General features: G+C 34.7%; 2 protein-coding genes across 4 annotated transcripts; one reads left to right on the top strand and one right to left on the bottom strand.

Moving 5' to 3' along the window:
* The first annotated feature begins 572 nt into the window (after positions 1–572).
* Positions 573–28,861, top strand: LOC145666882 (uncharacterized). Of its 3 annotated transcripts, none has more exons than XM_081734466.1 (3): positions 573–1,292; positions 17,737–18,048; positions 28,285–28,861. In XM_081734466.1, the coding sequence occupies exons 1-3, from the start codon at positions 749–751 to the stop codon at positions 28,341–28,343; spliced, it is 915 nt and encodes a 304-aa protein (XP_081590592.1). In that variant the 5' UTR covers positions 573–748; the 3' UTR covers positions 28,344–28,861. The 3 variants fall into 3 exon arrangements, with proteins under 3 accessions (XP_081590592.1, XP_081590590.1, XP_081590591.1); XM_081734464.1 differs by having other exon boundaries at positions 17,737–18,186; positions 28,292–28,861; XM_081734465.1 differs by having other exon boundaries at positions 17,737–18,186.
* Positions 28,862–49,552: 20,691 nt separating this feature from the next.
* Positions 49,553–70,790, bottom strand: LOC145665823 (uncharacterized). The gene is made up of 3 exons (XM_081732938.1): positions 69,997–70,790; positions 57,722–58,231; positions 49,553–50,209 (listed from the first exon to the last, which is right to left on the bottom strand). The coding sequence occupies exons 1-2, from the start codon at positions 70,559–70,561 to the stop codon at positions 57,723–57,725; spliced, it is 1,074 nt and encodes a 357-aa protein (XP_081589064.1). The 5' UTR covers positions 70,562–70,790; the 3' UTR covers positions 49,553–50,209; position 57,722.
* Between the last annotated feature and the right edge of the window lie 1,299 nt (positions 70,791–72,089).

Raw genomic sequence — 72,089 nt, 5'->3', positions numbered from 1 at the left:
TTCAAAAGGTCAATAATTCAATACTGTTGTCTTTATTTATTTATTTATTTACATATTTTTAAAAAATTTCAATACAGAAATGATTATAAACTATGTTATCGCATGTAATACACGCGTGTAGAAATAGCTCAAGCGTTTATAGAAGGGTGCTTCTGTCAGTCTGTGATGTCGAGAAACCAAACACGCAAAAGATTTAATTGGTCCAGATTTCTCACCATAAAATTCACTTTAAAAAAGACTTGAGTTGAAAAAGAAAAATCAATGTTGTCAAAAATGCTTTGAAATATCTTTAAATCATCATTATCTATTAATAAAATAGGTCATTTGGCAACATCGCAAAAGAAAATGGTATGTTTTGTATCCTATTTTTTGTACATGAGAGCGCAGGACCTTCAGATGTTATTAGATATTGAGGATACCTTGTGCGAACGCAAGTAAAGAACAGGGTTATGATCACCACGCATGCATCTAAGCGGAATTTCAGACATAGTTTCTTGGCTTGACCAACTATGTGTGACAACGAATAAAAACCAAGGAAGACGTCAAACATACATGCACTCGGTAGTCTTTAAGAGATTCTCCAACACACAAAAAGCATATACGTGTTTGTAATGTTTGTACATATTATATTGTCGTAGTCACTAGTAGCTTGTGGTGTTTACAAAGCCCGAACTTCTAACTGTGTTTATTTGTTTTAGTAAAGGTTTGTGTGCATAAAAGATAATTTACTATAAGACTCTTCTGGACAATGTTGCCAATTGAGTGTGCAAAATTTCTTATAGTCAGTGTCTTCCTAGCCCATTGGACTACCGCTAATGACGTGGTTGATAGTAAGAAACTTAGTTTGCAAACGTGTCTTGAAGAAGCAGATGCAAGTTGTATAAAACTTATCGCTCTTAGGCGTTTGGACAATATTTGGAAAAAGGATTCGTTTCATATAGCTCCTGCAGTGACTATTGAACGTATATCGAACGAATCATTTAGTGATGATGATTCAATTGGTTCTTCTGCATCCTCTGGTAGAGGCTTTGGATGGCCGTCTATCTCAACAGCGTCAGACACCAAAGAACAGTTTTCACTTCCAGAAGATCCCTTGAAGAAGGACGACGCGCTGGATGACCTATTGATGAATAAAATTGGTAGATTCCTTGGCAGTCATTCTATGAAGTTCAGTCTTGACGGGTTCTTACCTGGAGTGTCCTTGAAAATGTCCAAAGGAAAGATCAGTCCAAAGAGTATTGATATTGGGTTGGACTTTCCGGAAGAGGGTTCAGTCGTCGAAGGGAGAAGAGGTAAGTGCATATTGGAAATTAAAAAATTAAGTATTTTTTTAATATTTATTGTATAATCAAATCAGTGGCTTTTACTGATATAGACTGATCGAATATACTTTCTCTAATATTTAATTCTTCTATACAAGAAATATAAGATTTCTTAGGGAAAGTCTCTTTCCACAGTTTACAGCAATAACATTTTATTTTTCACCCATGCGACTTAAAGACGCCATTGAATTAAATGTTTTATGTTTTTTTATTTGCCAACAAAGCCATTTCTAATTACAAATTCGTTAGCAGTTGAGTTTTAGTAAAACTAATACTAGTATCAGGTCATATATCGAAAAACTTATTTGACTAATAGATATAGAGCAAGATAGTGTTAAAATTGGTAACTAATAGAAATGAAATAGAAATATGATGCCTATAGATGTATGGTAATGTTCAAACAAACTAAAAAAATGCTAACTGATATTTATGAAGACGCGTTCCAAAATTTTTCATAGATGTTTTTCGAGTATATACACTTCGTAGGGGTGTAGGATTTATTTTTGGCCATTTATAAAATTTTTATTTAGTGATAAAAGTAAATAGATTTCGATTGAAATGGAAGTAAAATTTTATTTTCGAACATGAGTGTACAGTCTTATTCAAAGTATTCTGGCTTACCTGCCGCTCCTTAAAATCTCCTCTACTCTTGTTAGTAAATAAAGTAGATATTAGTTTACATATATTGTTTGTTGTATATATAGGGATTTATTTTCTTCTACTTTCTTTGAAACGAAATGAAATTTTAATTGTTTGGTGTTTCTGAATTCTTTAAAATGAAGTGAAATTTTAATGGTTTGGTGTTTCAGATTCGTTTTTGAATTCTAGTTCAATTTCTATTGCTTTTTTAAATAAATAAATAAATAAATAAATAAATAAATAAATAAATAAATAAATAAATTTGCATTACACAGAAAAATTGAATGTTACTTTCATTAAATTTGACTATTAAATATTAAAATACAGATTTAAAATTTTTAATATTCATGTAGTAAGGGACAATCAAATCGACTTGAAGGAGAAATCAGGAAAATGAAACGATTAAAATTCGATTCATATCAGAAAGGACCAAAAAATAAGCAATTAAAGAATTCCCCATGTAAATTAACGAAGTAAAAGTAAAGATGGCGCAGGTAATTCAATATTGTTAAGATATTATTTCAAATCAAAATGCTAAGCTGTATATTGTACTATTATAAAGGAAATTATCTTTAAAATTTTCTTTGAAATGGGTGAACTGTTTAAAAAATAAAATAAGACTGTATATTGTCATAGGTTATTTATATAGCATACTCTTTAGTTTGATTTTTGTATCTATTTAATCCAGGTTTAAGGTGATATATGTACATGAAATCTAAAATACTTTTAATACTCAGAATAAGTATAATAAGGCAATTATTTTGAGATTATTAAATTTACAATTGACTGACAATAATAATCAAAACACTGATTCATCGTTAATTTAAATAATAATAATTATAAACTGTGTTGATGAAAAATCAAAGCTTTGAGATGCAGTAGCATTCATTTCAGATTTCGCCGGGAGTGAGGAATGGATGAGAATTCCACCGTCATGAGTTTCATGTTTTTATTAGTATACTAGTTGAAAATACCCATTCTTCGTATAGTGGCTGTATTTGGAAGTCAATGCCTGTGGAAGTATCACCATTGATCTCAGCTTCTAAGAAAACTATGAATTTGACACTAATATCGGTCATTTTCTGCTACTTTTACATGTCCCTGTAAACGTCCCCTACTGAGACCCCCGGGTTCGAATTTGAAACTAACGCTTCTTCTTGCTCTGGGGCCTGAACCAAGGTACCTCTGACCAAAATTTGGTAACTTTCGGGCCACTCATCTGGTCCCCAGGCCGCACACAGAGAGCCACACAGACAAACAAACTCATTATATATATTAGACTAATTGTTATGCCAGTACTTCCCATGGGTCAGATAAAATATATATATGTAAACAAACTGAACAACGAAAGAAAAAAAAACTTATTATACTAATGGATTTGACACTAATATCGGTCATTTTGGATTATTTTTATATGTCTCGGTAACCCTCCCCCCGGTGACCCCCGGCCCGCATACAATGGTGGCTGAAGTTGAAAGTCATCGCTAATGGAAGTGTCACCATTGATCTCTGCGACTACGAAAACTATGAATTTGGTACTAATATCGGTCATTTTGGATTATTTTTACATGTCTCGGTATTCCTCTCCAACCCCGCGGTGACCCCGGCCCGTAGCCGAATGGGGTAAATTTGGAAGTAAATGCGATCGGAGTTTCACCCTTGATCTCAGTGACTGCAAAAACTATGAATTTGACACTAATATCGGTCTTTTTCTACTACTTTTACATGTCCCGATAAACGCCCCCCTGAGACCGCCGAGCTTTGAATTTTGAAAAAAAGCGTTTTGTCTTGGTCTGGGGCCTTAACCAAAGTAACCGTGACCAAAATTTGGTAATTCTCGGTCCATTCGTCCGGTCCCCAGGCCACAGACAGACACACAAGAAACTCTTTATTTTATTTATATTAGATTAGATTAGTATACAATTTATTAAAAAGCATGTGTTTCTCAAACTCAGTACACAGTGAAAAATATCGTATGTGGCATACGTAAAAACGTAGTTACATGCGTAAATCCTGTAGCTTTTGGAGTTAACGTACAGCTTGCAGCAAATGTATATTTTATACGTACTTTCCGTATAAGTGTCCAGAATACGAAAAAAGAGCTGCATGTACGTGGTAAGACTCTCACATATAGAAGGACGTATATAACATATAGCTGACGTGTGTAACATTCGTATACGTATGTAATATACGAAAGGCTGTTAGGTGTCACATATTCTGCAGTTTCATTATATAACATCTAAGCGGAAAAAAGACAATACGAAAGTAGCATATGGATAACGTATGCTCGGTACAGTTTTTCGTAGTAAACATATGGATTCCGTATATTTATACAACATACCGCTGTCCGGATAACGGATTTTTCTCACTGTAGAGGGGGGAAATTTCCCACGTGCCCTACCCCAAATCATGCTCTTCCTCAGATGTTTATTCGAGATTAATTACGGTATGGTTGTTTGATTAGAGTTTCCTTCAGCTCCGAGGCTAAATGAAAGGATACCTACTGTTTAAAATGACATTCAAGTACCATTCGGGCTTTATGTCCCTCACGCAAGCAAAAAATTCTCATCAGATTCGAACCTGGGATCATGTGCAGAAAATAAAATTGCGTTTATCGCTTTTCAATGCAATTTAGTAATGTGGGAAATTATTGTTCATTTTTTATTTTCTTTGAAACCATCAGAAATTTTAATGAAGTGAATTTACTGATTTCTTCTCGAAGCCTAGTTAAATATTCCTGGCAACTGAAAGTTAATCTTTTGTTATAAACAAACGTTTAATAATCAAATATTCAAGTTATACTAGACCTTCATAAATAAAAATGACTATAACGACATTTGTTGGCTAATTTCTCTTAGCCCGCAGCACTGGTTTCGATTATTTTTGGAACGTGAGTGGAAACTGTCCTAACTTAGGTTCTTAGCACACATTCGGTAAAGAATAAAAAAGGGTGGAAATTGTCCTAACTTATGTTCTTGGCTGGCATTCGGAAACGACAGATATTAATCTCCAATCCATAGTTTTCGGGGTCGCTGAGATGAATAGTGCAAATTCCCAATGTTGTTTAAATTTATCCTCCATTGGCGTGACGGTGACGTAGAAATGAGAGACGTGTATAACTAATCGAAAAGAGCCGACATTAATCTCCAAGTCATAGTTTTCGGAGTCGCTAAGTTGAACAGTAATACTCCCCATTCCATTAGGGCATAACTCCATTCCCAACGTGTATTATATTATAAGTGTTGAAGGGGTTCAGACATGTGTCATAAAACTGATCTGCTCGTGGAAAGATCGGGTATTTCAGCTAGTTTACACATAACACGAATTCATTTTGAAAAAGCAAGGACATTGAACTATTGTTGAAGAAGAACAGATTACTAAATTTTAGTTTGTTTCAAATAAAACAGAATAATAATTCTCCATATAAATCAACGGGGTAATAAAAATAGGGATGAAACAACAAACATTCAAAGTAAACATTCCTTGATTACTTGTTTCCTTAATATTTAATATTCCTAGTTTTCTTCTTTACCTTCGTTTTTTTTTCTATTTTTAACTAATTAATCGACATCGTGGACAATTAAAACCATCCATGCTCTTTTAGTAGAAGTCCAACCCACGGTGGATTGAGGCTTAGGATTTGCAGCCGAACACCTCAGACCACTCAGCTACTATCAAAAGAGTAATTCGGCCACCAAGAAGCATTTTAATCCATTTCAATGAAGTCCCACATATATTGGGCAAATTGCAGCATAGAATTCATAGTAGATGCAGTTCGTAGTTTGAGGGAAAATTCTCTATTGTAGGGAAATTTCGTAGGTAAATTTAGCAATAAGGGATTTTTTGATGAAAGCGTGAAAATTCAGGGAAATTCTCGTGCGGATTGATCGACCAACATAAATTTCATTTATTTAAACTTTTCTTTGTTCTCCAGAAATAAACCAGTACATTAGCACATTCATTGTTAACTAAATGTTAAAAAAAATGAAGGAAAAATAAAAGCAAAGAGCAGATTAACAAAGCAAATGTGGTTAGCATCTCCTTTAATATAGCTAAATTAATCTTATGACATAACTTCTGTCATAGGAATTGGACACTCAACAAACTAGGGAAAATTTGATAAGAAAGGGAAAGTTTTGTGTCAATCGATGGGAAATTTTCTTAAGGAAATCTACGAACACTGATTAGATACAAAGAATCATGCAAGTTAAACATTTCTAAATAAGTCAAAAATATCCAAATGTGGCAACCATGCATTAGAGTTGAGAAAAATCAAAGTAAACTTTAGTTGAAGACATTCTCGTTGTTATGTAGTTAGAATCACTCAATGAAGGAAAGATTAATATGGATAACAACTAAAAGAAAGATGAATAGAAACAACATCAAACAGCAAAGGAAATTCGAATTTGTGATATTTTGTTTCGTGGCTGAGCTTGAGAGCTTGAATCCTTCTTCATAAAATTCTTTGTATACAGTACTTCCCGTTTGACGTTGCAGTAATTTAAAATATTTTTTAAACATTGGTTTTGTTTGTTTTATAATTAACATTGAAACAATATTCTATTTTTTTAAATATCTATCAATTTCGAAATTATCGTCTTACACTGGTTATAGGAGTATATTACCAAATATAAGAATGAATCACTAATTTAATTTCAAAATATTACAAATCATAGATGGAAACAATATATATATATATATATTTCCATCTTACATTTTATAAAGTAGTCAATTTAGCTTGCATACTGCTTTAACATTTTGGGTAATATTAGGTTGGTTCAAATGAAATGTCCGCTTTGAGGTCTAGTGGGAGATTCACTTCATCCAACATAGTAATAGAGTAACATCATGCTTCTAACGTGACAAGAAACGTCCAGCAAACAGTCAAATATACTCAAACAGTCAGAAGGTAGTGAGTTGATGAACAGAGTCGTATGAATATATTCCAGGAACAACATATAATTGTGTTTGATTTTTTATTTTTTTTTTTATTTTTACGAAATCAAACTGCGACATTCTGCACAGCAATCTACAAAAATCGTTGATAACATATTTAGAACAGGAATGACGAATGAATGCACCATTTACCGTCGGTTTGTCAAATTTCATTCCGGTGATAATATTGCAAAATGTGCTCCGTGGACACCTATCAACATCAGGTTTGGATGAGCTCATCAGGAACACCTGGAAGCGGGCCCTCGGGAAAGTGTTCATGATGTTGGAGAAGAGTTAGGTATACACCGTCCCACTATCGTTCGGCAACTTTGTGCAATCAATAAGGTGAAAAAGTTGGACTCATGGGTACCGCATGAGTTGATACCGGCCAACAAGAATCGCCGTCTGGAGATCGGTGACTCCGTGCAATCGATGAGGTGAAAAAGTTGGACTCATGGATACCACATGAGTCGACACCGGCCAACAAGAATCGCCGTCTGGAGATCGATGGCTCCGTGCAATTGATGAGGTGAAAACGTTGGACTTATGGATACCACATGAGTCGACACCGGCCAATAAGAATCGCCGTCTGGAGATCGATGGCTCCGTGCAATTAGTAAGGTGAAAAAGTTGCACTGACGGATACCACATGAGTTAACACCGGTCAACAAGATTCGCTGTCTGGAAATCGATGACTCCGTGCAATCGATGAGGTGAAAAAGTTGGACTCATCCATACAACATGAGTTAACATTGGCCAACAAGAATCGCTATCTGGATGCAGTGTTGGGTAAGTTACTTGTAAAAATGTAACGCGTTACAAGTTACTTTACTTTCTCTTAAAATGTAACGCGTTAGTAACGCGTTACTTGCCCCCAAAAAGTAACTGTTACTTTACTTCGAAAGTAACGCGTTACTTTTAGGTCCGAAACTTTAAAAAAGTGAAAAAAATATGACTTCAATTTTCCGTACTACTATTACTACCACTATTATTATTATTATTATTATTGCACGTTCTGAATCGCTTTATGTAAATGCAAGGACAAATTTTTACTTCATATGAACATTTTCATATAATGTAACATTGATAAAATGCCATACTGCATTACTCGTAGGGATGGACACGAGCGAGTTCGAGCGAGTTTTCTTTGACACTCGATTCGACTAGAAACAGACATCTTTGAGCTCAACCCGAGAACTCGACTCGAAAAATTTCCTCCAACTCGACTCGAATTGGGGTCGAGTTTCGAGTCGACTCGAGCCAAATCCGGTGTGTAGTTTCGAGTATTCTTTAAGTATATTATATAGACAGTATAAGTATTATCAATGGCACTACTACTACTAAAACGTATATTTATTATTATTATTATTATTATAACAACACTGTATATAAAAAGAAAGATACGCGGTTTGTATTTGAATACTAAAAAACTAGTTGATTGCCAACCTCGGTAGTCGTGAAGTCTAGTAGTCAAGGACATTGTTCACGAGCTTCTGAATTTGGGTTGAGGGTCTAAGTTGAGTATTCGGGCTCGAGCCAAACACTGTTAAAAGTTAGAGGCCACTGGCCAAATATCTTCAAAACTGCTCGGCCCGGGTTTAGAATTGTCAACGACTCGAGCAGCTCAGCTCACAGCTCATTCACTATCGACCCGAACCGAGAAGTGAGCCGAGCCAACAGCTCACCCAACCGACTCGGCTAGAGCCCTCGGCTCAGTTGAGCCGAACCGAGCAAATGGCTCATCCCTACCACGCCAGCTCGAGCCGATGGTTCTCCCTAAGTGAGCCTGCTCGAGCCATCTTCTTAGTTGAGCCGAGCCAAGCTGAGCTTGTTATAAAAAAAATCTCTTGTGGTCTCGCTATCGAGACGAGACGAGATGCGAGCCATGTCCTCTCTCGTGAGCGACACTAAAAGTATTCCATATTACTGTTTAGCTTACATTTCTCATGGCTTTCGGTTTCCAGTGTAATCAGGCCATGATTTCAAGACGACTTAAAACGAACGAGCCATTTATCAAACTCGACTGGACTCGAAACTCGACACAAAAAAATTGAATCGGCTCGGAACTCGACTCGAGGATATTACCCTTGACTTGACTCTAAACTCGACTCGCGTTATGTTAAATTAAAAATAAAGAATATATAGAATAAAGAAAATAGAGAAACATTACACTACTCTATAATTAACGGGACTCTAGGATAAGCAAACTGATCTGAAAGAACTCCAATATTACATACCATCAGCAAACTAATTTCTAGTAATAAAGTAGGCCTGCTCATCAGAACACAGTTTATTCATATTAAGACCTTACTGTAAATCGTCAATTATGGCACCCTAGTTGTTGATAAATATTTTCCTCCGGGACACTTCAGACACTTTACTTTTAAATTCTGTCCACCATCATCTTCAGCTCTTAAGAAAAAAGCATTCTTTCAAATGTTCGAACGGTAAAATATTTTCGTTCTCCATCTTTATAAAAACACCACCAACCAAAGTAAAATAGACTACTGGTATCATTGCACTCCTAGTTCACTCACTGAATGTATTGATTTGGAGCTGTCAAAATCTACGACAAAATCTTCCAGGTGCTTTCAATCAGTACACGTGATTTCCCTATTCGTACACGTGAATCCTCATCTTCAAAAAACAGCAAGTGGCACTACGAACTTATCTGTTTCTCTGTGTGTCTGTGACTGTCGGTCACTGACATACGTAGTTCATGCTCGATTGTTTCATTCTGAGAAATTCACTTACAGGAAAGAAATATTTGTTTCCGAAAAAAAAAATATATATATACACATATTGTAGTTACTCATCCGAAATGTAACGCGAAAAAAGTAACGCAAACTAGGTACGTTACTCAAAAATTTGTAACGCGTTACCGTTACAGTTACTTTGGAAAAAATGTAACGCGTTACTAGGAAACGTTACTTAAAAAGTAACGCGTTACAAGTAACGCGTTACTTGCGTTACGTTACTTCCCAACACTGTCTGGATGTGTGCAGTTCTCTGGGTGTAGGGAAGGTTTCCTGTGTCTTACTGTCACCTCTGACAACAAATGATTTTGCTGGCAATTATAAACGGCCAGGACAATGACGAACGTCCATGATAGTTTCCAAACCTTTAGAAGACGTTGTTGCTGGTATGCTAAAATGTTGCTGCTGAAACATACTTAAAATTTTCTCGCAAGTATCCAGAAATGTTGAAAAGTCATGATGTCCTCATGTTGCACACCCAAATGAAGTAAAATGACCCAAATGTAAATGACATTGTAGATTTCCAATGAGTCCTTCCTCTTCCACCATTTTCTCCTGATCCATCTACTACTGACTACCACCTCTCCCGACATCTCGACCACTTCTTCAGAAAGAAGACCTTTTCTGATGATCTGTTGGTATAACTTGGGGTTGAGAATTCTTCGTATCTCAAACTACAGTCTTCTTCTTCTACTTTTTTTTGCCACGGAACCAAATCCTTGGCTGAAGGACAGTAAAAACGTGTGGTTGCAGACGGAGACATATTTTGATTAACCATGTATTATGCTGTAACTTTCCGGAAATGAAGTTATGACGAACTTTTCATTCTTACCAACCTAATGTTTAGTTTTGCAAAATACCAAAAATATATTAAGCTTCATTAATAATAATTAAGTTATTCTAAATATTGTTGTATAAATAAGGGAAAACCTCTGAGTACAACAGTGATTAGACTTTGTTTTAGGTTATAGCAGAAATTAAAATAAAAAAAGTGAGTTGAGCGAGCATTATGTGAGCGTGAGCGAATTATGCAAGTTGTAATTTTCTCCTTTTTAAGTCAGCCGAACGCATCATTCGCTGCCATTGCTTAACGAGACTGCCAATAATACTGCCCCGTAGGTATCTTGAAAAATGAAATCTTTGAGTTTAATGTTCCACGATTATGCATGTTAGGTTAAGGGAGACGATGATTAAAGCAAGTGAATGATGATGGAAGAATGGATGGAATGAGAAATTTCGAGTAAATGGGAATATCCCGAGAAAACCCACGAGCGCGATGTTGTCCAACACAAACTTACTTGGTGGGGATCGAACCAGGAATCTCAGGCACTAGATGTAAGCACTCTTCCACTGAGCTACAGTGCCCCCCTTAGGTATCTTGAAATATGAAAATAACGTTATATATATATATATATATTTCACTTTATATACTATGTTTTTTGATATCGCTCCAACTCACACTTATACATAAAAATACATTTAATGATGTACTAAATGTATTTAAAATACATATTAAATTCATAAACATTATATGAAAAATATAAACTGAATTTTAAAAATTAGCTAGAGAGCAGAAAATAATAACAAAAGCGGTAAAAAAATACTAAAAGAAACAAAAAAGCAAAGAATAATTTTAAAACGCGAAAAATGAAAAAAATGAAGTTCTTTAAGTTTTACGTCCCACGGTTATGCCGGTTAGGCTAAAGGAGACGGTGATGATGAGAGATGAGTGAAATGGTGGAATGAAGAAAGTGGGAGGAAACGGGAGAACCCCGAGAAAACCCACGAGCGCGGTGTTTGTCCACCACAAAATTCACTTGGCGGGGTCTGGGATCGAACCCGGGACCCCAAGCACCAGAGGTGAACGCTCTACCACTGAGCCACCGCGCCCCCCAATTTTAAAACGCGATTAAACGTTATAGTTATCAGTAAAAAATGTTGAGATATCTGTGTATTAAACCAAACAATTAATGCTTAATAAAATTACCATTGAAATTATGATTTAATACAAGGATCGTCCAGAAGGTAAAGAACGTTTTGACCTGCTTAAATAAGAACAAAAGATTTCAGCACAAAACTTTGTTTTATGAAGTCACAGGACCTTACTCTACTTTTTTTATGTAATTGCCATAGTTATCAAGACTCTTGTTATATCGTGGGACTAGTTTTTTAATGCCGATATTATACTCAACCGCTGCCAAAGATTTGAGCCAGGCTGACACTACTTGCTTGAGTTTCTAATCGTTTGCGAACTGTTTTCTACCCAAAAATTCCTTAAGTTTTGGGAATAAGTGAAAATCACTTGGTGCCAAGTAAGGGCTGTAAGCAGGATAACCGAAGATTTCCCACTTTACACGTTGAAGTTCTTGATGTGTTCGTACTGGTGCATGAAGCCGGGCATTGTCATGGATCAACAACACTTTTGTCGACAGCATTCCGTGTCTTTTGTTTTGGTTGGCGCGTCGAAATCGATGGAGTTTCAGAATAGGCTTCTGAGTTTATTGTTGCTCCTCTTGACATGAACTCCGTATTTCAAATTTGGCGGGATTTTCGATTGGCGCCGCTATTTTGAATCGCTGCTAAAACAAGCAATGGGATCACCTAGCATTAAGACTCGGCTCGCACTGAGGTGAAGCTAACTGCCGCTCATGCGATCGCAACGGTGGGGGGTCAGCACCGCGCACAATGCGCAATCGTTGTTTACTTTCGCGACGGGTCTCGTATTAACCATTGCGTATTACTTTGCTTAACACAAAGTTCACAAATTTTTATTGATGATAGAATATTTTAGTGCTTTTAAAAAAGTCGTTTTTTAAAAGAAAAATCTTTTCAAGGAATATTGTTTTAGAATTTTAGTCTAGAATTTGTTATGCGGTATTTCTTTACACACATAATCTTAATAACTACAAATATGGACAAAAATTTAATAATTCTCAAATCTTAATATCGATATGAAACCAATATAATGAGCTATTTTTTTTATTTACAATGCAAGAACCTGTAGAAGGGAATACCTTCTCTTGGGAGTGGAGTTATGCGTAAGGGGAATAAAGGATAAATTGGATGGACAAAGAGGTTTAATTTCATTTATTTATTTATTGTCTTTATTCATTCATAATTGGGATTTTTATTCATCAATTGATCAGGAATCGTTACTTATTGTATGTACATTATCTATCAGAATGTATGTGTGATGAGATGAAAGATGAGGTGCAAGTTAGACGCCACAACACAGTGATATTGTTAGTTAGACAGGTGAAGGGTTATCTTCTTGTGCCGGGGCGACTCGACACATGATGAGAGACACAATGATGCCCTTGTTAGTGCGAATTAAAGTGCAAAAGATAGATAAATGTTTGGTGATAAGTCTGGTGGTTGATATGCTAATAGAAATTTGTCTATTTGTTCGTCAGGATGTGTAAGAACATACAGTGTAACTAAGTGCTGAAGTGGTGTAGATTGTAGACGGGGTGGAACATCTTGATCTGCATCGATGCGTATACAACTGCGAAGGGTGGAATGGCCTTGAGTCCAACGGGTAGTGATGTACCTGGTACGCAGTTTTTCTAAATTAAGAATGAGATGTGGAAATGGAATACGCTCATAGAGTAGCCGGGTGGGACTAGGCAGTTTGATGCGATATGCAAAGCGTAATGCATGTCTTTCAATGATCTGGAGGCGGGTGTAGAATTTGTTACTGGCATTAAGCCATGCGATGTGTCCATGGAGTATAGATGGTCGCAAGAAAACTTTGTAAGTGTTTAACACAGTCTCTTGATGAAGGCCCCAGGAAGTTCCTACTAATCTCTTCAGAAGGTTTAGTTTATTTTGCACCAGAGTTATGAGATGCTGAAGGTGTCCACGCCATGAAAGATGGTAATCAAAGATAACACCCAAATACCTCGCTGTACGTGTGACGGAAATGCGTGTGCCTTCTATGGTAAGATGTAAAAGAGATCTATTGCGTCGGACCAGATTGGTACGTCCTGATGGTATGATGACAAGTGCCTGTGTTTCAGTGGAGTTGATTCGGAGTCGCCAAGTATTACACCAGTCACAGAACTTATTTATTGCCTCTTGAAGTATAGTATTGATATGCTGAATAGATTTTCCACAGGCAAGATAAGCAGTATCATCTGCAAAGATAAAGGTGTAGATAGGATCAGGAGGAACAGACAAATCTCGAACATATAGTATATATAGGAGTGGGGATAACGCTGACCCTTGGGGTACACCACTAAGCGGAAAAATAGGAAATGATAAAGATGAATTAATGCAGACATATGCTATGCGATTGGTGATGTAGTGATAAATTAGTCTGATATATGCGAATGGTAATCGTAGAAGATGAAGTTTGTAAAGTAACCCATCGTGCCAAACGGAATCGAAAGCCTTCTCCAAGTCAAATAATAATAAACAGGAAGGCTGGATGCTATTGAAGTGGTTGGTAAGAATAGTGGTAAGTTTGAGTAGATTATCATTGAGACTGCAGTTAGGACGAAAACCAATTTGGTGTAGAGGAATTTGATTGTGGAAGCAGTGAGTATGTGGACGCCGAACTAAGATGCGTTCGAGGATCTTTCCCAGTGTAGACGTGAGTTGTATTGGGCGGTACGACTCTGCCTTGGTGTTATCTTTATGCGGTTTCAGAAACATTAAGATTTTTGAAGTTTTCCAGGAAGCCGGATAATCACCTGTTCGAAGTGTAAGGTTATAAGTAGCGGACATTAGGAGCAGAACCACCAGTGGAGCCTCTTTAATATGGCGGTAAGTTACACCGTAAAACCCTGGGGCTGTATTCTTCTTATTGGCTAAGACTGCTGTGATCTCCAACGGTGTAATTGGACTAGTAAGAGGATGATCCGAATCTAATTCGTGACTAGAACTAATACGAAGATGTGGTTGATGAGGATCTGTTACGTTGCTTATTCTAGTGCGTAAACGTTCAGGAGTGTAGGTGATGAGTGGTGGCGAAAAAATGTTTTGAAGTGATTGAGCAAACACATTAGCCTTCTCTGTATCAGTTTGTACTGAGGTCTGGTTGATGATGAGAGGGTAAGAGAGAGAGGAGCGTGTCCCGCAGAGCCTGTGAAAGACATTCCAGAATTTGGTAGGATTATGTTCTTGATCAAGATGGTTAACTGTTTGGATCCACTTACGTCTTTTATAGGTGATCATATAATTATGAACTTGCCGTAGATATTGACGCTGTAGTTGTAAAAGCCCTGGATCACGTGTGCGAAGATATTCGTGGTGTTCCTGCCGTGCAAGAGCAAGTAGTGTGCGATATTGAGGAGGAAGTGCGGGTCGAGCAGAATTAGATTTAATCGTGGGTATATGCTGGTGGCTACTATGTTGTATAGCAGTAGTAAGTGTATCAAGCGTGTTATGTAAGTCAGAGCGATGTACTGGAGTAGGCACGTTAGATAAGGTAGTAGTCAAATCTTCTCGATATTTGTTCCAGTCGGCACGGTCATAACAGAGAACGGTATGTGGTGGAGTGTCAGGAAATTGACGGTAGTTTGGAAAATGTAATGTCAATTTAACTGGATCATGGTCACTACAGATGGGAGATAGAACATATAATGAGCTATACCATTCTCTGCTGTTGTACCAAAACCTTTTTAAAATAGGTGCAATCTTTGCTTCTTTAAATTCTATTCTATAAAATTAGTCTTAAAAATATAATATAATCATCTTACTTTTAATAGCAATATATTTGGTATTGCACTTTTATGCTCTTAGATTGAGTGTCTGGATGATTTCCCAGGAATATATACACATTTTTTAAAATTGTAAACTGTGGCGGCATCTTAAAAGTTTTATATAATACTGATAGTTCGCGACTTATGTAAATAGATAGTTCCATTTTTCTTTCCATAAGTCGAAATTTAATAGGAATTTTACCAAAATCTAAAATTTATCATTAACACTTTAAAAAAAAAAAAAAAATACGAGACGTTTAGAAAAATTGATTAATAATATTGCATCACAAACCTCAATTAATAATATACTTCATAAATAGGACTAGGATAGGATAGAACAATGACTACGCCATTTTTTCAGGGGAAATGGAGAGGTAGAAATATATTTTGTACACCGAAAATGAAAGTTTAGTATTACTTGTCCTACATTGCAATACGAAATGTCTAGGGGACGGACGATGCCATCGGGGAGAGCGCCCATTCAAATGTCGCTTCTAGAGCCGTTACTGATACCGAACTATATATTCTTACAAGTCCACAATAATAATAATAATAATAATAATAATAATAATAATAATAATAATAATAATAATAATAATAATAATAATAATAATAATAATAATTTCAACTACTTAATCGCTTCATATCTCACTCACGAGATGGCTCTCAAAGTAGAATTTAGAAAGAACTGCTCGGATGAGGTTAGTTTTACAATGAAGTTGTACCACCCGATCGTGACGTAATGTCAGGTGGTATTATTACTGTGATAAAGGTGGAATGAAACGAGCACTGCGGGGCTTCTAATCGCCTTCGCTTGCTGACGCTCGCTCAGCTATGGTTTATAGCGTAAGTAAATCACTTCATTTTTAATCAATAAACTTGTATGTGCAAAGTGGACTAAATACCACGTGACGTTACGTCAAGATCGATGCAAGTTCGCAAGTTCAATGTAAAGTTAACCTTACCGCTTCTTTTTCTTTTTTGCTCATGTCACTACACAGGATTGCTGACAGACTCAAAGACAAATATTGACTACCGGCTTGTGCATACTCACTTACTTGAAGGTATAGATTGTCAAAGTTAATTAAGTTCGTTGAAGGTGTAGGTGGTCAAAATTAAGAATTAAGTTCGTTGAAGGTGTAGATGGTCAAAGTTAGGAATTAAGTTCGTTGAAGGTATAGATGGTTAAAGTTAAGAATTAAGTTCGTTGAAGGTGCAGATGGTTAAAGTTAAGAATTAAGTTCGTTGAAGGTGTAGATGGTCAAAGTTAGGAATTAAGTTCGTTGAAGGTATAGATGGTCAAAGTTAAGAATTAAGTTCGTTGAAGGTGTAGACGGTCAAAAATTAGAAATTAAGTTCATTGATGGTCCAGTTGATGAAAAGATACGGTTGCTCATGCATTTCCATATTATAGAAGTTTCCTTCGGTATTATGCAACCTTAGTGTACAAAAAGTCAGGTTTGATGCATACCATTCATATATTTTCTATAAGCTAACCAAACTCCTTCTCGTGGTGTAGACGTGACACTACTACGTGTCTTTTAACTTAGAACGTGGAATTTTAGAAAGTGAAATCAAATATACCATAAAATATGATCAAATATCTACCACAAGTGCTATTTTATCAAGTGCAAATTTTGACCTCCGAGGAAAGAGTTAGCTGTAGGTATATTAAAGTACGAACACTTAAGTTACATATATATAAACGACCTGAAATTCTCGTTCTTCGAACGGGGAATGTAGGTTTATAGCTAGGTATGTTATCCTTTTCTCTTACTTTTACATGTCAGCCTTTCCCACCTACAGCACTAGGATGTTAGTTATTTTGTAGCATATTGGTACACTTATTGTTAATCTGCACCATAGAGTTATCTAGTTTGTAGATATATGTAGTGTTCGTGAATTGAAATAATCACTTTTGATTCCAGAATATAATTAATGGATAGCTTAAAAGCAGACTGTATTGATTTAACAACCGTACTGCATTCATTTTCGTACTTACTAAACTGGAAAAAATACTTGTGAATTTTACTTATGTAATTACAACCTTATTTCCATTTAATAATGAGTGTTAATGGTAGTACGATTCATGTGGATTGTCGTTAAAATTTGTAAAATATTACACTGTTCTATCGAACGTAGTGGAGTGGCAATTGTTAACTATTAGGAATTAGCTTCAACAACAGACAAAGTATTGCTATTATGAAATGATTAGGTTTAGGTCTTCCAAAGAAAAGAAAATTGCTTGATAAAGCCTTTACTGTTGTAATAGCACAATTGGTATTGTGAATCCTAAATTCTGAGTGTCAAAAATTATATCTGATTTTATGATACTAACATTTGAACTAAACTTTAAGTATCGTATTTCTTATTTTACAGGTAGACGGCGCCATTTAATAAGGCTTCTTCTTCCATTGGTCATTGGATTCAAATTGGCAGGTGCCTTAATTTTGTCCATTGCAGCTGTGAAACTGTTCCTTATCAAATCCTTCTTTATCAGCAAGTTCTCTCTGATGACTTCCGGTATGATTGCTCTGAAGAAAATAATGGAACAAGGATTCTTCCCTATGGGACACCCACCACCTTACGGCTACCATGATTATTATGGATCTCAAATGGCTGGCGACAGCTCTGGTGCTTATGGAAGCTACATGTACCCGTATGCTCAGCAATACTCAGCCGGTGCTGCAGGTGGGTATGGTACAACTGGTGCATCTGCTGACTTAGCTGCTCAATATTCAACTAATGTCGCTGCAGGAATGTTCCCTTCCGTACAGCTTTTAGGTAATGCATCAGCAGCGTACAGGACGCAAGTTGCTAAGAAAGATGGTAAGTTACCTTCTCTCAAATTGCACTTTGCAAAAGTGTTCACTAATTCTCCACCAGAGCCTTGATGTTTCTCTATCCCTTCATCATTTTATTAGTTACACTAAGCATGTGGAGTTACGTTTCAATTTGGCGGAAGCTCCCTTATAGAAACGTATGTATTCGGTTTCAAAAGTAGCAATACAGTTTAACGGAAACCTCCATTGCACCAAAAGACAGTTTTGTGCAAGCAAAATTATACTTATTTTTATGGAACATGCCCCTTTTTATGGGCAGAGATAGTCTTCCTCCACTCTCCCACCACGTTTTAGAAACCTCTTCATAACAGGCAATAAACATATTTAGCACTGAAAACAAATGGCAGTTGTAGAAGTCAGGTATTACTCGCTGTGACTATGAATTAATCCAGCATTTACAAGAAAATTTCAAACAGAAACTAGTCACACTAAATCCGTAGAATGTTCACGCCAGATTACTATTGGAAGACATTTTTCCCCCTCAAAAAGTTCATAAACCGTCATCTTGGGAAGTTCTAACTGCATTTCTAGTATTCAGTAATGACGTTGCAGCATCTTTTTGCAAGATTTTTACTTTTAGTAGAGGAAAGTATATAAATATGGAATACCATTTACTTATTAAGTAATTACTCGTCACCAAAACTGAAAATATCAGCAAAATATACTTTGAAAGGTAAAGTAGAATGTTTACTACAGCACTATGGAGTTACAATCATCACATGAATAAGACTGAGATAGATATTGATGATTTACTGAAAACATGCGATTTTTTCTGTTTACGTAAATGGGTCTAAATATGGAATACTTGTAATAATCTATTTACAAAACTCACAAATATAACAGCATCCTCGGTCATATCCAAAACATTGTACGTGGGACCATAATTCACACATAAAACACATTACTCATTGCTCTCCATGATTATCTTGTGAGAATTTTCCACCCAAGAGACATTCGGCATCAGGACTATTGGGATAACTTCATCGTCTGGCTGAGAAAAGTCTAAAGACGAGTCTTCGAAATTGATTTCACATTCTTTTGATGAATTGGAAGAGCTCTCTCTGTGTCGTTTTAGACGTTTGTTACTTCTTTCACGATATCTTGAGGTAGCTGTGGGCTCATTTGTACTGTTCTCCTTGCCCTATACGTGTATTGTTTATTATCTGGGTTTTCATTTTCTGTTTGTTATCTGTTGGGTTTCTTTTCTCCTGCTGCTGAAGATCATTCTTATATGGCGAAGATGTCAAAACTGCAGCTAGTTCTGGTTTTCTTCCGATACTGCCAAACTGCTTTCTAGAATTTCGAACTGGTATTACTTCCTCAGGACTAGTCAGACATTTATTTTTAGACCTCTTCTGCCATATTCTTAGCGTTGTCTTCGTGAAGAACTAATATTTTTTTTCATTAGCAATAAATATTCCACTAATTTAAATTAGCGGATTTTCCAACTCTATAGGTAATACAGTTTTGCGTTCAAGTATTGTTTTGGCAACTTCCTAAAGTATAAAGTGCGGATTTGAATTTACAAACCTAAGTAGAGTAGATCTGGGAACATAATATTTGGCCTGTTTTAGGTGTACCATTTACTTACTTCTGACCTAGAAGATGGCTGCTTGCTCATTGTTTCTGATGACACTCTTTCTTTTTGGATGAAGGAATGTATGTATGATACAAAATAAAGAGGAAAAATAAAAGAAAATAGTAAGAGACACAATTATGGAATACTATTCCATATTTATCACCCCATTGGCATTCCATATTTGTATCCTTGCCTCCTTGGAATGTCACATGATGTAGCAATGTACAAAACACTTCAACTCTTTTCTGCTTTGTACGAAAATGATCGTTGACATTTGTCGAAATTCAGACTGCAAAGTGACAACAATTGAACTTCATTAAGAATAAAATTTACTCCACTGAAAACTTACCTACAGAAAACTCAGTAACCAGAAAAAAGTATCAACAGCTGTATCACACTAGTCCTTTCGTCTAACACTTTCTACTCAGGTGTGGCGTAATGTCCGTAGCTCTATAACAGTCTGCACCTATCAGCCCTACGCGGCAGCACCATATATCCGCTATAGGTCGCTATTCCATATTAGTAGTACTATTCCATATTTGTATCCTTTACTCTACTGTCAGAATATACATCATGGGATTTCTTTCACAAAGAAATGGTATGTACCTACGAATAAAATTATCGCACATACAGCATATGTATACGCTCATATAATGACATCACCTAGCGATACTTTCGTTTATTTACAGAGAGTAATTTTGCCCTCATCCTTCCAATAATACAGAAATTGTCTACAATATTTCACCATTAGCCTATACAGTTATTTACAGCATAATGCACTGCGCATCCTTAATCGCAACTCTTTACCTCATTCACATATCATACATGTTATCGCTTGGGTTTCATGCTTCAGCCGTTGCACTTCACTTGTTGATGATTAGGTGAACTGAGCTTATAATCATTATTTAGCACATGAGTCCTCAGTTTGCCACCATATACCTTGCGTGCACAGTTATTTACACTGAGAACATATTAACATTGTGTACATTTTCTGTTTAAAAGATTGAACTGTTTACTAAATTTTAGTTGAGTTGCATTCCTTTTCTATATAGTTGCAATATTTAATCTGTACCTGTCGTTTATGAGCAGTTTGTGTTATTTTGTGATATTGTTGTTGCACATGTAAAACTGCGACATCTCGAGTGCCTAATAATCTTTCTATACTCAGCAGAAAATTGTTGCAGGTCTAATATAAACTGATAGTTAATCGAATAAATGTTGTGGTGGTGATGGTGGTGTGATATATATATATATATATATATATATATATATATATATATATATATATATATATATATATATATATATATATATATATATATATATATATATATAGGGTGAACCTGAAAGATGTCCACGAATTCCATGAACTGATTTGTGACATCAAAAGAAAACAAAAAGTCCTCTTGCATATTGTCGAATTCTGCGTCGTGTAGGCTGTGCGCATCTTTCTGTTTCCCTCCAATTGTCAGAATTCATGTTTGGATTCCAAATTGACATTCCTGTCACTCGTACATGACGTTAGAAATTCGACAACATACAAGAAGATTTTTTTAAATCTTCTTTTGATGTAACGATTCGATTTTCGATTCCAAGTTTGCACCCCTGTCACTCTTACACGACGCGAAATTCGACAATATGCAAGAGGACTTTTTGTCTTCTTTTAATATCACGAATCAATACCCAGAGTTTGTGCACTCCTCTCAGGTTCACCCTATATGTACATACATGAAAACGTCTTACTTTTAAAGTATTTACATTTTTTATTACTGTAGGAGTAGAACTGTCAAGTTATAGTACCCTACTATATATATATTTAATCTATATATTTAATCATTGAATTGGCAGTACTTTTTCTTAACAGGGCTGCAATATATATTGTTCGATTTAACATATTCAAAGTATATCAATGAAAACACAAGATTTACTAACTTAACGAAAAGATGAAGAAAGATATGCAGATTAAAATTACACTGACAAATATAAAGAAAAAGGTGTAATATTATAAAATAAACTAAATGAAAAATATAATACAAAGAGATGGATAACAAACTTATGTAGAAAATCCAGTAAAACTCTGAGTGCGAGTTTTATTTCTCAACCATGTAAAATTGTTTCTGCATTTTTTTTTTTTTTTAGAAAAGTGATTTTTTGGGATTATTATTCTTAAGTGTTTCTATTTTTGTATTTTATTTTTATTTTTTTTTAAGTTCTTACTATATGATTGGATTGCTGCAAGAAGCGGCTTGATTCTGCAATTTAGATCTCTCGAAGGCGATGTAGTGTAATGGGAATTGGGACACACTGTGAGGATAGATCCAAGGTTGCCAACCGTCCCGATTCATGTTGGCCAACCGTCCCGATTTCTGACTTATTTGTTCCTCGTCCCGACCGGACACTCGTCTGAACGCATATTGTCCCGATTTATCGATTTTCGAAGTTAATTAATATTTCACTGGGCCAAAGATTTTGTATGATGATAGCCAAATAATAAGACGTGCTTTTATGAAATGAAATCTTTGAGTTTAACGTCCCACGGCTATGGCGGTTAGGCTAAAGGAGACGGTGATGATGAGTGATGAATGAAATGGTGGAATGAAGAAAGTGGGAGGAAACGGGAGAACCCCGAGAAAACCCACACACACGGTGTTTGTCCACCACAAAGTTCACTTGGCGAGGGTTGGGATCGAACCCGGGACCCCAAGCACCAGAGAGACTTGGTTTTAGTAGATAATACCTTTTGTCAGTAATCCCTTAACAATGTTATGCACTCATTTGTGATGAAAAACAATCTATATAGTTTTCTCTCTAAACTTCGTTCATAATACGCGTAAATTGCAGTTATTTTGGTTTGAATTTGTTGCATATATTGTTTGTACTCAGTGATGAGCAGTAAGTGGGAAAATAAATAAAAAAAAAAAAACTAATGTGCCGCATTCATCAGGTTCGTGTTATTCAGCTGATTATTTAGTTTTCAACGACTCTCCGTACGTGTAGTTGTCTCCGGAAAGGGGAGGGGGGGAATCTCCAACACTGATGTTCCGTCCCGATTTTTCTTAAGGAAAGTTGGCAACTCTGGATAGATCTTGCACGAGAGTCTGATCACTCTTCAGCTGTTCCGGATTTAAACCCCTGTTGTGGTTCGAAATGCATGTAATTAGTAAAACCCGTCCTTCATACACTCGGTCTTACACACGAGTTTAGAAACTAGTGAAACTTCAATTTGATTAGATTAGGTCGGAATTGATTTCAGTGTAACTTCTCTTTTTACAGCACCGTTGCTATTGGAGACGAGACCTTTGTTTACAGTGGGATCATAACTATCACTCTTGTTTGTATCCTATATACCCAACGGGAATCAAACCATGCTTAGTGCAAACACTCAACATTAACTCCTCGACCACGAAAGGCCACTGGGAATTTATGATGGACAGGATAGGTCACAAGCGTGGGAATTATGCATCTTTGATGCAAAATATAGTATTTAGGAAGAGTATGGTGAAAAACCTCGGATGGTCTAAGAAGAAAATGTTAGGGGTAATATAGAGCAAAATACTAGGAAGAGAGCCCTGATTGTAATAAATTGGAAATCGTACTCGTGACCCTTTAACCAGTCGGTCAGTAGGAGCAGAATTACTATTCGAGAATACTATGGTGTCGTGAGAAAATAATAAACTATAATAAAAGAATAAAAAGAAAAGAATAAAGAAAAGTACATCTAAGTTAATACGAGCGTGGTTATGTCCTGTGTACTAACAGCTTATACAAGATTCACTATGCGTGAAGAATTGGTCAGGGTGAGAAATAAGGAGTCAGTTTAGGCGGCATGGGCAGATGTTAACTCTGAGAAGTATAATGTAGATAGATGTACAAGTGGTTTATAGTAAGAAACTAACCGACCACCATGGGCTGTATCCAGGGCTAAAAGTGGATCTGAAAACGTAGGGGGACGCATGACGTAACGCCTTCCCCCGTGCCTATCTTTGCCCATTGTAAGTTTTTTTTTTTTTAGGAAATGGGGGTGCCACACATATTTTCTGGAAGTGGGGTGACGGCGTCCCCCTCACTTTACCCTGCCTGTATCCAGGGTTATGCCGCGGGAGGGGGCGAGCGGGGCGACGGTCCCGGGCGCCGAAGTAAGAGGTGCGAAAAATTTCGGGAGGAAAGGAAAAATTGCTTGGAATATATGTATAGGGGCGCCGTTGTATACTCTCGCCCCGGGCGCTGATTTTCCACGGCACGGCCCTGCCTGAATCAAGATGCATTAAATTCAGTAACATTGATACTACGGCAAAGACAAGAGCATGCGTATTTCTTTTGCATTTGTTTCGGATGATGCACGATGTGTGAAAATGCATTTAAAAATACACGAAGTAAGTGCGTAAGCAAGAGAACATTAGAAGAACGAGTGAGATAGGCTATTTAGATGGCATGTCGGTCAAGTACTATTAGTCGCTGGCGTAAGCTTATGTAGCTGATGTGTTTATGGGAGGATAAAAATAGTGATCTTAATTATTTTTATATATTTAATTAGTTGTCTGTACTTAAAAACATACACATGGTATACAAAAACGATTCATACAATACAAAATATATGATAAATATCTTGCAAGAAAAAATGGGTTTGTTTTGACAGGAACGAGACATTTTATTTAAAATTCTTTTCTTATTATCATTAAAACACTAATATAGTAACTATATTCGCTACATTAAAGACATCCATAATAGTAGAAAAATTAGCATGGATATGTAAGTGTTTAAGTAGAACCATCTAGTTGTGGTAAAGTGTTTCGTAACTCACTAGTATATAGGGTGTATATTATATTTTCTATAGGACTATTTTCAATACCTAGAAATCTGAGAGTTTAGTTCACACACCATTAAAAATTTGGGGCCTACAAATTCTGTAAGATCTCTTCATAATCGTCATTATCTAATAAACATCCTATTATGACAGTTAGGAGACATTGTATGAAGGTTTATAGTCAATGCCGGATGTATAAGGTAAACAAAGTATAGCTTAGGGCCCCACTCTTTCTTAGGGGCCTCAAAATTTTAAAGAAAGAAAACTGGATGTATATTTTCAAAAATAAGATTTCAAAAAATACAATTAAATCACCATACAGCAACTGTGACTTCTTGGAACTCCTAATGATAGGCTACTTACTAAAATGTCAGCCTACAAAGCACAGCTGGAGATATAGAGATTCGATTACCTTTAATAGCTTAGGGCCTCACCAAACCTAAATCCGGCTCTGTTTATAGTATTGTCATAGCCATGCATATATTACTTCCAAACAACTTATTATTATTATTATTATTATTATTATTATTATTATTATTATTATTATTATTATTATTATTATTATTATTATTATTACTTTAATGTTCAGACTGGAAGGCATGATGTGCACATTTGAAAATCTCTAGGTTGTATATCTATGTCGTATCTTCCTTGTCATAATGCAACTAGGTGTGGCTTCTCAGCTAGTAGGACCGGGTAGGGTGGCCATTTCCTTTCTTTTGTCTGATTTCCGTCCGATTTACTTATACATGAAATGAAAGGAACTCCTATTTTTATGTCCCACGATTATTGCTGTTTAGGCTAAAAATAGACTGATGATTAATATAGTGGATTATGAACTAATTGGTGGAATGAGAAAGTGTGAGAAAACGGGAGAATCCCGAAAACCCACATTCACTACAAATTCACTTGACCGAAGATCGATCCAGAGACCTCTTGCAACAGAAAGGAGCACTCTAACATTGAGAGAAAGTGTCCCCCTTATACGATTTGCTTGATCTACTTACATAAAGTTCTTTTTCTTCCTTTAATTAGGCCCGTTAAACAATTTTAAATTTTCAGACACGGCAATTTCCTTGTACTTGGTCTTTCTCCGTATAGCCTACTTCATCTTTATTGTTCATTCGTTTTCCTTTTATTACTATTTTAGGGGGCGCGGTGGCTCAGTGGTAGAGCGTTCACCTCTGCTGCTTGGGGTCCCTTGTTCACTCCCAGCCCCCGCCAAGTGTGAACTTTGTGGTGGACAAACACCGTGCTCGTGGGTTTTCTCGGTGTTCTTCCGTTTCCTCCTACTTTACTCATTCCACCATTTCATTCATTACTCATCATCACCGTCTCCTTTAGCCTAACCGGCATAATTGTGGGACGTTAAACTCAAAGATTTCATTTCATTTCATTTTTTATTACATTTTTACTTTTTCCCTTGTATTAGCCATGTCATGTCATTTATTAATAGTTGGAGACACGGTGGCTCTGTTGATAAAGTCTTCACCAGTGTTGCGAGGGGTCCCTGTTGCGATCCTAGGACAAGTGACTTCGTGAAGGATTACATCGTACCTCTAGATTTTCTTGGAATTCCTCCTTTCCTCTCACGTTTTCATTCCGCTGATTATCACATAATCACCCATCTCCTTTAGCCTAAGGGAATAATTATTAGACGTTAAATTAAAGACATCATTTTCATTTATGTTTTACTATACCCACTTTCTTCTTCTTCTTCTTCTTCTTCTTCTTATTATTATTATTATTATTATTATTATTATTATTACTATAAAAATATGCTCGTTAATCAATCTTAAATTTCTAAATAAACTCCACTATACTCCGTCTTCGTCTGCTCAATGCATCACGAATTTTTGTTTGCTTGCTTGTTCTACATATGTTGTTTGTTTGTAATCAATGGTTTATTTTATGTCAGCAAAAATTCGTAGAACAACATTAACTACTGGTGAGATTTATTATTGTAGTTCTTATCTTTACATTTCAAAAATTCGCTTTTAACTCCCATCGAAATTTTAATCTTCAACGTGGACAGGAGCAAGCGTGTGAGACATGTGCTCTTGTAAACAAACTCGACAATCTCAGCCTCTTATGCGTAAGCCATAATTACTAGAAACCAGACTTTAAAATTCCACCTTACATAAAATAGAGGATTTCCTAATTGCATGCCTAGTCAAGTTACAAGTACCTTAAAGATCCAGCTATGGTATACTTGTATTATTAGGCAGTGTAATTTCAAACATCAGCGTTTCGATCAGCCTGTTTTCAAACTTTTCTTGCAGCGCTATACAATTACGACCAATACTGAAAATATGTGAATTTAAGAAAAAAATAATATTTTCTAGTATTTATATAAAGTTGCCAGTAAAGAACGTCGGAATCGAATGTCTTAGTATGATATACATACAAACAAAATTACATCTTGATAGTTTAACGAGTAATACCATACGTGGTACAGAGATCTCTGCTAGATAATGTCACTTGTTATAAAATTGTATCTTCCTTTCGTTGTTACTTCCTTTAATGTTCTATGTAACGTTCAGAAAACTATAATGACACATGGTACGAAACCAAAAGTAACTTTAATTGTTAGTTCCTATCTTTTGATTTCAATCTTATTCCTTTAAAAAAAATGCAATGTTTTTTGGATTAAATTAGTGTTAATTCAGCTTTTTCCGCTGATCTCGTGACTAATGAACACTTTGGTACACAACCTCCCAAGGTTCGATTCTCAGCGAGAGAACATTGAACTCATTTCGGTAGTTCTAATTTTATCTTGAACGTCCATCTCTCATACAGCTCATATAGCCATGTGCTAAAAAGGGACACTAAACTTCGATAAATAAACAATGAACAGATCTAATTGTAGAGCAAAAGCAAATACAATCTCCTGTATCGATTTAAAATGTTACGTCAAATTGAAAAATGCAATGTAACTTGGTACATAATGGGTGGTTTTGCAAGTACTTGTTTCTATTTTTTGATGTGCTTTGTAATGTCGAAACGTCTGCTAAAGTAGGCCTAATATTACTTGGCAACATACTGATATTGCCTCTAGTTTGCGTTAAACTTCAAAGCGGAATTCTCTGCACAACAGAGAAGATAAACCTATAACACCCAAAACAGTTTTATATTACCATCTATTGCACATTATTACCTATCTTGCAGTAAAACTCTTTCAATTGTTAACGGGAAAACCAATAACTTATTAAAATGATCGTTCTATGTTTTACTTTATCGTTCTTTTCTGTTCTTTGTTTTCAGGAAATAGATGGCATACTTAGCATACGGATCGCTTGATGTTTTAGTTTGTTTTTCTTTCATGTTCTTTGTTTTCAGGAAATAGATAGTAATTTAGCTTAAAATCGTTCCATATTTCACTTTGTTTTTCTTTCATGTTCTTTGTTTTCAGGAAATAGACTGTAACTTAGCACAATGATCGTTCCATGTTTCACTTTCTCTTGTTTTCATGGTCTTTGTTTTCGGGAAAGACAATAACTTAGCAAAATGATCGTTCCATGTTTCACTACTCTTTCTTTCATGTTCTTTGTTTTTAGGAAACAGTTGGCAACATAGCATAATGATCGTTTATGTTACACTTTCTTTCTTAATATTCTTTGTTTTCAGGAAATAGACGGTAACTTAGCACAATGATAGTTCCATGTTTCACTTTGTCTTTCTTTCATGATCTTTTTTTTCAGGAAATAGGCGGTATTCAATCTCGTACAGGAGACCCACTTCAAGACTACGTACCGGCTAATAATATGGGCAGCTACGTTTACAGCAACTAATCCGAAAATTACGAGTCAAAAAAGCGTCATTACTATGCATTTAAGCTGTTATTACTTAGAAGAAATAATCACTTTGTGTTGTGATTTTAAAAACAAATATTTATTTATTTATTGTTCGATAATTTATTACTTTTGCTGTAATACTGTAAATAAATATTAAGTCATTCAAAAACTCAATTTTTTGAAAAAAAAAAAGCTTTCCTTTATTGTATAAAAGGTAGAAACTGATGACACAATTTGCTCAAATTACGAAAATAAAATATTTTCTAAATATTAGATATAACTGTTAAAACTAACGAACTAACTTTCGATATTTCCTTGAAATTGTTGCTCAAATCGTGTACTGTTTAATTAGAACTGGTATTACACAATGGAAACTGTAAAAACTATATATACGTGCATAATATTATTTTGAGAATCAGTAAATTATTACTTTGTAAAATATATTATACGAATACTGTAAATATATGTAATTTATTTTTGATTATATTATGTGTTTTATTATACTTTGGCTCAATGATTTTTTATTACTAACATTTACATGTTTTTATTGACCAAATCTCTTGTATGCAATATGGTGTGGTCGGGAATAACCTAAGCTATGGTGACCCACCAGCGGCATCGGATTTAACTGATTGAGAGCTTATGTTAATTGCAGATTCTGTCCTTTGTAACCTAGGTGTTGAACGCAAAATGGAAAATTGAAACTTAAGAGCTAACTCATAGCTATGTGAATAACGTACACGTCTTTGGAACGGGAAAACGGGGTTTGATTACAGGTGGGAGTTCATAGGCTTCGTACCCTACGTTAAGATGTAGGTCTACATTTCATAGGTGAATCCCAGATTGAGCTCTACTCAATTTTCGTACATATAGCGATCATCTGTGATTGATAAGTCAGCTATGATGAAATAATTCAGTTTGCCATCAAACATTGACTGATTCCTTAAACGAAACCTTTAGGAAGCAGGAATCATTAAATTGGTTGTTAGGGCCAATTATTTGTGACTGTTAATACAAATAAATTAACCAAGGTACAAAGGATGGGTGATCAAAAAACTTTACATAATTCTTTTCATCAAGATAATAGCAATTCCTCAAAAACATTGAATAGTGACCTAAATAGCACTAGATTAAAAACTTCTGAATGGAAAAATAAAAAATATGAAATTTTTCTCACACTTTAGAAAGGATTTTGCGTTTTATATATTTCCAGAATTCCGCTCTATCTTCCAAACTCAGTTTTCCTTCATGTCTCTAATAATAACTTATTATAATCCTGTTGATTTCAAGTTTGAATATTTTATTTCTCCATTAATTATTTATTACGTAATTAAAAGTGTTAATATTTGTAGGATTCTGAATGATTAAAATTTAGAGTAAGACACATCTGAGTCAAGTAAAAATGCTGACGGCGGTCTCTAACCCTTGGAGCGCGATGAGATTCTCCCTATCTAAAAGCATAGAAAAATTTGGTCATGATTATTTCAGGAACTACTGTACTTAGAACATTGTAATTTTGGATAAGTGTTTTAATGACCAATCTCAAGAAAATGACTGAGCAATTTTATAGATATCCCGTTTTGTTTTGCAGTTGATTTTCATCGATTAAATTTGACAATCATGCAATGAAACTCGTCGCTGCTAGCCCGAGCAGACACATTCTTTTTCTTTTCTCTCTCTCTTTGGTAACGTTCATTGTAACTCAAGAAACATTTCAACGCTCTGCGCTATACGTCCGCTTTCCTGGTATATAGTTTTACTGTGCGAGGCCGACACACCACGGGTAGCGGACGATGTCACCAAACTCAGCATGAGGACCTTTTTATGGCTGGTCGAGGGAAAGTTGGTGAGGGTAACAGATCTGTTTTTGCCGCATTTCCATTTTGTGTTATTTCTATATATACTTCTCAACACTTTTGTTCCATGCTTTTATGCTGTAGAACTCACCCACGCCAGTTATTGCTGTAGGTTTTGGTTTCACAAATGCGGTTCCTAAAACAATCGACTGAAAAAAAAAGTCACGTATTTCTTTCATAAAACAGCTCAACTGAATTTTGTTGTTTCGCTGTGTGTTGTGAGGAGGTATGAGTTTGAAATACTAACATACTAACATTGGATCTTTTGAGACATTCTGTCACCTTTTGTGGCGCTGTGATATTTTCTTCTTTTTTCTTTTTATTATTATGCATAATTCTGAGCGATTGTACTAGTTGTTTTTAGAGTGCGTGGGCAAGTTTTCATTGTTACACCCGTATTGCTTTTGTAGTTTCGGAGTAAAGAAAACAACGTACCTAGTATTGACTTTTGTGCATATTTACGTAAATACTAATCCATATTTGGCAAGATGAGCGACATAGAAGATTCGAAAGTAAGAAGACGAAGGAGATGCTACTCTCGGCTTCCGAAAAAACGATCCCGTCAGGGATATTTTCTGAATAAGTACTGGGAAAATCGACGAGAATCTGAAATGGACAGGTAAGCAAAACGAATGTCTGCTTCTTTCAAGCATTGGATTGGTGCAATTGAAATGTCTATTGTCACTTTCAATGGCAGTAAAACCAAATAGAAAGTATAATTACTAATTAGTTATTCAAACTAGTCGGCGGTTGCAGCCACTTACTTTGCGTTCTCTCTGCCAACAATTAGATTCCATCAAGAAAAAGTCTGAAATCTGCAGTGGCGGAAATCAGGCCCGTATAAACGAGGGGTCTGGGGGACCTGCCCCCCCAAATTTTTACTGACCCTCCTAAAGTTTTCACGGTATTCTTGCAAATGAACTATAATATGGTTGGATCGCCCCTCCTAATTTCTATCGGCCCCCCTACATTTTTGGACTGGCTACCTGCCTGGCAGAAACGTAGGGAGATCAGGCCTCCCTTCTCAGTAGCGACCATGTTATTGTTTACTAAAATATTGAAAACCTTGTACAGGTCGAGTAAGTACTTTTTTGCTAACAAACATTCAAATGCAATACAAACTTCTGATAACCCTAAAGTACCACTAGAAAAATATCAGTAGTTTATAGTTGTCCACAAGAAAAATATAATATGTGTAAGCCATATATGAGTTTCGAACCCAGACATACCTAATGCTGAATCAACGAAGTGACAAGCAGTGAATCAGTGGCTGCTTATATATATATATATATATATATATATATATATATATATATATATATATATATATATATATATATATATATATATATATATATGTGTGTGTGTGTGTGTGTGTGGTTGCTAGTCTTGTTCTACGACGTCCCTGGGAATCAACATAAATAAAAGAAACGGACACCTCATTTCTCATTCCAGCTTCTCAAATTAGATAATAAACATGTCACACTGAAATATTTATTATTAAACTAGCCTTCGGCTAGCTGGGAGCTTGTCGTCCCCAGAGGCCCATATTGGCTTGACCTACTATCTTGCACTTCATAGACCTGCAAGCATACCGAATTTCACTTCCAATATCAGGTTTCATGTCTCTGACCTTCCGAGATCCTGGGATACATCGAATTTCAGTTCACGTACCAGGGGCTTCGCTCCCACACCTCCTAGTTTGCTCGGCCTGCGGGCTCACACTTCATAAACTACCAAGTACACCAAATTCCAGTTTCAACACCAAGTTTCATGTCTCTAACCCTTCAGGACCCCGAGATATGAACATATAATCATTGTAATCCCCATCCATATTTCTTCCCGTCCTTTTTCTTACCTTATAGACCATATATAAAAATACCGCTTATTGAGAAGTCGAAATAGCAAATTGTCATGTTTCTCGTCTTGTCTCGAATTTAAAAATTACTTGTTGCCTCGATTTAGAGACGAGTCGAGACATCTCGTCTCGTGACAACACTACTTACTTCACCAGTGTAATATTCTTTCTGGGTCCTTTACAAAAAGAAAAAAATGTACCATATTACAGGGTCAATTATGAAATACCATATTTATTCTAAAAATTCAATTTCTATAGCATTTATTCACAAAATTATAAGAACCATTCCTAACAGAATCACTAAAAAAGTCACTCAAATTTCGCTGATTCTATTATGACAGAAATTATGCTATATTCTAGATTTACTAATGAAATAAACTCTGGAGACGACAGTATAGAGTATCAAGTGATATTTTCTAAATTAATATTGAAACCGAAAGTGATATTAAATTTATGCCGCTTCTGGTTTTAGTAGAGAGATTAGAGTGGACAATATATTTTTTTCTTGATTACAGAAAATCGTTTCTATCTTGGTAACTATCTATTACAGTCTTTTGTCTACAATGATCAACATTAAAATGTCAACATCAACATGAACTATGTAACACATATATACATATGTAATATACGGAACACTGTTAGATGTCAGACATCCTGCAGCGAAATGATGTGACATCTAAGCGGAAAAAAGACAGTACGTATGTAGCATATGGATATTGTGTGTTCCGTACATATTTACGTAGTAAACATATGGATTCCGTATATTTGTACAGTATACCGATGTCCGGATAACGGATTTTTCTCTGTGTATTGTGACTAGAAAAGACTGGCTACCCACTAGTCATTCAAAAGTCATATTTAATCAATCGTATGCATAAAATTATGATGCGACAGCTTGAAGAAACATCTCAGTTGTCCAAAAGAGATGTTTTTGTGTTGCTCATGATGAATAAAATTGATGTACGTCAAAGAGTTAGAAAAGTGACCAGACATTTTTTGAACCAGACTGTACAAGACTAAATTAGTGATGGAACAAATGAATTCAGACCCAATAATATTGTATCCTACAGTGCTTAGATTGAACACATTCTTCACTTGCTTTTACTGTGAACGGACTTAGCCTCAAACTTGAATATATATATATATATATATATATATATATATATATTAAATTTCAAAAAGGAGTGTGGTGCAGTACAATTTTATTCACTATAATTCTGAATATTAAAAATATTTTATATTTTGCATTTTAAAAAGATATGTGAAAATTAGTAAGGAGACAGTTTTGTTCTTTTTCCGATCACTTGACTGTTATGCTTCTGCTGTAAGAAAAGTTACATTATCTGTGCCTCAGCCTATTTTCAGATTCGAGAGAGAAAATGACTGAGTAATAATAGTACTCCAATAAGCTGTAAAGAAAATGAAACTTCTTATAAGCATTTCGTGTAGGGAGACAGGGCAACGCGAGGAAGAGGAAAGAGAAAAACTGGTCGATTGTTGTTTTCCGTGCGAGCAGCAGCCAGTCTTATTGCGCGGTTGTCAAATTTAAATGATCAAAGTCCACTGCAAAATGAAACGGAATATCTATAAAAGTGTTCAGTCATTTTCTTGAGATTGGTCATTGAAACACTTATCCAAAATTTCAATGTTCTAAGTACAGTAGTTCCTGAAATAATCATGACCAAATTTTACATGCTTTTAGATAGGGAGAATCTCAGCGCGCTCCAAGGGTTAGAGACCGCCTTGTGTGTGTGTGTGTATGTGTGTGTGTGAGCCACTTACTCAACGTTTTGTCTACAAAACCAGCACAACTATGAGATGAATTTATCGTATTTATCTGAACTGGAGAAAATATTTGTTTTATAATCACGAACAAAAATAAACCTTCTAAAGTTGAATTGCTAGCAAAGCTATGATGATTTCCAGAGCTCATTCAATACTCGGCATTTTGAAAATTCTGAGGTAAATCCTGAAAAATAGTAATTGTCATGACATTTTAACACAGTCATAGTAATTGTGACGATAATGTTCAGAAAAGTTTCATGTCTCACTGAAAATACTGATCCTATTTTTTTTAGAATACATTATCAACACAAAATCTTTCTTTGCACGTCAAACTACAACTTATATACAACCAGTTTCATTATTATTGTAGGTAGGGCATAACTAACATTAATACAAATACAGATCAGGACACTGTCTTTGCTATATAATTCATTTTTCCATGTTTTATTTGCGATTTATCTTAGATTTGATTTGAGAATCCATGTAGATTTTAGTTCCAAGTTATGTTGTTAGTTCACTTCTTATAAAATATCGCTGCTGAGGAACCACGTTAAATACAAATTCAAAGAAATTGTATAGTTTGTTCTAAGTTTCTGAATACTACTGTTTTCATTGCAAACGTAAATTTACAGTTCGCGAATTGAAACTGCTGTAAAACTTTTCTCTTTTTTTTCTCTTCATATTCTATCCTCAAAGGACGGGCTTCCGTTAAAACTGTAATGGCATTGTGTGTTCATAGTATAGCTAAAAGTAAACATACGAAATCAATAGAAATACACCTTCCTTAACCAAGGAAAGCAAGAAATTATACGGTTGAAAACAAGGGAGATGCCTTTAAACTTCCGTTATTTATTCATTATTTTCCTCTCAACAATGGGAAGTATTATGTACAAGATGGACCATTTATTCACTAATGACAGTTTCTAGTAACGTTCGTAATTAGCAGAGCGGATGGAGCAAGCCTATTTGTAAAGCAAAAACATTTCAGTGTTTTGTAGTAACGCGCTAATACGCGAAGTGCAAGACATTGAAGAGTTATGAGTTGCAAAAACAACAGGCGAAAGTACGTATTTACAGGTTCTTAATCCTTATAAACACACCAATGCCTCATTCTGCCAGTCAGAGCTCCTTCGTGGCTAAGCGGTTAGCGTATGCGCTTATGGCGTAGGAAACTCGGGTTCGATTCCCGGCGGGAGCCCGTGTGGTTCGGATTCCACGTTAATCATTAGGTCCACGTCTCATATATCCTAGCTGCTGAACGGGACGTTAAACTTGAAATCAACTCAACTCAACTCATTTTGTCAGCCACGGTAATTCGTAAAATTAGTTCACTATTAGAATAAAAATTTCTCACTGGCTGTGCTCCTCTTACATGATGCCAAGAGGTGTCGCAGGGAATTTGCATACGTGCTGAAGGCTTTGGGGAGACAGCTAATACGTATACAATCGTTGACATAACAGCATATAAATAACTCTTGCCTAGTGAATATATTGTTTCCTATGTCTTTCTATTGTCTTTATGTAGAAAATAGTTTCTTACCTTATAGTTCACAACCTAACTGCTTAATGATAAAACAATGAAAAATATAAACCTCGCTCTAACTTAAAAATAAAATTTTATCCTTGAAACCCAGCGTGGAGATTTACTTATATACATTTCATGCAGATTCCTTTTAATGAAAAGTAATTCATTATTTAGTTTCTGGAAGCTTCGTACTATTTCTTTAATTCCGAAGCTTTTCGAGGAGGTAAATGGAAAAAGTAACTAATTTATTTTGTTTTCTTTTAAGCACATACGAGAACACACATACTGATTATAAATAGTTACTATAGTCCGGGATATAGTGTTATCTATGAAGAAAATAATGTATTAATTTTAACTGTCTGCGTCAGCACATTGGAGGCAATCATTTGAATCTGTTGTGTGATCAGTTCTCGTACAGTGATGCTAACACGTGGGAAAAATCCCATGGTATTTTTGACATTTCTTGAATAGTATAAAGGGAATTTTTGTAAAAATTGCCAGCATATACGGAATTTCTCATGAATTTTTTATTTATTTATCGACGCAACAAAATTCTCCATAAGAGAAAAGTAGGCTAATGATGCTTGAGTAAACATGAAACCAGTGCTAATTGCCAATTTTGTTATTGGAAAGTGTATGTTAGTGTGGAAAGATTTATGCTGTAACTTGGGAATTCCCAAAAACAAACATCAAGAAATATAAATTGTACTTTGAAATTAAATAATAATAATAATAATAATAATAATAATAATAATAATAATAATAATAATAATAATAATAATAATAATAATAATAATAATAATAATAGGAGGAGGAAGTAAATTACCAAACGGGAAACAGACCATTTCTAAAATCCCACAAGAAATTAGTAGAGAATTACTACAAAATATACTTTTTAAATAAAGATTTTCAATAGTCTCTTTTAAGTAAGAAAAGTAGTTTTTCATCAAATATATGATAAATTTCGAAGATTAGAATTTATAAATAATTCACACAAATATTGAAGAAAGTAACTAAGACACAATAGCTAATTTTAATTTTTATAATTATTCATAATTAATATTATTTGAAATTTTTGTAATTATTAAAGCACATGGGAAAATTAAGAGTAAAATGGGAATTTCTTCCTTTCGAGATGGGATTTTCTTAACTTCAGAGTTGGCATCACTGCTCCCATACTGCGCCAAATCTTCCAGTCCACACTGCTATTTGCAAGGCTGCAGTGGAAAACGATAGTTTCGAGGAGATTCAGCATGCATTCCATTTCTAACTAAAAACTAACTAACTAACTAGCTTTATGGCTTATGAAACCCGGAGGTTTAATTTTAGCAACTATAGAACTAACAGTCGAACGTAATTTTTAGCATAATTATACTAGGAGTGAGTTCTGTTTCTATAGTTGGAGGCGAAACATCAGAGAGGTTTTCAGAGATGTAGGAACGGTAATGAACCCAGTCGGCTTTATCGAAACGAGAAGTGGTACGAACTGGAAAGGACTGGGCATTACCGGGACATGCTCGCTCCCGAATGGGTCCAAGACCGTGATCGCACAGCGTGGAGAGAGATTGGCGGATCTTGTTACCACGTCCGGGGTGGAGTTACTTTCGGGACGGATTGGTTTGGGAAGAATATGAATGAACCCAGTAGTGTGAGTAGTGATATACGTTTGAAAGTATAGTTTCTGGTGGACTGTGCGGCTATGAAAGTTGAGATCAGCCATAAAAATGAAAGAGCGGAAATTAGAAGAGATGTAGTGAAAAAAGTCTTGAGGAATGGGATGACGGGGATGAACATAAAGAGTAGCAACAGTGACAGATAGATGTTTAAAATAGAGCGTAAGAATGAGATGTTCAGGAAGATTAGGAACAGTGGAGAGATGCTGGCGATAAGGAACACTGGGTGGATATCCGATGGCGACTCCACCATTAGCACGACGTGCTGGAAGAGTATTATCAAGGCGAACTAACTGATAACTAGAGATACGGGGATGGAGGCACAGGATCAGATAAGTTTCGTTTAAAAGAAACGTTGTAACATGTTCTCGGAGCAGTTGCTCAAAAGAGGTTGATGTGATAGGGAACGAATGTTCAAAAACAGAAAATTCAGTTCTATGATGAAAGCTGCAGCAAAAGTTAGTTTCTCCTAGTGAAGAGAGTCACACTATTGTTTAGAATACCTTGCTCTTTTTATTGTCCGTCGTCCCGCTAAAGGTTTTGCCCTGTCTTCGGGTAAGTGCTCTATATAAAACGTAGTTTGCAGTTTAATGCGGCTGGTCTAAGAGGTGCACAAGTATATAATATTTATTTATTTTTTAAATACACATACACGCAGAGAGGTGATGGAGGGTGACAATAACATCTAATGAAGTACAAGCATAGTATGAGCATGAGACAGCAATATTGTAGAAAATAATACATTTATTAGCATGTAGTGCTGAGTTAAGACGAATGCATAACTGGAATGAATATAGTACAGAAGACAGTATAGAAAGAAGTAGATGAAGAGAAATTGAAGTGCTCGGATAACTTGCCACTGGAAATATCATATTTTAGTAACAATCTCTCTCTTGTTGCAGGAAGTTGGTTGAAATATAGGTTGCGTACAGGTATAATGGTAGATGTACACCATCCATTAAGATAACTAAACTACTTTTTTGCCGTAGATAACTAGAGAATAATTATTTGGAGTGTGTTCGAACTAGAACTTCGTTCTTTTAATATTTTAGATTAGTAGTGCCCCTGACATCTAGCGAACAATATCGCAAAGCATGGAAACGATTTCATGCTTCTTGTTAATGATACTTTGATAAGTAATTTTTAGTATAATTATACGAAGAGTGCGATTGGCTTGAGAATGTCAGATATATTACTAACACTGGCGCAAATCCTGGGGGAATTGAGGGGGACATGTGCCCGAATCTTGGAACTGGAAGGGTCTGTTTCCACGAACAATCCGATTTGAAGTGTGTTTTTTGAGGAGAAATGTGATTATTTCTGTCCAACTGCCAAAAAGGAATGTGAAAAGAAATTGATGTCCCTTGCTGTAAAATATACAACAGGTTCATCGCAGAAGTCAGATTCATCTACCGTAATACGAGTCTTCCTCAAATCTGCCCGCCTCTCAATGTTGAAGACAATTCTGTTCCCCTGGTTCTGCACAGTATTGTTTTTCAACTTCATAAATATTTTGAACATCGCTTACAAAAATAATTTCGTCAACAGCCTTACCCTCCTCCCTCCCAAGGTTGAACACAGATTTGTACCGATGTTACTAACGTATGTTTTCTTTAAGTATATAGACCCTACTCAACTTTAGCTCGTTTTATAGTTAGAGGAGGCAGGGGTAATAGGGATCACTTAAGTTTCTTTTTCAGAAATTAGATACACAAACATTTTCTGCTACTTCGCTGCTCTCTGGTATAATAATAATAGCATTAAACACTTTAGCTAATAACGATATTCTATCAGTCTATGGAGAGAAGCTGTTGAACATAGTTTTTTTTTTTTTTTTTTTTTTTTTACAGCAATGCGCAACAAATTTATAGTTTCCTCCTAATTACGTCTAGCAACCTTATTATTTTGCATTTCAGTTGTTTTCAATACTATGCTTCTTTTATTTCTAATGTATTAAATATTATTTCTCTATTCTCGCTTCTTTCTTAACGTACAATATTTTCAGTATATATATATATATATATATATATATATATATATATATATATATATATATATATATATTAACAACTTTTGTTTGTTGTGTTTAGTTTGCATGGGGATGAAATGATAATTGATGGTTGAAGATTGTTGCTATTTACCATTTAGAATGAGTAGGTTAAGGGTAATAGAAGTAAACCACATTAAATTAATTTTGAATGAAATTTTTGTATTTTTATAAAGATTGTGTATTATTGTAATTGATTGAAGATTGTGTATAAACGCCAGATCACATATTTTTAAGCATTTAAGAATTGAATTATGAATAACTTGATATAGTTGAGATACACGTACCTTTGAAGTGATGATGTTTGAAATTGATGTTGATGTTTTGGAAGATGAATGTTTTGTTGAAATAGTTTATATATTTTAATGGTTTACGGTTAAGTAGTGGATTTTTTGATTTAACCGTAGAATAGAATTATAGCTAAGTAACTATTGTGATATAAGTTGCAGTGGATTTTTATGTATATATTTGATGTATGATGGTCCACTTCTGATTTTAATTTTTTAAGATTATAAGTTTTTATATTAGGATTTTAGATATTTTGGAATTTATTGTTGTTGATTTTTTGTATATTTTAGTTATTGGTAAAACATTGGTTTCACCCGAATTACATTGTGATTAAATTTTTAGACTTACAAATTTTTGCAAATTTAACGATTATGCCACAGTTAAAGTGTGTTAATGTTATAGTATTACAATTTGATGACAATTTATTTTTGAATTATAACATTATAAATTACACATTATAATAGCATACGAACTGACGATTAAGCGTTTAGCCGTAGCGACACATAACATTTATTATATATATAAAACATTGATGTAAACACATAAACATATACATGTGTTTACGTTACATGACAACATTGAGTTTTTTACATTACGTTACATGACAACATATCAATCCATCAAATAAAACAATCATATTAACAAAAATTTGAAAATGGGGGATGCAAAAGCATGTATTAATAAATCAAAATTAAGACAAGAAGGATTAACAAACAATAAAATTGACAATAATAGCATTAAACACTTTAGCTAATAACGATATTCTATCAGTCTATGGAGAGAAGCTGTTGAACATAGTTTTTTTTTTTTTTTTTTTTTTTTTTTTTTTTTTTTTACAGCAATGCGCAACAAATCCCCATGGACCGGCATACTAATTTTTAAATCGGCACCTAGCTACCTTTTGATAGATCTGAGTCGTATCTTCCGCGTATACAAGACAAAAGAACATTCCTGATATAGTATAGCAGGTTCATCGAGAAAGTAAGTTTCATTAGACTGTAAAATGGAAAACGAACACCAGAAGGAAACGATTTTAACACTATAAAGTTAGTGGTACAGAACACACTTTTCAACATAGTCTGTGCATCATCCTTATTGAGATATTAGTCGTAATGCGGCACCAAGATTTGTTTGCTCTTGCCAAAGATCTCTACCGCCAACGACTGAAACCAAGATATCACAACCATAAGGAAATCGAAATGTTCTATCGAAATGTTGTTCGACCAAAAATCGTTTTATGTAGAGAAACAGATGGAAGTCCCTGGGGCCAAGGTTGGAGATGTGGTGCTAGGTCCTGTAGGACGCCCATGTTTCGTTCGCAGTGACGATATGATCGATGAATTTATCACCTTTCTGGAGGTAGAGTAGTAGGAAGGCTAAACCAGGCCTAAAATTCTTCTTCTTGTGCTCTTCTGTCAGTTGTTTTAAAACTCATCTATTGTACACACAGCTTACGAAGCTGCAAACACTGGATGACGATATTATGCAGCAGAGTACGGGATATTTGCGGAAATGGGCATAAAGAGTTCGAAAATTGTAAATAGCTGGTTCTGCCGAACTGTTTGCTGAACGTTTTCCACTAATTCAGACCTAAACATAGAGATCGACTACTGCATGTTCATTTTACACATTTGTGCGGCCTGCTGTGGATTATCTGCACCATTTTCTTCATTCATGATATTTGGACCATACACTTCACATAACTGCTTTTGGATCGCTGACGTCGACAGCTTCTTAACATGGAGAAACCGGATTAAAGAAGCCCATACATGCACACACATGCATGATGAAAACGTCCAACTTGCATGAAAAATGATAAAACCACAGTAAAGTTGATCTTGTGTGGCCTCATTCCTGCATGTGTTGAAAGTTTCCAAAATATTTTGTAAACTTGCATGATGTTCGCCGTTCTTCATGCAAGTTTATCGTGTATGTGCTCGTTCAAGCAAGTTGGTTGTTTTATATTTAGGTCCCCCAATCACGACAGCGGAAGAAATCATGCGACTTTTTCCTCCGTAATGCCTCTTCTAGTAAGTTGGACAGCAAGTTGGTACTTGTGTGGGCAATATATATATATATATATTCCGACATGCATGATGAAGCAAATCTTTCATGCAAGTTGGTCGTGCAAGTATGTGCGTGTATGGCTCCCTTATCACACTAGGTGGGATACTGTATGAGCACAGTTCTCTCACCATTGATTCCACTTAACTGCGCTCGCGCCACGTTATGGACATGCGCTTCTCCTCCACCCTTGCGGAAATACTTCCCACTCTGACTAGCCATGCCATCTTATAGCACTTTCATAACTTACTTTCTGGATGTGCCGCTTACAAGAGTTGATATACAATATATATTCATTATACATATGTATATTGTAATGTTTTATGTGGTGTTGTATATAAATAATTTTATACTTATGTTTACAAACACCACCACATGCTGTTTTAAATTATATACTAAATAAACTTATTATTACCTGTAAACAACAAACGTTTGGCTTTTTTATAAAGCAAACAACACCAACGAAGCAGCACCGCCACAGCTGTTTAAAAATTTCTATAAATTTAATGGCTAACAGTAAATCTGTACCAGTTTTTAGTGCCCCTCCTTTTGTTTGCAACAAAACATTAAAAATAATCTAACCCCAAGCCTTTAGTTTGCAACAAAACTTTTAGCTTTTTTTAAGGGGGGGGGGCTTAGTTTGCTACAAAACTTTGTTAAAAAATTTAACCTTAACCTCTTAGCCTGCTACGGGGCTCTGTGGTCACCTAACTAACCCTTTGCTTCCCACAGAGCATTAAAATTTTTAAGACCATTTGTAACACAATCGTGTCAGAAACCACCAATTTATATAATGTAAGCCACATAAGATATAATCCTGCGGCAGAAATCACCAATTTATATAGCGTTACACTATAGCCCACAGTTCGAATATTTCTAATCTAATTCACTTAAATACTCCATCTTGATATTACCTTTTATTATGATGCGTAATGAAGGAAACATTTACACCTTTAAAATAACATACATATAGATTATACAACATGGATTCTTTGTTATATCATATTTCTCTCGTTGCTATGACAACTAATAACACATAACGTCAGATTGCTATGTTAACAGAACATCAAAACATCAATAATAATATCTGAAGGAAATTAATTAATTTACTTTTTATATTTTCTTCTTTTTCTTTTAGCTAGCTTGTGCATATTTTAATAGCACATATTGCCCGTAAATACAAGTGCTAATATTAGAAATACATGATATCGTTATACACTGTGCTTAGCCTGCTACGGGACTCTGTAAAAATATTTAATTATAGTAAAATTTTTTATAATAAAAGCAGGTAGTAAAAGTTGACTTTAAACGCTTTTTTTTTCATTAACGCTCTACCTGCAACCTATATAAAACAACAAAATTTTACAATATTGATTAAGAGGTTTCGAGAGCAAAGGAAAATGAAGAAAATTTAGTGAAACACTATTTAGCTCCGGTAGTTATTTTCTTCAAACAGGTAAATATACTAATATAAGATGTTGATAAGCGTTTAAAAGAATACCAATGGAAATCTCATTTTTTCACGAGTATCCACATTGTATCCATCATCCGCAAGGTAACTAAAGATACACCTTCTAATATTTGAATCCGCGCAGATAAATCAATGTTATATTATTTACCCTGTTGCAGGTTAAGTTTTCTAGCAAATTCAAAAAGATTAGTTTACTCTCTATGTGGCAAGTTTTTTCAATTTCCTCCAAAACGGTTCAAAGCATAAATGGATGCTTAGATGTCCCTCCATGTTTCCCCGCTCACAAATTTTACACCCACAGACTTTGATGTCATATTTTCTACATCTAAACCGTTCAATTTTATTGGATCTCCCCACACTGACATGATGCAAGAAACATTGATGTTAAGAGAGAAAACACCATAATTTTGTTATAAAGCAGAAGTTACTACTGGTGCTTTCGAAGACCCTGCGATACTAATAAAAGTATTGTATCCTATAGTATCCATTTAAAATTTCTCAACCTATTTCAACATGGCGGCTTTCGAGATGGCAGAAGAGACCCTTACGTGTCCTACTATTACTCGTATCACACCCACTGACTTTCATCTCATACTTGTGTGATCGTTCCAGTCAGGGATAAAAGTTAGAGGGAACGCGTGGAGACGTCATCCCCCCAGCTAGGAAATATATGTACAGCCAGTGGCGTATTTAGGGGGGTGGCTTCCGGGCTTAAGCCCCCCCCCGAAATCTTACTTAGCATAGTAAAGTAAATGCAATATCTTGCAGAATTTTCATATTTCCAGGCAAAGCCCCCCTGAAAGTTAGCAAAACCCCTCCCGAAACAAAATCGTAAATACGCCACTGTGTACAGCATTTCCCCGGTTCCTAAAAAATTACAATGGGTAAAGATAGGCAGGGGGAACGGCGTGCGTCATGCCGTTACTTGCCGCCCCCCCCCACACATTTTCACATCCACTTTTATCCCTGGTTCCAGTGTTATTTTACTGCTTCCACATTTTGGGTCTGCTCTGTGTATTAACCAATCTCAGTCACGCGTGTAGAAAGAAAAATGCGGAAATATAAATATTGCGGGTTGCAATTCTTAAAATAAGATGGCCACATCTTGAAATTCCTTACAGTTAGGGGCATGAAATTTAGTATTTGCTCTTTTCATTACATGTGTAAGCGTTTTTCGCTGTTTTCCTTAGAAAGGGGAAAACAGCGGAAAGTTTGGTGGTTACAATTGTTATAATAAAAATCCCCGTATCTCAAAATCCCTGAAGATTAGAGCAGGCATGAATTCAGAGGGTAGCCCGGGGAGGGGGACTCTCCCCCGAAGAAAATTCATTCCCCCCCGGAGAAAATCCCAAAATTTCAGTCACAAAATGTAGAAATTATTTCACCCAATTATTTGGTTTTCTTTCCGTGCACATGCAGACGAAATCCGATCTCTCAATATACATATAAATGACGCAGACCCATTCTATATAAATATTAAACATGTAACATCTAAGATAGAATACCAAATAGTCAATAAAACCTGTTTCTTAACGCTATGAGCGAGTTTGGCAGTACATGAAATTGTCAACTGTTGAAGAAAGGTTTGTATTTGGTCTAGGAATTAATTCGTGCGGGTGGACAAGAGATGGCGCAACGAACGGAGCGTCCCACAGTTCCGTGTATCCACACATGTGTTGCAAACCCCTGTCATCGCGTATCGTTCGTAGTATAGGGCAGTGGATTAAAGCGTCAACAACACCAGTTTGTAGTTAAGTGAACATGGCGCAATTTGTGCCTGATAAAGTGTTTTTGCGGAGTATCCTGCTGCATTACTTTAACATGCAGAAAAGTGCGACTGAAAGTCATCGTATTTTGGTGGAAGTGTATGGTGACCATGCTCTAGCTGAGCGAACGTGTCAGAAGTGGTTTGCACGGTTTAGAAGTGGTGATTTCGGCTTGGCAGACCAAGAGCGAGCTGGACAGCCAAAAAAATTTCAAGACGAAGAATTGACAGCATTGCTCGAGCAGGATTCGTGTCAAACGCAGGAACAACTTGCAGCAGCATTAGGCGTTGATCAAACAACAGTCTCCAAACGCTTGAAAGCCATGGGAATGATTCAAAAGATGTCACATTGGGTTCCACATGAATTGAAAGACAGAGACGTTGAAAGACGAAAAACCATTTGCGAATTGCTGCTCCAACGACAGAGCAGAAAGGGGTTTCTGCATCGAATTATTACGGGTGATGAGAAGTGGATCCATTACGAGAACCCTAAACGAAAAAAGGCCTGGGTGAAACCAGATGAACCAGGTCCATCACAACCAAAACGAGATATTCACTGTGCAAAGGTTATGCTGTGCATATGGTGGGATATGAAAGGTGTGGTGTACTATGAGCTGCTGCAACCGGGTGAAACTATGAATGGAGAACGTTATCGACGACAATTAATGCGTTTGAAGCAAGCTCTGGCCAGAACACGACCAGAATGGGAGAACAGACATGATAAACTTATTGTTCAACATGATAACGCTCGCCCACATGTCGCAAAACCGGTCAAAACCTATTTAGAAAATGTCGGATGGGAAGTTTTACCCCACCCGCCGTATTCACCAGACGTTGCTCCTTCGGACTACTACTTGTTTAATTGCATGAACAACGATTTGATTGGACAGCGGTTTACTTCTTCAGAAGATATGGAAACATGGGTCTCTGACTGGATCGCTTCCAAGGATGAGGACTTCTTTCGCCACGGAATCCGTACATTGCCTGACAGATGGGCGAAAGTGGTGGCTAGCGATGGACAATATTTTTCTTAAGGTATTTATGTATTTTGTGTTTGTACTACAGCTTCAATGTGTGCGTACCAACCGCACGAATTAATTCCTAGACCAAATATTTTAGTAGTTACTATACTCTCGCCCTATATTATATATTAGTAGGTAGCACTAGCACAGATTGAAATAGGAAAGGAAAGATAGGGAAGATCTTTCGATCATTCCACATGATCTCTGATGTCAGCAGACTTCAGTTCTTGAAAATGTACAGTTCTTGCATTATTTGAAATAGAGCGCTTAAATCTCATTTCTCGCATCGGAAGTAACAGACGTAAATGTGTTTTACGATTGTTAAAGTAAACACACCTTTCTTTAACTAAAAATAAATCAGTTAAAGGGTGAGATTCAAAGGGCGTCATTTAGAGGGATCAGGGAGGAACAGATGTCCCTCGTGGGTTAGAGATTTATATAGAATTTATTAATATAATAGTAGTATATAAGTGAAATATTGCTATTGAAGGTTACTAAGATCCTGTTCGTGCCGTGCCATGAGGGAGGGGCAAGCGGGGCAACGGCCGAAGTAAGGGGGGTAAAATTCGGGAGGGAAAAAGAAAAGAATGAAAGAAAAAGAGAGGAATGAAACACATGTGCACATGTGGGAATGTGCACATATATAAAATGAAAGGAGAAAAGTAATAAAAAGCCCTCAAAATCAAGGAAAAGCAGGGTTTACTTTTTAAATTTTCTCACATTTCGCGGCTGGTCTGTTTACCTCACTCATATATACGGGGGTGCCGTCGTATACTCTTGCCCCAAGCGCTGATTTTCCACGACACGAGCACTAATCCTACTGAAGATTTCGTAAACTAAACTATTGATGTGTATGCAGTGAAGAAACCAAGGCTAATATGCTTGATTTAGAATCAGAAATGTGAGAAAGAATGATAACTTTTTGTTAATATATTCCTATGTATATATGTTTGTTTTAGAACAAAAAATATTTGAGTTAATTTAAATCTTTTTAAAAACTTCTACATTAGTAACAAACAGTAACTACTGAATATAGGAAATAATAACAAAAGTAGCTACTGTAAATAGCAGTTAAAGTTTAGTCTAAAATATATTTGCCAGTCTTTATTTAATGTTTTAGATAAAATTAAACGATTGTTTTTTTAAAAAAAATTATAATCTCACATTGAATATTTATCAGCAATTAATCTCAATATTAGGTAAGATGTGCATGTGAATAGAATGTTAAATATGCTGCTTTCTTGCCAAAATTCAGAAAAACAACACCTTCCCCGAGGAGTTCGCATTCTCCCCCGGGTGAAAATGTCTGAATTCAACACTGGATTAGAGACGTTTGAGATGTTAAAGTTGGTGTATAAATTCCTTATTCAAAGAAAAGTAAGCAAGTAGCACAGCTTTCTGGAAATGCCTCCACGACGTCTCCCGAAACTTCGCTGTTAAGGGAAAGGAGTGGCAAATTCTACATTTTTCTCAATATATACCTGTAAATATAACTTCAAGATTGACAGTATCATCATCAAGGGAAAATGCCTATCCTTAGTGTAAATACCATGTCTATTGAAATGATCTTTGAGGTTACAGCATTATACTTGCCTGATATTAACACTATTGTTGCAGCTATATACAGACCAAATGTTGAATGTAAAGATATTAAGTTATTTATTGACAGAATGAACAATCTTCTAGAACATTTAAATACTTTAAACTCCAATATTATTTTATGTGGGGACTTTAATGTTGATTTTAAGTTGGAGAACAACATAGAAAATATTACGTTAAATATTGTGTTCTCTTCATTCAATCTAGCTATCGTTACTACTGATATTACCAGGTCTAAAATTGGAGGTGGTAGTTGTATTGACAATATAATCACTGTTATCGACAGGTCTATTGATAGTTCAATCGTAAAAACTGCTGTCTCTGATCACTGGGCGGTCTTACTTAAATCTGAGGTGTATTTTCTCAAGAGTAGTAACAACAAATGTAGGTTAAGGGTCGGCTTAATGAGAGAAGAAAACATAACAAGATTTCAAGAGGTACTTTCGCCAGTTGATTGGAACTTTATGTATGGCTTCTTGCACGATGCTAAGGATAAACTAGAATTCTTTATGTCAGTCTACATCTGATGTCTGCAGGAACCGTTTAGGATTATTTAGATGTAAATATAATAACACACAAAAGACCTTTTACTATATGTCAGTTAAATTTTATAATTTTCTTCCTATATTTTTAAGAGAACTTCCATTTCTGGCTTTTAAAAAACAAGTACAGAAATTACTTATATAGTGTTGAAGAATTTTTTGAACTCAAAATTGATAGTTAAAATATTTGCATCTGTTATGCAGTGATCTTTGTTTATATTATGGAATATTATGGTATGTTATATATGTAACTCTAAAATTTTCAACTTCTATCTATTTCTCACGATTGTAATACATCTGATGTTCTCAAATGTTTCTGTAATAAAATGTATTATTATTATTATTATTATTATTATTATTATTATTATTATTATTATTATTATTATTATTATTATTATTATTATTATTATTATGGGGTGAACCATTTGCAATGATTTTTTAAATACAGTTAGCACTTGGGCCAAAATGGGTTATTTTCATTTCACTTTGATTGAAATACGTATTCTAAGGAAGAAAGAAATTTAATAATGAATAATACCACTCAGGGGTAAAAGTGAGGGGGAACGCAAGGAGATGTCGTACCCCCACTTTAAGAAAGTATCTGTGGTGTCCCCACGCTTTCTGAAAATATACAATGAGCAAATATAGGCATGGGAGACGGCTTGACGTCAAGTGTTCCCCTACCTTTTCAGATCGTACAAAAAACGGAAGCAAAGGCTGAAATTTAAGTGCGAGACCGTAAGCCGACCGAATTTTGGGACAGTAGCAGGGAAGTCTATATAAAAGAAGAAGGCCTTAATTACTTATTGACTAATTACTAGGTCAAATCGCTTATACTAGAAACACGTAATTTTGATAATGCCTAGGATTTGTAAGGAAAGATACAACTGAAAAAGGATTTCAACGAGGAAGAGTGGAATGGATGTTGCAAACTTAGTATATAAACTCATTATTCAAAATTATTATGTTAAAATATCAATATTTGCAAAAGATAAAGAATTCCCTATTTAAAACAATTAGACATTTGCTTCACTGTTTTTTGATACTCCCCTAGAACGGAAGAAAATAGACGAGAAAAATTAGTGGAGTTTCAATTGTTACAACAGGATGACCATACCTCGAAATCCTTTAAGATTAGAAACATGAGATTTGGTACTTATACTTTCATTTTAAAATAATTAAAGATGTGTTACAGCTTTATATATATATATATATATATATATATATATATATATATATATATATATATATATTCCCTGCAAGAGATGAAACTTGGTATATAAATTCATTATTCAAAATAAATTGTTATGTCAGATTTCGCCACAGTGTTTGCGGAAAGTGGAATTTATATATATATGTCTCAATATGTAAAAATGATTTCGAGGTTATCAACAGTAGAGAAATAGATGAATCACTTGAAATGAATTTTTGAACACAGGCTTGAGCCGACATAGGTTTTTATCATTTCAGTTTGATCGAAATGTGCATTCTAAGAAAGGAAAGGGATTTAAATTTTGTGCAAAGAACTATCTCATAAATACATTCTTGCCGTGCGGAGAAGAAGCCAGAGGCTGAGATATGAGATGCCAGAAAGTAGGCCGAGCAAATACGTGAGTCTGTGGGTAAAGTCCCCAGCTAGCCGAAGCCTAAGGGAATAAAACTTAGGAATATTTACAAAAATCAGTATTCTTTATTTATTCTCTTATAGATTCTACATAATAAATAACAATAAATTATTTAGCTTATTATATAATGGAACATTTTCTACATTCACCACTCACACAACACATTACATAAGAATTCCTATATAACACGGAAACAATGGAATTCATCCGTGCATATTTTTCTAGTTTTAAATTCTAATTTCTAGTTTTAAATTCTAATTCAGCTATTTTTACTGACATAATTCCATTTTACTGGCATAAATATACATAATTTGTTCGTTTTTTGTTCTCCATATTAAAAAGTATTTTAGTAAAAAAGCAAGCCCATTAAAATATAGATAATTAAATTAAGTTCTTCCAAAAATATTGTCACCATTTCCTTTTGTATTTACAGAGAAAGTATTAAATCAATAACCGAATTCTTGTAAATATATTCGAAGTTCAAATGGAAAATAGTCCTTCATGGTAATATATACGTGGGCCTGTAAACGGCACTGTAGCAGAAATATATTTTCCTATTACGTTCCAACGTCTATGAGACCCCCAGGAACATAATTATCTACAACACATTTGTAACCTAATATTGAGCAGTTATAACTGGAAGATTATTTCATTCCAAGAGCGTATGTCAATAAATACAAAATGGCTGCAAAGATCTGTGTTGAGTATCAGCCTGTAAAAAATAAACAAGAAATATTCCTTATAATGGTTTCCGAGAGCACAACATAACAATTACACAGTCACACACACAAAATAAATAAATAAATAAATAAATAAATAAATAAATAAATAAAAGTTCTATGCATTGGACTCCAGGTAAGAATTCAATTATTTTGTAAGGCCAAATCCAAATTTCGAATTCCAAGGACAATCGATCTTGTCATTTTTCTATGGGCGAAACACTTTAGCAATTATGTTAATTGAGTCAATTTCTTAACATCTTAACACGCCGTGACTCAGTGGTAGAGCGTTCACCTCTGATGCATGGGGTCCTTGGTTCGATCTCAGCTCGCGCCAAATGAGCTTTGTAGTGGGCAAACATCGTGTGCGAGGGTTTTCTCGGGGTTCTCTCGTTTCCTACCCTTTCTTCATTCCACCATTTCATTTATTTCTTATCATAACCGTCTCCTTTAGCCTAGCCGTCATAACCGTGGAACTTAAAGATTTCATTTTCATTTAAGATGTTTAAGAGTAATGGTGACTTTATGAAGGTAAATATCAATATCCCATATTCTAGTATTGAAACAAAGGCAATAAAAATTATATATTCCATTGTTAGGTGACAGCAGGCCGGTAGCCAGCCCAAAAATGTAGGGGGGCGGCTGAAGTTAGGGGGGCCCGATCTAACCATCTTATATTTCATCACCATATTATAGTTCATTTGCAAGCCTACCGTGAAAAGAATAGGGGGGCCAGCAAACATTTAGGGGGAACGGCCCCCTAGACCCCCCTGGATACTGGTCTGGGTGGCAGCAAACATCATCCAGCGGTTGGCATCTACCGAACGTAATTGAAACTTCTAGTGCGTGTTTCTTTCTCCTATTCACCAGAGTTTATTTGATATTGTATTTCTTATTACCTTAATTAATTTGCACTTTTCATTTAGTAGCACATGCCAATTCAAATGTGACCTGTCATTTTGTTACACGATTGAAGACCTCGGTGCAAGAAGGGAACCGCTTCAATTTTACATTTGTTCAGGATTGAAAAAAAAAATATATTGTTAAAAATCAACTTATTTTATTTTTACGTCTGTAAACTTTTTTTTTTTTAAAAAAAAGAAGAAAGGTTTTACTTCTATAATAGCACATTTTTATAAAAAGATTACAGACGTGAAAATACAATAAGTTAATTATTTTCTAATTGGAACTGTCTCCATCTAGCACCGAGGTCTCCAATCATGTTTGAAGTGTACACTTTCATAATTAAAATCCATTAAAAAGAACTCTGAATAGTTGGCTATCCTTCTCCTTTTTTAAAACAAAAAGGGAAAAGGAAGAAAAGAAAGAATAAACTTGTGTTATTAAGTATCAAAAGTGATTAATGCTTCCCTAGTGATTCTTTTCTGTAATGAACACTGGAGTATTTCGTTTATGTTACGTACAAGAATTGAGCTGAACTTGCAATGTAGACAACCTGTTGATTATTGAGTCCAAAATGTATATGGTAAGAGGACGTGATTGGTTCAAAGGTTTGGACATCCCTTTCACAAATTCGTGAAATTCGTGTACCAGTTATGTTTAAACTATTTTGTTAAATAAAAGAAGGTAGAAATAAATTCAGTTTCTTGAGCCTGACTCGTTTTTAACCTAAGTAATAGTGGTCAATTGTTAAGTCTCAAGGAATACACATTCCGTGTTTGGTAATAGACCCCAAATAGCACAATATTTTGCGAAGGGAGTTGAGTTGATTTTGCGTTTATCGTCCCGTTCAGCAGCGAGGCTATATGAGACGTGGACCTACTGATTAACGTGGAATCCGAACCACATGAGCTCCCGCCGGGAATCGAACCCGGGTCTCCCGCGCCAAAGGCGCGTACGCTAACCGCTTAGCCACGGAGGAGCTCATTTTGCGAAGGGAATCGCATATATGACATAAGTTAAAAAGCTTATTCTTGACTGATTTTAACATAAAGCATTGAAGATAATATGGATGTCTTAAAAAGAAAATACACCAAATTTAATCAACATTGAATACTTCTTACAAAAGTTATAATCATGTCATTATTTGCCTATAGGTTTAGAAAAACAATAAGTGAATTTACCCTCCCTCTCTCCAATTATTCTCGACCGCTGTCAACACTAATAAACTTACCTATTTAAGAAGCATCCTGAAAATGTACACACTAAGTTTCGTTTTAAAAAAATAGATAAATTTTACGAAACTTATCTATTTGGAAGATAAAGTGAACACGAAGTGTCACGGAGTAATTGTGCACATACTCTCTATTTAATCTTTTTTACTGACTGTGTAGTCTGTGCAAACAGAAATAATATTAGTCATCTCAAAAGCTGCTCTTCCCGCTGAAACTGTGTAGTTTGTGGCGCCGCCACTCAAGGAAGTTGGGTACTACGAACTACTAAAAGCAACAACGAATCAAATCATTCAGGGCGCGTGAGTCTGATAGAATTAGCCAATGATACATTCAGCTACTGCCAGTAACAGACGATGCAGTTAGTTACAACTCTAGTCGGTAGTGTCGCCGAGTCACTTTTGTTGCATTGTGGGAACGATTAGAATTTCCATTAGGAATATAGGGAGTGGTTCATCAGGGTAATGAGAGATAAATATTGTAGTGTTACTAGTTTGAAGAGGAATATAGTGTCAACTTAACGAGAAGTTACATTTACATTAATCATAGAATAACTCCCAAACAACAAGTTACTTCACGTGATATTGATAATCTAAAGTTAATGAAAGAACCACTCGTAATTAATGTGTACATGATTCGTGTGAGTATGTATATATACAAGGGCGTCCCCATGTTGTGGTTCCAAGGGAGGCAAGTATAAGCGACATTTCAAATAAAGTTTCAAATTTTCATGTAACTATTCTAAAAATTCTATTGGATTTTCGATATTCCAAGAAAAATTTCCTCTAGCGGGGACGAGCGCCCCACCTTGCCCCCCTGATGGTACCAATTGAAGTAAATCTGAAAAACACTTGCATAGGAGATAAATCAAACAGACAATAATATTATCGATAAAGAGACATACAGATGTACTCATATTTCATGTTGAACAGTAGAAGCTCACCCTTTACAAAATACTAGAAGATTCAAGTTTTACTAAACATTTCTGGCACTAGTCCTCGAAAGTCTTAAAATCGACCGACGATCGATTTTAATTGTCAACACATATCGACTTTCATCGTTGACTTTCACCGGAATCTGCTACACATAACTACCCACTGTCTTCTGACAATTGAACAATAATATAGAACTGGTATTTCAATGATCCATAATAATCACTGGATCTACAATTTACGAGTACAGCACCCGGTGATAGGTGATACGGCAATCCATCTTAAAATCAATTAATCTCACAACCAAGAGATAGCGGGCCCTAATGTGACGAAGTAAAGTTCAAAGAATATGATCAATTAACCAAGCAAAATACTTGTGGCTCGAGATAAATAATACGTAGCAAAGCTTGTTGCTATAACTATGCTGAAATTTAATATACTGAACATTCCAGTGGATTTCCACGCATTTTTGCAAATTTTGCGTAGAATATTTAGTGGAAAAGTAATTTATATATTATGATTAAGGCGCAGTAAATTATATATTTTTTATTATATTTAATAACGATATTGTGTGTCATTACTTGTATTTTGTCATCTTTACTTGTATTTACGGGCAATATGAGCTATGTAAAAGAAGAAGAAAATAAAAAAAGAACTAGAATTAATTTTCTTTTCTGATATTGTAATTGATGTTAGGTTAATATAACAATCTGACGATATGTGTTAGCTGCCATAACGACGAAAGACATATAACAAAGTATCCATCTTGTATAATCTACATGCATGTTAATTAAAGGGTTTAAAAGTTTCCTTCTTTACGTATTATAATATAAGGTAATATCAATATGAAGTGTTTAAATGGATTTTGGTAAAATAGTAAACTAGATTTTAGACATATTTGACGAACTGTGGACCTCCTAATTGTTACATTTCTTATATCTATATAATATATAATTTACCTCCATAAATTACTACGTACTGTAACTACTAACATTGAAAATAAACATTTTGTCTGCTCATTTATAATGGAACACAAAAGAACTCCACTTTCAAGTAATGATTGTTTCAGTGAACAATCCAATTCATGACCATCAGGTTATGGTCTTCTTCACATATAGAGAACATCTGTGTCAATCATTTTAATACACTAATTAGTTTTTCAAAAAAGTGGAGCGACTCTTGTTTTTCACGTTCGAGTAATGGAGCGTAATTTTCGAATTAAAATTCCATTTGTTCTTATTTTTATTGTCGTTGTATCAAGACAATTTGTTCCGAATACATATTCCTAATATCAATGTATCAAATCAGTAATAAGCGCAGAATTTTGGTAATGTAGTGCAGGTTGGGGGTAGTTTAGACAGAGTAGAACAAACATTACGTTCATCCGCATATTAAAAAAAAAATACTGTACACGTACACTCATGTCCAAAATTATTGTTGCATATCTATAAATATGTTGTTGTAGGAATATAATTTGATAACGGATTTGCCCGGGTATTTCTTATAATGTTAGTATGTGCATAATCGGCAAAGACATGTATGTGGTGAATTTCATGTCAAAAGAACAGTAAATAAGAACAATAAAACGAAAATAAAACTTTCTTGTCCATTTACCAACATTTTTTTTTCATTCTAATTTTCGTATTTATATTTCTTTTCCTATGAAATTTACCACAAATATGCATTTCCCGATTATACACATAGTATCAGTATTAAAAGTAGCCTGCAAAATCATTATCAAATTATATTGTTACAAGAAGACAGTTATAGATATGCGACAATCATTTTGGACATGATTGTACATAGATACACGTAATTGTAAACTATGAATGTATTCAAGGAAATATCTGAGAAAGTGTGTAAGAGTGCATGTTTTACAATGTAAATTACTTAAGTCGAGGAGCGCACCCAGAAATTTTTGTTGGGCAAGGTCGAAAGTTTGGAGGATCGAATTCTACCAGCAACTACGTCTAATGTAGTATTGAAAGAGTGTTATTGTGGACCCGAAAAGATGATAAGTAATTGTAAAATACTTTTACCTATCTTGTCAGAAAAAGTATATAAAACTAAATTGTTTTTATACGAGAAAGGGTGCAGATGAAGTGTAAGATCAAATTTTTATGCTATAGCAATAATTTCCCTGTTAATCAAGTATATTGTTATTGAGGAAATGCATAAATGTATGTTGAGTTAGGAAGTTTTTTGGGTAGGGTCTGGACCTGGTGTCCCCGTAGGTGCGCCCCTGTTTAACTATATCAAGTACAAGAACTTCATCCAACTACGGTACAATGAGTTTTTTCCCCAAAAAGTCTAGAACCTAGATAATAGCTTTCACGCACTGAAAAACGATACGAAAAGCATCAATCACTCCTTCTAGGAAAACTTGAATCTCCTGCAAATGTAGACTTAATTTGTTTCTGTTTTCTCATCTCTTAAATGCCTCTTGCATATTAAGTGTATCAATTATATTATTTTTGAAGATGTATCTTGAAATCCGAATTTCACTTGAAGAAGAGTTTTCTTTTCTCTCTCTATCGCTTTCCTTCTTTTCATTTACTTATTTATTTTTTCGTAACCCCTTTGAGTAACACTTAAATTAGTTTTCCGAAACTCGAGATCTAGTCAAATCGCTTTCTTGCTTTCGATAACAGTAGATTCATGCCATTTCATTAAAATCTTCATTTAAAAAAAAATGTAGCTACTTTTTCTTTAAAATGAGATCCTATATTCGACCTTCTTTCAGATTTTTATTATAAACGATTCTCTCTGTGAACTTTACCAGTGTCATAATTAAATTCAGTTAAGTTATTTTTGTAAGTAAAATAAAGGTATATCTCTATCGGAGACAAGCAAATTTGATCTGCGGGAAATTTGAAGGTAAGCTTCACACTTTCTCGATATCACGTTCATTAAATGAAGTAGTCAGTTTCACGCTCTGTCCGGTTTTGTCTCCCAGATTTTTCCAGAGGCTCGTTTTATAGAGGCTGGGCATACGTCTCAGGTGCACTGAAACAAGGATTAAATGAAAATAAAAACTCATCCCCACCGGGAATTGAACTCGGGAAGACTAATTTGTAGACAGTTTTACCGACCACACCACCACAGCTTTGCCCTTGTATAGGTGATCATCCAAGAAATTGTCGAATTTACCAAATAGCATATACTTACTGTTAGCTAACATGAACAGCCAATGAGAACTGACCATACTAGAAGGCGTCCCCCCCTGCCGACTGAGCTACCCATCTTCGATCGCCGATGGGAGCTCAAAACTTTTTATGATGTACCCTTGATGTATCAATGCGGTTTTGAGGTTCTTATGTACCTTCTTTAAAACTCGGTACCTAGTGTAATCTGTGGGTGTAAAAAATGGTCAAAATGTAGTAGTAACCACATCACTACCACAAGTGCTGATGTCAGGATATTGTGGAACGTTTACCTGCACCTTTTGGGCCTACATGGCCTGTCTCGAAACGGAGCCAATTATTACTTTGTTTAATAGTTACCAGACTATACGGCAAAACTTGAACTATAGTGTAAATTTCTTTATGTCTGAAGTTTCGTCCCTTTTAACTGTTAATATCTTATAACGCACAAGATTGAATTTTTGGCCAAGTTCTGTAAATCGGAGATCAGGAGATATTCCTAATAGGTCAATTTTGATTCTGGAAGGAAAAATGATCAGATCTACAAATATAAAAAGCTTATGTAATATATTCAATAACAAGTGCCATAAAATCTAAGTAAGGTGTGTTATCTTCTTCGTTTAACCCGAAAGGCTATCCCAACTTCATGCATATGTCAGTTTATGTAAGAGGAATAGAAGAAATTCGATTTACCGTAAAGGGTTTTAGAGGCTCCATCTATTATAATTCAACTTCATTATTACAGTTGGAATTGATAGGGAAGAATGATCACGAAACGAATGGAAGAAAATCCACGTTGGAATAGTAAAGACAGTTTTTGAAGTAGTAACAAAGACAATTTGTGAAGAATGTCTACATATTTATAAGAGTGCATAAAATTCCAGTCTAGATGGAAGAAATTCATTGAAGAAGGTTTATAAGAAATAAAATTAATCACAAGGCAGAAAATTTTTGTTCATTCACCTGAAAAGCTATCCTCTCTGGTCTAGTAGCTAGCGCTCTCATCTTTGGTGCACTGAATCCCGAATTTGATTCCCCGCGGTGGAGCCTTGAGATTTAATCGAATTACGGCGATTCGGATTCCACCTTAAATTATAAGTTCTCGTCTCATACAGTCTCAGTGCTGAAATGGAACGGTAAATTCCAACAAACCATCTAAATCTAAAACTAAAATCAAGCAGAAACGGTAGCTTGTTTCTTGTTTAATCAATCATTACAATACCGATATCATGTAAACGTCTAATACACGTACAGCAGCTTTTAAGTATATTTATTCAAGTATTTTTACTATCACTCACCTTATTGTGCTTGCTGTTGTTCTTCAAGTTGACCTCTGTAAGCCATTTCTTGAGCATCAATTTCTTCTTGTGAGCTTTTATAACCTCTTCCTTCTGAGGATTCCACGCTCAACCCTTCGGACGATGAATCGAGACTCCTTCCCTGAGATGCGTCTATACTCCTACCAGTCTTCTTGTATTCTTCAGCTGCTGGATAATTCTCCCCCGTGTAATAACCGTAGCCGTCATCTTTGCCATCGTAGTGAGTCGTTCCACTAGCCCAATGGTCATAGGATGGTTCATAATGGTGAGATTCCTCGTGGTGGGAATGGGGAACAACTGTGAAGTGTGTGGCGTGATGTTTGTGACTGAAGAGCTTCTTGAGCCAAAGGACTGAGGAAAGGACCAGAGAGATTTTACCAATTGCAAGAGCCTTGAAGGCCAGAAGTTTCAGAGCGAGGTAGGCGAGTTTGACTAGGAAAATCTTCTGCATCAAGAAGAACATTAGGATGAATCGGCCTCCCTTCTTGCCTGCAAAACAACATTTATTTAATTCTTTTGCATGGTGTACATGGAAATGTAATAGTTTACAAGAAATCAATGATATACTTGCAGTTCCATTAATTTCACTATATTATACTGTAACTAACTTTTCTTCTTACATGACTAATACAGGGGGTCGCGGGGGCTCAGCGGTAGAGCGTTCACCTCTGGTGCATGGGGTCCTTGGTGCAAACCCTGCTCCCGCCAAGTGAACTTTGCGGTGGACAAACACCGTGTGCGTGTTTTTTCCCTGGGCTTTTCCCTGGTAGAGGAAGTATGAAAAATCGCTGAAACGTGTGTATACTTATTTTAAATGAAAAATCTAAATACCCAAGTGCACCTTTAGGGATTCCAAGATATGGTCATTCTATTATAACAATTGTAATCTCACCGATTTTTATCTTCCCGCCCTTTTTATCTTCTGAAGCAAATAAACAAAAACTGGTGAAACACGTGACTAATTACATTAAATGAGAAGTCCATATACCAAATTTCATATCCTTGCTCTTCAGAGATTCCAAGACATGGACATTTTACTCTAATAATAGCCACCCGCATTTCCCCTGCCTCGTCGAATTTCCAAAAAGTCACAAATTCTATGCATTGACAAAATTTCAACTTTCTAGCTTATATAGTTTGGTATAAGTGTTGAACAGTCAGCAAGTCAGGATTTCTTGTTTTATATATTGAAAGACAATTTGCAGATGGCATGGTGCTTGTTGCGGAATCTGAAGAGAAAATCAACAAGATGTTAGAAATCTTGAGGAAGAATATGAGATAAAAATAAATGTTAGACAGACAAAGGGTATGGTGATTGGAACGAAGCGGTTAGTTTCAATTATAGAAGTAAGAGGGAAGAAAATAGAACAGGTGACTAGTTTCCGATATCTAGGTAGTATTATTAGTGACGATACGAAGTGTGAACGTGAAATAAAATCAAGAATAGGAATGGCGAAACAAGGCTGTAGGGGGAAGAAAATACTATTTTGTGGGACCTTGAATAAAGAGTTGAGAAAAAGACTCATAAAATGTTTCGTGTGGAGTATTGTTCTGTATGGGTCAGAAACATGGGTGTGGAGAAGAATGGAGACACTTAGCTGGGTCGAGCGAAAGACGAACAAGAGGGTCTTAAAAACTGTGAGACAGAAAAGAACGATTTTAGACATTGTTAAGAAGAGGAAGAGAAACTGGTTGGGACATTGACTAAGAAGGAATTCCATCATGAAGGACGTGCTAGAGGGTATGCTGGCAGGAGAGAGAGGGAGAGGGCGAGAGAGAATACTTTTAGCAGACGATACCAAAACAAACGAAGAGACTATAGGAAAACCGTGAAGCATGGAAACTTCTCAATTACGGCAAGTGACATGCCAAACAGTAGCAGAATATCTATCATGATGATGATGATGATGGTGATGATGATTCTTTTATCAAGCAGATGAATATGATCGCTCTTCATCTTCATTACTACAAGAAAAAGAACCCCTGGCACACTTCTCACTCCAATAGCTACATTTTGCTTTGGAGAGGTGACAACCATAGACAATTTGGTCTAGGCATTTATAAGTCAGACAGACATTTTTATATAAACAAAATCAATTTAAACACCTTCGTAAGTAGTCCTCGAACAACGTGAACATTGTTTTGGAATCAATTAAGCGTTATAGAAGGTATTGCAGTTATATTTTTCTCTGTCTCATTCTTATTTTTTTAGCTTAACTTCTTTTCTTTTTTAAAAAAATGTCAGTTCATTTGTCATACTCTTTCTTCCGCGGAAATTCGTCATTTCCTTGTCTTCTCTGCTGTCACTAGCAATGAAACAGTATAAGATAAAAGCAAGCAAGAAAAAAAAAAACTGTTGTAAACAAAAACATTCAGGTTGAAAGGAAACTTTTTTTTTTTTCGCATGACCTTCAAGTAACGCACTACTTACTTGTCATTACAATTTTTGGTTTAGGATAGGTAGCAGGAGAATTTCTTTCCACATGCTAACCTAATTTACAATCATGTCTTTTTGTTTCCTCTCCTATCCTGATTCGTTAAGAGCTTTAATTAGTTTAACCGAAAGGATGAAAGAAAAAGAAAGAGAAAAATGTCATGGTGGATAGCTTTTGTTGTTGGCTTTTTAGGGTGCTATTTATTCCGGTAAGTTATGGGTGTCACTTCTTGCGTGTTCCTAAGAAAATAAATATTAAGGTTACATTTTTTTTTTTTTTTGGCATTCTGACTATGTCAAAAACTAGTCCTACTTATTGTTGTGCTAATAATTAATTTAATTATTTGTGTTTGGAATGCTGCTGTTTTTTAAGTATTGCAGAAAATTACAGGAAATAATTGTTTTAAATTGTTGTTGAAATATAAATATAATATAGTAATTATTAGCATGTAAATACTAACAGTACTAGTATGTATGTGATGGGTCAATTTGGACCGTCGAAAATAAGTTACGTTAATTATAATAATAAGTATTGGATTGCGGAAAATGAACTAGCTACTCAACATTACAACCCACAGAAACTAGGGCTGGTTACATGACTTTTCGTGGTCAATGTGTTCAAGTCTACACATAGACTTCTTTTGGTGCTATGTCTGATTTCCTATCAATCAGTTCGTTCTTAGACAATGCATTCAAGTCTATATATAGGCTTCTATTGATTTTATCTCGAATTTCCTAGCAATCAGCTCGTTCTTGGACAATGTGTTCAAGTCTATACATAGGATTTTATTGATATTATCTCTGATTTCCTAACAATCAGTTCGCTCTTAATATTTTCTATGTCCAAAATTATATTATTTCACTCTAAATGGAAAGGTGGACTATTCACAATAAATATAAGAACATTAACATTTCAGATATACTGAGAACTTACTATTTTATTAGTAGAAATATCGTTTCCTTATTTAATTTTACTGTTATTAATTGCTTGTGGCTTATCATACTGGGTTACCTCGGGACAGAAAAATATCATGTTAGGATTTAAATTTGATCTTTCCATCTATTCTCAGGAAAGCTATGCAGGAGATAAGTTTCCCTGTCTAGATCTATTCACACCACTTTTTTCAAAAAAAAATTGCTATGGAGCGATAAATATAACAAAGAACACAAAACACATATCTGTCTCCAGTTAATTCTTTTCGACTAATACAGTGCAATAAGGATTTTATAATTATACCGGTACTTTATAATTATTTTATAATTATATACATTTTAGTGCCTATACTTACTGCCTATTTTTTAAATTTTAAGTGCCTATTTGCCTGCCTATTTTCCAGGTTTTTAATGCCTAAACATCCAGTCTCTACACATCACCATAACCAATGACTATAATATTTTACCAAGTTCTTTTTCCAAATAAAGCTTTTTGGTTCCTCGTATTAAAAAAAAAAAAATAGTTACATTTGAGTTAAGCCTCAACATGAAAATTCTTAAGAGTTTATTCTACTGTACTTCATAAAATTTCAAAATTGCTCATTCCTCGTGCTCAATAATTCATTTTCACTCCTGGACATTTTTTATTCGTTTTCCAATTTCTTTGTGTTACGGAAAAAGGTAATCTCACTCTAGTCAATTATTAAAATTAATGCGAATTACTAGCAACCTCTAGTTAACACTCCGATACATTTATTCTTCAATCTGGAAATTTCATATACATTTCCCCTTTCCTAGATATTCATAGGCACTTATTTTAACTTTTCGGAACTGTCCCAGTTTTGTAAACTTTGCTTTAAAAAAAAAAAAAAAAGAAAGAAAGAAAAATTGAATTAATGTTGAAATGAATACAAGGGGAAGCAGAGGCTGTGTTCCACAGCTTTGCACGCCTTGAACTTCTGAATTTGCTTCCCGACTTAGTTTTGCATGCCAATTATTATGTTTCAGTACCACTTAAGTAATAATAATAATAATAATAATAATAATAATAATAATAATAATAATAATAATAATAATAATAACAACCTCAATGTTCAGAACAACTAAGATACTAAGCTGTGAATTTGAAATTGATCACTTTAATGAAGTACAGTAGGACGTCGATAACCCGAATGTTAAAAATCCGAAACGTCAAAAATCCGGTCCTTAGAAGCTTTTTACATTTTGTCTTAATGCTAGTGATAAACAAACAATAGGGTTGTCCGTTGGCGTTGTGTGAAGTCAGTGTTTTTACAAAAGCTCATTCATATGTAATTGTTTGTCATACATATTTTTATTTTTATTTTCCCTTAGGCCTATAAAGTTAAGCTTTAAGTGTGAGTTACAAGAACACTGTAATTTAGTGTACGAGCAGGCTCTTCAGAAACATTAAATGTAAGTAGCCTTACGTACGGTATTGTAATTACCGTATGTACTGTATAACCACTGTATCGATAAAAGAAAATACCGTACAGTATATTTAAGCCTAAATGGTATTTTCTTGATCATTTTCGAAAATCCGAACAATTTGAAAATCCGAACTACCTGTGGTCCCATTTAGCTCGGATTTTCGACTTCCTACTGTACTTAATACTCTATTAAAAACTTAAGTCCTTTGTATACTGTCTAATAGTAAGCTTCCATGGATTGTACTCCACAACTATTTTATTATATTCGTCTCAGTATTATTCATAACCTACAATTTATTCTTTCTATTCTTTGCTTTTTCTACCATACCTTCTGCCACATCTCTTTGTGTATATATCTTTTCTATAGTGCCTAAATCCGTTCATTTTTGTCTTTCTTGTTATCTTCAATTAAGTTTTTCTTCCTTATCATTCATAAACTTAACTAGTTCATTTTATTCTATCTAGTTATCTTCAGCATATTCATTGCCTCGTACATAACCAATACTTTGCATTTCTTCTACTCATCTGCAAGGTTTTGTTCTTTCTTTTATTTTTTCTCTCGTACTGTTCCTAATACTTAATCAGTTTTCCTTTTCTTTAGGTTCCTGCGATGTTGTTTTCTGTCTCATTTTCCTCTTTATTCATTTGTTTTTAAGTTCATTTTCTGTACTTAAGTAAAATTAAATCGTACAACTGTGAATCATCTTTAGCCGCTTCAAACATCTAGTCCTATTTCAAGCCAAAATATTAATATACTCAACATGGGGTTATAAGAATCACAATGTTTAAACATGTACTTTTCTGTATTAGAAGTAAATTAAAGATTCTTTACACTTGTTGAAGTGTGGGTCTGTGAGATTGATGTTTACAATACACTCCAAAATCTCTTGAAATAATTTCCTGAAAGTTTCCAGTAGGATACAAGTGTGTGAAAAGAAATGTTTCTGTATTTGTCATATTCACAGCGTATAATTCTACAATCTGTCTGTGAAAAGTTTTAGAAGTTAGTAAAGTGTCATCTAGTTGTGTGCTAATTGCAAGAAATATCGCCATATTCGGACTCGTTCTAAGTGAGATTACCCTTATACTAATGAGTTTGACTAACGCGTGATTAAAATTTCTGTATGCAGAAGCATGTTCGTGACATTATTCAGGTTCTACAGTAAACTCCCTGCTAACCACGAGATAGGACCTTAGTCGGAAAACTGAAAAGTCGAAAAAAAATGAAAATCACCATTTCATAGTTCCTAAATTGTCTAGCATCTTTGTAACGGTTAAAGAAAAGGATTATCGTATTGTAATTCAATAACTTAACTAAAATCAGAAATTTTGACCACAAGGTAACACTCAGTTGAACGAAATAATGTATACTGAATTAAGCACTCTAGATTATATCACAAACCACATGTTTATTTACAGAATGTGCGTCAATTGATTGAAGAAGAAACACGAAACTGAAAAATTCGATTTAGATTACTATACATGTGAAGTACAGTATTGTATTTTATTATTATTGGGTCTATATTTCTTATTATAGAAAAATGAAATCTTTCAGTTTAAAGTCCGACGATTATCCCCGTAAGGCTAAGGGAGACGGATGATTGAGGCAAGTGGATGAGATGGAAGAATTGGTGAAATGAAATGTGGGAGGAAACGGGAGTACCCCGAGAAACCTCCTGATATGATATTGTCCACAATGAACTTACTTAATCGGGCATTGAACCAGGGACCCCACGCACCAAAGGTAAGCGCTTTAACTTTGACCCACCATGCCCCCCTTTGTTATTATAGAGAATCGTGCGCGACTAATAACGAAAATTGCATGTTCCTTGGAAGAGAGGCCGGTTAAGAGAGAGTCCTCTGTATGTCTAAAGAGGTCAGCTACAACATTTTTCGCAGGATTGTTCAAACACATTAGGAAAAATAAAAGTAAGGGAAAATATTAAATAAATATCATGCTAGAAATTATTATTTCAATGGAAATCCAGCAAAGCAATACTTTTAAATGAAATGTTATTGTAGCACTAAAAATTTGAACTAAAGTAAAATCAAAACTATTATTCGATATGATTTTGACAACAAATTGTTCAGGATATTTCTCTATACTTCATTTAATGTTAATCTTATACCCTTCTAGAATTGAAGAAAAACTATGAGTTGTAATTTGTTTCACTTATGTATAGCTAATATAATAAGACAGTCTGAAATGATGTCGTTCTTCATTAGAAGCAAAACCTACGTCAATAGGAGGAGCAATCTCAGGTGAAGATTTTCTAAAATTGAAGGTTCTAATACCACCTCTACCTTTCTTTTATAATTTGTTGCAAAATGATTTTAAAGAAAGTAGTTTTGGGAAGCAATTAAGATTTTAAAAAAATAACATTAAATAACATTATTATCTTTTATATATTTGCATTTTATAATTTAAGACTTTGCTTGATTTCCATTGAACTATCCATTTCTATCATATTTGTTTAAAATTATCACTTACGTTGGTTTCTCCTACGTTTGGTCAACCCTACAGAAATATCGTGGCGGCCTTTTGTCTATATAAATCATTGATAAATACGAAAATTATAACCACGCGTTGGTCAAACTTTTACAGTACGACGTTAATAGCACATACGAGCATCTCTGAATATGACCTATAGTCTTTGTCATTAACAGTTGCAGGTTGAACAGTGACTTTTCCCTCTTTCTGCAGAAAATGTTTAATTTGTTGTGGGATACATGAAAGGAATTTCAAAAATTCAATAGAAATTGGAATGGCTGCAAAATGAGAAATCATTCTTTCAAATGCTATTCATGTATACTAATGGCGTATTTAGGGGTTATCGGGCTCAAGCCCCTTCCAATATATATATATATATATATATATATATATATATATATATATATATATATTTACATTTACTTTTTTCGCATTCCATGTACAACAATAAGTCTTCTTTCCACTTCTAAAATTTCATTGACTTTAAATTTTCTTATGCTCTTTGTTCAGAAATAATATTGTATTTGTCAAATTTCATTCCATGTAAGAACTGCGTTCTTATTTTCTTTCTCTCGTCCATTCTAATCTTCTGTTTCTTTTTCTTAGTTTTTACTTTCTTTCGATTCTCCTATCATATACTTTCGAACGTTGTTAGTTGTGATTCAAGTCGCCCGTCGTCAGTAGCACCCAAACTAAGAGGAGCTGATAAGCGAAACTGGTGTTCCACACCAACTTGCACAGATGTCAACATAGCGGAACTTTAGTAATTATAGCAAAGGAATTATTTAACATCCTTTAGTTATAAACAAAGGTAAATGTTTGAATTAAAGAAAATCAAAAAAGGGGAAGTAAGTAGTCCGGGAAATTAGGTAGCCAAGAGAATGCTTCCTTTTCCTTCTATGAATAGAATAAAATGTTAAATTTACTGCTAAATTTTTGAGTGTCTCATATCACATAAGATTTACCTGCTTGCAATTCTTGCCATTAAAACTTCAATCAGTATACTTCAGCTTCAACTTGTCTCAACATATTCTTTAATGTAGAAACATATAGAGATAAAACCGAATATTTCCATTTTTTTTTTCTAAAATGAAACCAGTTAAGTTGAAATGACATTACAAATATTCGACATATGTTTGCAGGAGCGACATTTCAGATTTGCCTGTGGGGTAAGATGTTCCACTGACATATCACGTGTTTTCTTAGTACAGTATGTTAATAGACAATCGATTAAAATATATTTAATTCTCAAACTCAGGTGGGCAATTGTCCCATCTGCTTCCCCGTGTTGTACATAGCCCCCTACCCCCTTCCGAAACAAAATCCTAAATATGCCACTGATGGGTATATTCTTGTTCCATTTATATTGATGAGGATTTTCAAATTCAGAAAATTAAAATATTATAGTTGATTAAAAAAGAAAACAGCGGAAAAAGTACAACGAATAATTAGAATAACAAAAGTAAGGAAGGACAACTAATAAAGGGAAACGAAGAATAATTTGTAATTACGTGTATGTCTGGTTATTTCTTAGAAGACGTCCTGGCCTCGAGTTATATCATTGAGTTCTGTTGCAGAATTGTGAGTTACAACCCAAGCTCTGTAACCCTATGGCCTTGTGAACATTATTGTGCTATTTTAGTTCTCTAACATTATCATTCTGTTTATTTTTTTAATAATAATTGATTTAAAATTTAATCTAAAGGAATTACCATGGAATATTAAACTATAAATCTAATTTCATTTTAGATCTACACAGTTCATTTTCAGGTTTTAAAAAATTACAAGTTAATCGAACTAAATCATAAGAACTGGTTCTATGTTTGGACACTATTTCTGAAATATGTGTTGACCCATGTAAGACTTTAAAATGTTCCTATAAAATAAAGATATGCTAAGGCATCAGCTTGGAAAATGGTTACGAAAACTTACTTTTCACTTTGTATAGGAAATAATCATAGTCAACCCTGATTAGACAATTAGTTCTCGATTTATGGCTCTTTCTGAATCGACACGAGAGTTATACACCTGAATGTAATAGAGTATTCTAGGTACGGAACATAAGTTAAAAGAAAAACAAATTGCAAAATAAATCTCAACATCTAGTACAAATCTACAGTGTCGCGTACAAGCTGAGTTTGCCAAATATAAGCCATGTAAAAACATCTTCAGAACAGAATGGGAAACTTAAGCGTGTGTTTTTCTAATTTTTTAAATTATTGTTCATTAGATCACATTGCATCCAGGTTCACAATTAGGGGCCGTGGTGGCTCAGTGGTAGGGCGTTCACCTCTAGTGCATGGCGTTCTTGATTCAATCTCAGCTCGCGCCAAGTGAGTTTTTTAGTGGACAAGAACCGTGTGTGTGGATTTACTCGGGGTTCTCCCGTTTCATCCCTCTCACTTTCTTCATTTCACCATTTCATTCATTATTCATCATCACTGTCCCCTTTAGCCTAACCGGTATAACCATGGGAGGTAAAACTTAAAGATTTCATTTCATTTTCGTTCCCAGGTTCACAATCCTTTGGAGTGATACAGCTTCGAAAAGGGACTTTCCTACACTAATGTTAATATTTTAATTTATAAAAAAATATATATCTTTTCGTGTGCTGAATCAGTTCTCAAAGCTTGTCGGCGCTATTTCCGAAACTCATTATATACAAAAAGTACAAAGTAACAGTAACAGACTGACAAATCTCTTGATAAGATTAAACTTATTGAAATTTGTATTCTTTATCTTCTCCTAAACATTTTAACTAATAACAAATATTTAAAAACTTAAATCCATAAAACAGGAAGTGTGAAAAGAGCTAAATTTACGTAATGTTAAGTTATTTATTATGAAATAACGTAATACTTATGATATTTTTCTTAAAAAAAAAAAAGATTTGCAAGGAATTTTGCCTTATGCGTATTTATTTCTCATCTCAGAAAGTTACTAGGAAACCGAAGCTATCCTTATCCACACTTAAGTGTATTGAAAATGATACAACCCGAAAACTAAATTAAAATGTAACATTAAGTAGTTTCTGTAACAATGAATGATAACCATTCAATATGCATATATACAACCATTATGCACATAGTAAAATCCATTCACCATAACATTAATATTCCGTGCTTGGATGTAAAAAAAAAAAAATCAGTATAAACATTTCCAAGTTGATGTTCATTTAACTTAAATAGATATTATATTCCCATTTCTGTTGACCATGGTAAGCATATTCCAGAAGAACTCCTTATACATGTTAGCAATCTTTACACAAGAAAACAGACAAGTAAAATACAGTAAATACAAATTTATTCATTTTCCTAAAAACTTGACTAAATTCTTTTTAGAGCCAACAACATAATTAATATCAACCCGTAAATATATAATTTAAAATTTAAAAAAAAATAAATAATTTTATCTAATTAGCTAGATCAACTTTGCAATTTAGATAAATATTTTAAAAGAGAAATCTAAGTATATTTATTGAAATATGGATATTTAAGAGTAATGATTAGTAAATGAAAAGTATTTTTGCTTATAATACTAGATAAATATTTGAAATAATCAAGCAAAATTAAAAGTTTAGTGGGTTCTGATAAATAATCTGTAATATTAAAAATTTTGAACCTACAAATGAAGCAACCCAAATTAGTAACAAAAGATTAGATTAAAATATTTAAAGCTATAAAACGTGTAAATATTTTTGATCATTAAATGAAAATAATCTTAGAAATCAAAATTTTTGTATTTATATATCTAGGTACACAATATTTTTGTATGTACCTAAGTATATAATTGTCAGCCAATCAACTGTTAAATTTGGTTTATGCTTAAATAGCAATGATAAAAATATTTAAGAATCAGAAGAATCAGTTTTTCAATATTTAATTTAAGCTTGAAAAAAACTTTACTGAATTTGACTTCAGCTAAATTTACTTAAGTGAGAGACAGGGTAGATGTTTAAAGGAACCCCGAGTTCAAATCCGATGGAATTTTCGATGATGACTCAATTTCATAAATAATCTCTAATACCATCCGAATTAGAGTTAGCAAGCATGAATTTAAAATATTAGAAGTAAAGACATCTGGTATGCCATAACCTATCATAGACTGTGAAACCAGGGAATTCTTAATATTAATTTTCTATGGATTCATTTTTTTTTATTTAAGGAGAATTTAGAGAGAAATAGATCTGAAAGCTTCCTTTGCATTTTCAAGAGCCAAATTCTTAACAATGAGTAACATCTAGATTTTAATTAGATACCGGTAATAATCTAGCCAGAAACACTATTTTGTAGGTATATTCTAGCTTTAAATAATTTGAGATGCAAGTAGTGAAAGTAAATCAGTACTTGAACATGAACAAAAAAGTTTAAAAAATCTACTCTTTGAAGAACTTCGTAATCATTTATTTTTTATCAATATGATCTCCCTGATGAGCCGCCTCTGGAGTAACATCAACCAATAATCAATGTAAAACCATTATAAAGCATTTCTATAGCAGCAATTATAGCTTTAATTAAACTAAGATGAGAATAATTCAAGTAATGCAGTCTATACTCTGAAGACGACTTTGTAATCACTTTGTCTAATGTGGCTGAATTACAAAGATCTAACTACAGTGAAAAAAATTATGTAGTTTAAATTACCAAATATAAATGTAAAATTATTCACCCTTGATATACATTTTCTTAGATTAAATTACAAAACTTCCTGTCTTTTTTTCTTTTTACAAATTTACAGTAAATTTATAAGAAAATATGATATTTTTATTGATAAAAGTGCAATTTTACAGCATTTCATATTAGTAATTTTACTTTATAGGTGCAAATTAATTTACTTCGGCGCTTGGCAAACAGATTGCCACTATTTGTTTGTAAATTTACCTACCAAATTTTTCACAGTGTACTTATTTAATAAAAGAGAAAAAAGTATTTTTAATTTCATATCTTACCGCCTTTGCTTCCACCTCCAAAACCACCACCACCGCCACCACCACCTTCTCCTCGACCCTCAACCTCAGAGTCTTTGTCCTCCAACAGAGACACATCAAAGGACCTTGGATCAGAGGTACTCCTAGCCAATCGTAGGTAAAGTCCTGGAACTATGCTATCCAAACGAAGCTTCACAACATGGTCGTTGGCGAATTTAAGAATCTTATTGGCCAAAAGTGCGTCTAAATAGTCTTCCCTAGCTTCTCGATTTCTCGGAAGCTCAGCTTCATCTATTGATGGCAGTGGATCAACTTCATCTTCATCATTTTTATCAGACAAATTTCTTCCTTCTGAAGATGATGATGAACTCGAACTTGTTTTGTCGTTGCGCTCAAACTGAAGGATGTTCCACCAATTTATGTAACGTTTTTTAGCAAACCGATCGATGTCTCTCACAAAATTATACTTTAAACATACAGTATCCAGTTTTCCAATACATTCCAGGTATGAAGAATCAGATCGCTTGTCTCCGTTTGCCACTGCAATAGTTATCGCAAGAAGCACTATAACTTTAAAATATGACATTGTCTTTTGGATGCACACTTCAGTCCGCACTTGAAAAAATACCACGTGGAAAAAAAAATCACTTGCTTATACTCCTTTTGGTAATGTCTTTGCCTAAGAACACATATTTTGTTTGCTGGTGGTGGTAACTAATAACTAGGGTGGTATCTCTTATTGTAGTGGTCAGGTTAAATAAACTTGTTTACACTTTGAAGGTTTAAACACAAGTGTGATGAATGAACGATGTGCAACACCTTTTTATCCACTATGTAATTTCTAGGTACCCTAAATTTTATGCTTGTGGCTTACCGGACTTGGGAGTATTTCAAACGTACTACTTAACAGTACACCATGTAGAACTTCGCGTGTGATGGGTTTGTTAATATCAAGGAAAGGAACGAAAATTGAACCAAAAAGATCATCACTGTCATCAACATCGTCATTTATTGTTATGACGGTTGGTTACTTCTTCTTTTTTTATGTTTTATTATTATTTTTTTTTCTTACCTGCAAGATCATTGCTGAAGGGTAACTATCCGTAACAACGTCACACTTTACACACATACTCATCGTGGCTGGTATATGCGAGTGGGAGGAGGGAGAAGGTAATGAATGAATGCACCTCAGACATTTTAGCATACACAACACATACATACCAACGAATGCACTACACATATGGGTAATCCTCTGAATATTTCCTTTACAGATCTTAGAGATCTTTATCATAAAGCCACGCATCATGAAAAATGTAGGTTTGGGAGCACTTATTTATTACAAAACGATAATAAAACAGTCCATTTGTTAATAATAAAATGCATAGCTTTTTGATAGAATGAATTTTATTACTTCCCTACATTAAATAAATAAAAAAAATATATATATTTAGCAAGTCACATACAGTAATTAAGAACACATGGTAACATTAATTAATTTATTTATATAGCCATGACATAATGAGCGTAAGTCAATTTTTACAACACGATTGATTTATAAAGTGAAACTTCTTTGGCATTGGTTAGGCTTTATCTCTCTCTCACTTAATGCACGAACTAAATGCATGCATGTAATATTTCTCTTTTCTTTAAAAAAAAAAATATAACGTTGAATATTATCAAGAAAGTTGAACTTTGCGTGAATATCTTTCATTTTATCGAATATACATATAATATATAACGGATTCCACGTGAAAAGTAAAAGTAAATGAAACACATTTAATATTCCGAGTTAAATAAATTTAATAATAATACTGAGCATCACATCATTTCCATATATTTCTTTACCAGCTTATTGACTTACACAAACCAGTTTATTTTTCGAAGACTTTTATGAAGCATTTATTTGTGCTTATATTACTTTCGCCAACAATATTTAATAATCTATCAAGAAAAAATAGTGAAAAAAAGCCTACGAAATGAAGACGGCATTTCAGTAGGAGTTAGAATGATTAGGTGTACACTGTTTACAGATGATATGGCGCTTGTTGTGGAATCGGAGAAAAAAAATCAATAAGATATTAGAGAACTTGAAGAAGAACTGTTTACAGATGATA

Source organism: Thermobia domestica, chromosome 12 (genome assembly GCF_964235325.1).
Source record: "Thermobia domestica chromosome 12, izTheDome1.hap1.1, whole genome shotgun sequence".
Classification (NCBI taxonomy): domain Eukaryota; kingdom Metazoa; phylum Arthropoda; class Insecta; order Zygentoma; family Lepismatidae; genus Thermobia; species Thermobia domestica.
Note: the sequence above shows the minus strand (reverse complement) of the source record. Positions and strands in the feature narration are given on the sequence as shown.

Coding starts and splice junctions, on each gene's coding strand:
- LOC145666882 (XM_081734464.1), top strand. CDS start 749: ATGTTGCCAATTGAGTGTGCAAAATTTCTTATAGTCAGTGTCTTCCTA. Junction 1,293..17,736: donor AGTCGTCGAAGGGAGAAGAG/GTAAGTGCATAT, acceptor CTTATTTTACAG/GTAGACGGCGCCATTTAATA. Junction 18,187..28,291: donor GCAAGTTGCTAAGAAAGATG/GTAAGTTACCTT, acceptor TTCAGGAAATAG/GCGGTATTCAATCTCGTACA.
- LOC145665823 (XM_081732938.1), bottom strand. CDS start 70,561: ATGTCATATTTTAAAGTTATAGTGCTTCTTGCGATAACTATTGCAGTG. Junction 58,232..69,996: donor TGGAGGTGGAAGCAAAGGCG/GTAAGATATGAA, acceptor GTTGTTTTGCAG/GCAAGAAGGGAGGCCGATTC.